At 42.3% G+C, this 72,089-nt stretch overlaps 1 protein-coding gene and 2 pseudogenes across 2 annotated transcripts; 1 reads left to right on the plus strand and 2 right to left on the minus strand.

Moving 5' to 3' along the window:
• Positions 1-5,002: 5,002 nt before the first annotated feature.
• LOC143414748 (Ig kappa-b4 chain C region pseudogene) lies at positions 5,003-9,646 on the minus strand (annotated as a pseudogene). Its single transcript, XR_013095446.1, has 3 exons — positions 9,544-9,646; positions 6,172-6,279; positions 5,003-5,488 (listed from the first exon to the last, which is right to left on the minus strand). The product of XR_013095446.1 is annotated as an Ig kappa-b4 chain C region pseudogene (transcript).
• A 4,360-nt stretch (positions 9,647-14,006) lies between these two features.
• LOC112436193 (histone H1 pseudogene) lies at positions 14,007-20,082 on the plus strand (annotated as a pseudogene).
• Positions 20,083-30,313: 10,231 nt separating this feature from the next.
• Positions 30,314-45,587, minus strand: LOC106676796 (immunoglobulin kappa light chain-like). Its single transcript, XM_076879480.1, has 4 exons — positions 45,457-45,587; positions 45,033-45,349; positions 32,160-32,211; positions 30,314-30,803 (listed from the first exon to the last, which is right to left on the minus strand). Exons 1-4 carry the CDS (start codon positions 45,506-45,508, stop codon positions 30,478-30,480), a joined length of 747 nt encoding a protein of 248 aa, XP_076735595.1. The 5' UTR covers positions 45,509-45,587; the 3' UTR covers positions 30,314-30,477.
• Positions 45,588-72,089: the final 26,502 nt, after the last annotated feature.

Raw genomic sequence — 72,089 nt, forward strand, 5'->3', positions numbered from 1 at the left:
AGGCAGACGAAAGGGAGTGAGGGAACACGAGGGAGAGAGCAGACACGACGGGCTGGGAAACATAGATAAACATGACGGAATGAAACACACGGAGGAGAAACAAGGCACAAGAACTCACACCACAATATAAACACAGACACACAGAGGGAGACACAAAGGGCAACGACACAAGGGGAAATCTAATAACCAAATCTAAACAGAACAATGCAGGCATTAAAGAATGATCCTTAACATAAACAAGTAGACTTAACATAATACAAAAAAATGACAAAAACACAGGAAACGCAAACCGCTTGGTCGAATGAACCAGGACAATGACAAGTGGTCTTGAATCATTTCAGCAAAATGCCCCTGCAGGAGAAAAGCCTTCACATCTCCTCACTGCACGAGTAAATTTTGACAAAATTTCTCATCTGTCTATAAATCATGAAGGGTTCATGTGAGTCACATGCCAAATATGCCATGACAACTCTTTTTAGACACATCACATTGATCCAAGTCTCTGCTGGAGTCAGTCAGATGATTTCCATAGAGAGGCACTTTGCATCAGCAGCACCATGCTCCAGTGCTCTGGGAGAGTTTATAGTCCTGAGAGTTGAACACTGGATGACTGACAGCTGTCCTTCATCACAACAGAAGCCACAGAAATCCTCCTCATCAAAAACATGACTTTGATCTGCGTCCTCATCTGGACTCTCCTCTGCTGCTGCTTCACAGGTAAAGTCCAGAGAATCAAACTCCTCTCCTCTATCAACATCTGTCCCTCTGAAATGAAGCCCACAAAACCATGAAGCTGCTTTATGTTTTTGTCTCTGTGTCCTCAGAGTCCAGAGGACAGATCACAGTGACTCAGCCTGGAGCAGTGAGCTCTGCTGTGGGAGGATCTGTGAGCATCAAGTGTAGGACCAGTCAGAATGTTTATGTTTCTAGCAACTATCACCATTTAGCCTGGTACCAACAGAAAGATGGAGACGTTCCCAAACTGCTCATTAGGCGTGCTCATGAGAGAATATCAGGGATTCCAGCTCGTTTTACAGGCAGTGGATCAAACTCTGACTTCACTCTGACCATCAGTGGAGTCCAGGCTGAAGATGCAGCAGTTTATTACTGTCAGAGTTTTCACTATCCTAACAGTCAGCATGTGTTCACACAGTGAAAAACAGTCGTACAAAAACCTCCCTCAGTCAGACTGAACAGAAACTGAAGTGACTGCTGCAGCTGGAAGATACTGCAGAGACTGATACAGTTCACTGAGGACACACACACACACACACACACACACACACACACACACATACGCGCACGCACGCACGCACGCACGCACACACACACACACACACACACACACACACACACACACACTTATCTAAGACAAAGTGAGTCAATGTGTGATATGTAACATGTAATCCTAATGACTTTCTACCTCACCTACACCGCTTCTCTGAGATTTTAAGCACTTTCGGTCCCTAGTTAGAACATATAGTTATTAAAGTTAAATAATTTTCTCAAAGATCAGTAAACTTTTTGGCTGACGAAAACGAAAAATGTGCATGCTTGCACTCTCTGTAATGTACAGATTTCTGTACACAGTTTGGGAACAGGAATCAGTCAACCCAACCACTCAGCAGGCACCTGTGAGGGACGAGAGAGAAACACCCACACATACATCCTCTGATGGGAAGAGTCTGTCACGGCGGGGTGCGCCGGTGTGAAGAATGAGGTAGACCCAGATGCAGACACGGTGGAGACAAAACGTAGTTTCAAAAATAAAGCGAGCCTTTATTGCAGAAGAAAAAACATCAAACTAGGGAAACTAAGGAGACGATGAACACTGTGTTAACAGAAGGCTGTGACACTCAGTGAAAGAACTACAACAAAACTATGAACACTGAGTAAACTAGGACACACAGCGGAACAATGAGGTAAACCTATGAATACTGTGGTGAGGTTAACAGACGATCTGACACCGACTGAGCAGAAACACACGGATTAAGTACACATAAGGAATGATCAGGGGAAGCGGAATCACATGGGAAAACAGCTGACAACAATTAACATAATGACAGGACAGGGGACGTGAAGCTAAATACAATAAACAAAAAACACAAGGATCCTTCAAAATAAAACGGGAAACATAACGAGACCCAGACATGACTGGAACTAGACAAACAAAGAAAACTTGGACATGAAACATGACAGATAAACACACGAAGACTTAACACAGAAAACTTCACACAGGGATGAGACAAATGGGGAGCTTTAAAAATCATGAATTAAAAGTGTAACCCAGGCGTGACAGAATGTAACTCGATAAACTGAAATGAAACTAGACTGAAAGGAATAAGAAAACATCAAGAAACTCAGAATACTGGGTCACATGACCCAGGACCATGACAGAGTCACCCAAATAAACACACACACATATGACCCACATGATTTTCGATCATAAGAGGGGTAGAAACGTGAAGGCCACAAGTTCAGTCTGTGGATTTTACCTTCAAATCCAACAGTATTAATTACTATTAATTACTCTCAGTACAGTCAGGCTGACACAGCTGATGACTTGGACTGGGGGCTTCCCAGAATCCCGGGATGGAATGAAACTAACAGCTGGTCCGTTGTCCGAATCGAGTGGGTACATGCAACATACAGTGCCGCAGCTCGGACGGGCCACAGAGCCAGCAGCCTCTTAGTCCAAACCTTCAGTGGGAGCTGAGTGCAGCTCAGTGGTTTTTCAGGCCTTTTTAGTATCGTGCTGTCCAATGCATTTATTCCTTTTACGAATGAACCAGGTGGTTGATTCGGACGGTCCTAAAGTTTCTGCTCTTATGTTTATTTTGTTATTTCCTGTGGTGATGATCTCTTTGGACCTCATATGGAGAGTAATTAATTATCAATACATGCAATTATTTTACTTAAAATCAATCAATGATCTGTTTAATTAACAGGTCTTATCTGTCCATGAACTGGCTCTAAAAAACAAAGACGTATCCTTGTGGCAGTCTGTTCAAACACATTCCAGATTTTAGAAAACTGACTTTGAGACCTTTATTCAGTGGTATGTTAATTTGATTGATCCATTATTAAACAGCATTATGAGACTGGTCCAAGTCTGTGTTGGAGTCAGTCTAGGAAAAAAGTCACACCAAAAGGTTCATTGCCTCAATGGTGTCATTGATCACTTTTATAGCAGTAGCTGAATGAATGTTTAATTCTGCTTTTAATGCACATTACCAGATTGTGTACCAGGAGAAGGCTTAAAGGTCCTGGATAAAGTAATAAATAGAATAATAAAAAGCTACCAACCCAATTACATCTCAAAACATGTTGAAAACCTGTGAATTCACATTGCAAAGACTAATTATGCAGTCCTGCTGGAGTCAGTCAGATGATTTCCATAGAGAGGCACTTTGCATCAGCAGCACCATGCTCCAGTGCTCTGGGAGAGTTTATAGTCCTGAGAGTTGAACACTGGATGACTGACAGCTGTCCTTCATCACAACAGAAGCCACAGAAATCCTCCTCATCAAAAACATGACTTTGATCTGCGTCCTCATCTGGACTCTCCTCTGCTGCTGCTTCACAGGTAAAGTCCAGAGAATCAAACTCCTCTCCTCTATCAACATCTGTCCCTCTGAAATGAAGCCCACAAAACCATGAAGCTGCTTTATGTTTTTGTCTCTGTGTCCTCAGAGTCCAGAGGACAAATCACAGTGACTCAGCCTGGAGCAGTGAGCTCTGCTGTGGGAGGATCTGTGAGCATCAAGTGTCGGACCAGTCAGAATGTTTATGTTCATAGCAACAATCACTGTTTAGTCTGGTACCAACAGAAAGCTGGAGAAACTCCCAAACGTCTTATTTACTACGCTAGCACTCGACAATCAGGGATTCCAGCTCGTTTTACAGGCAGTGGATCAAACTCTGACTTCACTCTGACCATCAGTGGAGTCCAGGCTGAAGATGCAGCAGTTTATTACTGTCAGAGTTTTCACTTTCCTAACAGTCAGTGGGTGTTCACACAGTGAAAAACAGTCGTACAAAAACCTCCCTCAGTCAGACTGAACAGAAACTGAAGTGACTGCTGCAGCTGGAAGATACTGCAGAGACTGATACAGTTCACTGAGGACACACACACACACACACACACACACACACACACACACACACACACACACACACAAAATGAAGTGATTCATCACAATTTTGTGTCCTACATCGCATGTATGTTGTGTTCAACTTTCAAATATATATTTAACTAAAGAACAAACGTGGGCCATTAACAGATACCAGGATAAGTCTTGTTCATGACCTTTGACCTTAGAGCAAACACTGACTCTATATCAAGATAAAATAATCTGAATCCAAAAAGCTGAAAATGTTCCTGATCAGTGAGGCTCAAAATAAAAACAACACACCTGTGAATTTAAGTGTAAACATATCATCAAACATGAACATGAGTGAAAAAGCTGTTATTGAACCGAAGGTGTTTTTTCATAGTTTGTTCATGTCATCATTCATTTAATCTTCTCCTTGTTCGTCAATGAAATTAAAACTTTGTTCTTCAGATTCTTTCTAATCACTCCTTGCATTCGTTGACTCTCCTGTCTGTGAGTTCTCCTCAGAACAAACAGCTCATTAGAGACACTAAAGACTCTTTCTTCTTTAGACTTGCTTTGTAGTCTGGTGAGACTGTTTCCGTGGCAACCAGGTCCCAGCATTGCTTCATGAACCAGTCTGTCTGGTACAGGTGAGCAACACCACCAACAACCTACCACACACATTTAAATAAACATAAAAATAACCTGAACAACTTTAAAACTCCTTTTTGCCAAAATGCAGATCTCCTTAATGGTTCTTTCAGCCTGTGTTTTATTTTACCAGTGTAAAATAAAGACATCATGTTAGAGTGCAGAGTTGGTCTGAATTCTTCTAAATGAAACATATATTCATCAAGTGCAGGTTTGTAGATTTGAATAAAATTAAATGTCTGATTCAACCAAAATTCACTTTGCAAAACATCTTTATTACCTAAAACATGAATGTTGTCATTATGAGAAAGAAAATAACAGTTTTAGTCTTTATTTGTTCTTAAAAAAGAAAGATGGAGAGACAGTTACAGAGTTGAGAATGAGAGCATTAAACCAGTATCAGGTTGAGTCAGGTCAGGACTGGGGACACTGGTCTCTCATCAGTGGCTCTGAGACCAGAGCCTGGCAGCCCTGGGTGGCCTCACAGGTCACAGAGCCCACCTTCATCCAGCGGTCTGCAGGGAGCCTCAGGGTGCTGCTCCAGCTGTAGAGGCCGTCGTTCTGCAGCACCACGGGGCTCCTGCTCTCCTCCCAGCTGATGCTGCCACTGCCATCCACCTTCCAGGACAGACTCCAGTCTGAGGGGAAGCCCTTGTTGGCCAGACATGTGATTGTTGCAGTCCCCTGCTGTAGCTCCTCACTGGAGGGGGGCAACACTGTCAGGACGGGACGGGCATCACCTAGGAGACACCAATCAGCTTAGAGCACAGGGAGCACACAGCTGTCAATCAAACCACAGACAGTCGGACACCTTTACTGTAAGAGCTGATTTTCTCCGTTAAGAAGTTTCTGTCAGGTGTTTTTTCTGCTCCACCAGTCATTCACTCACACATTGTTTCACTTCCCTTTAAGAAACCTCTCATGCATATCAGCACAGAGAGAATCATCACACAGTTTGAGCTGAAATATGTTCAAACTACACTGGAAATAAAAGAAGCAGATGTGGAAACATTTACAAAACAAGTTTAAAATCATCAATATTGTACATGACTCACATTAATATTAACTGGAAACAAATAAATAGAATAAATTAATTAATTCAGCGAAACGAAATCCACTTCCTGTATATCTAAAACAATTTTTAAAATTCACACAAACTCAAAGTAATTTCAAACAATACTTGAAAGTTTTTCTTCTTTATATTATTGTTAGATTTTTTTTCAGTTTAATTTGACTGAAATGTAGACATAATATTTTGACAGAGCAGATCTGAATTATCCTCCACGACACAAGAGGATGATAAAAAATTCCAGCATCAAACTTATTGTAAAGCTACGTGCTTTTCTCTTAAAATCAGAAGAGAAATTGTTAAATGCACTTTAATAAAAAGACAGTATTTGATAGTAAACCAGAATAAACTTACCTCCAACATCCAGTCTGGTTCCTCCACCGAACGTGTACCACAGTGATACAAACTCATTGAGGCGCCGTACAAAAACCTCTGACTGTAGAGAGACACGGCTCTCTGACTCTGAGACAAACAAACTCAACTAAATCATTCACTGTTTGCACAGCAGCCATGACTCAGCTGATATGACTTCTTCAAATACCATCATACAATGTTAGTTTAAATACAGTTCAATCCATGAGCTTTTGGACGATCACATTTTTTTGTCCTGTCCCGTTCGGCACTGAAGCAATCAGAATTATTGTCTGAAGGCCAAGAAAAATTCTCAACAGATTTATTTTCTCAAGTGAATCAGTGCCATACTGGTCCACTTGATTGATCTTCATTATTTTTTAATTTTTTTATTTTTTTAAATGATTACAATTGGAACAGATATAACCAGGGGATCGTAAAGAGAAAGACAGATAAGAGAAGTTTAAGAAAAGGAGAGGGAAAGAAAAACAGAGGGGAAGAGGGACAGTGAGAAAAGACAATGAAAACCCATGAGATCACCTGCTGGAAGAAAAAGAAGAAAACAAGCAAAAAGAGAACAACACAGTAGGGAGACCACAGCAACAACCTAGATAAGCATAAGTAAGAGTAAATAATAAAGACTGAATGCTACTGAGCAGCACAAAAGACCGACAGCAGACGATATGCTTAGAGGCAGCATCCAAGGAAGACGGTGAGTGTCTGTGCACACCTGTGTGCGTGAGTGCGCTTGTTTCCAAAAGGTTTCTCCATGTAACTATCTAATAGTAATTGTGGGGAGCCATAGCACTGCCCCCCAGGACATGGAGCAAGCACGGAGGACATCCAGGACCCAGACATCTAGATTCCCCCCAGAGCACAAGAGCCCAAGCAGGACCACTGGAGGGACAGCCGCCTCCCTCCTAGAAACAAGCTGGGGAGAGCCCCAGACGGGTGTGTGTGGGGGGGGCGGTGAGATGGAGTCTAAGACCCAACCAGACATATAAACATAGACAAAGCTCTTCATAAAACATGCCTCATCCACAGACATTCGTATAAACACTAAATCCTATGCCTGAGTGCTTTCTATCTAGCATTGAGACAAATGTTCAGCATTTTACTCTCACCAGTCAGAGTCTAAAATATTTGAAATTGTAGCCTTTTGTGTTTGTCACTGATCAATATCTGAGTAATATTATTCATAATTAGGCACTAACACACATGGTGTCTTGATGCACGCTCAATCATCCAGGTAAGTAAAACCCACAAGGTTGATTCTGTTCATCTGGACGCAGCGTTTTCAGGGGGAGAAACGTTTCGTCACTCATCCAGGTGACTTCTTCAGTCTCAGCTGACTGCAGGTTTCTCCAACCTTAGAAACAGGACATTTGCATAATGACTGAAACCAGCCCACTGAAGGAACAATGGGCTGGGAGGTCAGTTCCTTGATCATTAATATGCAAATTCTCATGACCATTAATGAACAGACACTGATCAATGGCCATGAGTAACACACATGGTCTGGTGCAAAGATTCAGTATAAGTTCTGACGATGTGCTGCTTATGTTTTTATGCTGTAATCTTTATAGTGTAGTACAGAGCACGATGAAGAAATGATGACTTTTCTTCGTGCAAATATTTACCAACTGTATTACCAGATTTTAAGTACGTCACAGAATAGCCTGCCCAATCCTCACAACCAAAGCTTGCTCAGCATAAGATGCACAATGTAAAACTTTAAAAAAATGCTTTTAAAAATAATCAACAAAACACAAATTGCTGATTTTATGAATAACTCAATGGATTAATTAAAAAGAGAAAGAGGAAAAAGAAGATGAAATTAAAGCAGACAGAAATACCAAATCACTGATTCTTGAACACAGAGTAAACCTTTTATAATGGACAAGGGCATTTCCATGATTTCCATAGAGAGGCACTTTGCATCAGCAGCACCATGCTCCAGTGCTCTGGGAGAGTTTATAGTCCTGAGAGTTGAACACTGGATGACTGACAGCTGTCCTTCATCACAACAGAAGCCACAGAAATCCTCCTCATCAAAAACATGACTTTGATCTGCGTCCTCATCTGGACTCTCCTCTGCTGCTGCTTCACAGGTAAAGTCCAGAGAATCAAACTCCTCTCCTCTATCAACATCTGTCCCTCTGAAATGAAGCCCACAAAACCATGAAGCTGCTTTATGTTTTTGTCTCTGTGTCCTCAGAGTCCAGAGGACAGATCACAGTGACTCAGCCTGGAGCAGTGAGCTCTGCTGTGGGAGGATCTGTGAGCATCAAGTGTACGACCAGTCAGGATGTTCGTGTTTGGAGCAACAACCATCTTTTAGCCTGGTACCAACAGAAAGATGGAGGAGTTCCTAAACGTCTCATTCACTCTGCTAGCAGTCGAGAATCAGGGATTCCAGCTCGTTTTACAGGCAGTGGATCAAACTCTGACTTCACTCTGACCATCAGTGGAGTCCAGGCTGAAGATGCAGCAGTTTATTACTGTCAGAGTCAGCACTACATTAACAGCCAGTATGTGTTCACACAGTGAAAAGCCATCATACAAAAATCAAGTGCAGAGACTGATACAGTTGACTGAGTACACACACTCAAAGAAATACACTGGCTTTCATATCTTAGTGAGGATATCTAATTGACATGATGCTTTTCCTAACTGCTTACTATAACCTTAACCATCAAAAGTGAATGCCTAACTATAACCTAACTGTAACCCTGACACTAAAACCACTTTTTGAGACTCAAATGCCTTTAAACTCGTTTGGGACGAGCGTTTTTCCCCATAAGTGACTGTTGTTCTCCACAGTATAGTGGCATGCCACACGTGTAACCCACATTACAAAAAAAATCAAAAAAACAAAAAACAAAACATGTGGGGAACCTCCTCCAGATGTCACTGTTGGTGTTTCTGGAGTCAACAAACATAGTGTGTATTATTTCATCAAAAGAAGTTAATTGGTCTCCATCACCCTCAGATTTACAACCAATCATGGGGTAGATGAAGGTATTGACGTGTTCTGTTACCAACAGAAAAATGGTGAAACTCCTAAAAAGCTAACTTATAATGCTGACACTTGAGCTTCATGACCTTTGACCTCACTCACACTTCACAGAGGTTTTAAGTTTCTTGGAACCTTATCCCAACTTCACATAAATAGGATTGTTAGAAAGGTGTAAAAGTACACAACACACACGATGATTGTGCTCACTATTATTGCGTTTTACTGACAGTTATGAACTCAAGGAACACAGTCTGTTCCAGTCCAGCTCTCCCCGTCCCCGCTCGACTCTGTCTTCACTATATAGAGAAACAGAAAGAGACAGCGTCATCAGTCAGTCGCCACCACCTGTGGCTCACCTGCCTCCCGGTACCGCCCCCTTGAGCTCACTGTACCACTCCTCCCCTGCAGATGAGCCAAGGACCACACCTCCGCCACAGAAGGCAAATCAAACATACCCATTTTGGCTCTCTCTGTTATGGACACAGATGTACAGATTTGTATATAGAGTAGCATGAAAGACTCAAATGTAAGCACTCAGTAAGGTGCAGAAAAGTGCTGAACAATCATAAATTCTAAACAATCAGTTGTTTGTTTCTGCTCATTAAATTCTGTAAGAATTAGAAATGTGAAGGTCCCAAGTTCAGTCTGAGGATTTTACCTCCAACAGCAGCTTTTATCCAGGTACATGTTCTTGAACTTAAAGTGTCCGTGATGATAACAGAGATTCTATCATGATGGGTTTTATTACTTAATTTTATTCATTTGAATAAAGCTGGAATTCAGTTGTGTAATTGTTTGTAATTCGTGATTAAAAAAACATCAATAGCAGTGAACAACGATGCTTGATCTGCCCCACTGTTACATGTCACATGGTTGTGATCATAGCTACAGAAAGAGGTGTTATAGGTATTGCTGTCAGAGATAACAGCCTCGTTTAAAAGATACTGATTGTGTCTGTTTGTGTTTTATAAGAAGTCCTTTGAAGCAAAGAGCAGTGACTGTACCTCCACATGTCTGAGCTCCTCACTCTCTGAGACTAAGCTCAGCTACTCTACAGGATGAACCTGTGACCTCGTTAATTCATATTTTTAATTAATCCAGATATATCCTTACTAAATATTATGATAAACATGTGAATCCATCAATGAACCATAAAACAAAACATTTAAATAATAGAAAAAATTTTGGAATAAGAATATTCTGAAGAACAAACTGATATATCTGCTCAATACTATGATGGATTGAATCATTCCTGATAAACAGCATCGTCAGACTGATCCAAGTTTGACACCTTCAATCAGTAGCTCTTCTGTGTTTTTTTTAAGTGCAGTACTGTACAAATGGCTGGTGAAATTCTCCAAAAGCTTTGCTGTTTTCAACATAATGTGTAATAACAACCTCATTATAATATATATTGTCATACCAACAGTTACCTGGGTTGCCACTCTGACCAAAGAACACGTGTTGTAAATTTAAGCATTTGCTTCAAACGTCATTAATTCATCATCTCATAGCATATGACTACTTTTCCCTCTGTGGATCAATCTTCTGACAGACGTTTTCCTAGAAATAACTCCATTACATAAGCAGTCTGATTTGTTGTACTTCTTTAAGTAATAAAGCTTTTTATGAATCTCAATAAAAATAAAAATATTTTCATTTATTCAATGCTTTCATTCAATGAAGGCAGATGTTTTTGTGTTATTTATTTTAAAGAACTCAACTATTCTTCATCCCAGATAATCTATAAATTCTTCCTCTTTTACCAACTCTGCGTCATTATAAATTAAACAACATAATATGTTTTCAATCAAAATAGCTTTCATTGGTCTGTGACCAAGTGTTCTGTGTTTAATTTATATTTCTTGATTATTGTTATTCATGGTTTTAGTTCTCTTGATGATGATTTGTTTTTCTTTTCAGAAGAGTGACCTTGTGTTAAGATGGACACTACGGATAATATTCATTACAGTTGATCATTTACTATTGACATTAATAAATGAATAAGCCGTTCTGTTAAACACTGAATGACTGATCATTCAGTTATGAGTCACCGATATAATTTCCTAAATTAGCTGTTGGGCTAACAAATTTATATATAAAAAAAGCATCAAATGAAAGTTATAAAAAATATTGATGATGTCACACTTTCTATTTCAATCTGTGATCTTATCTGACAGGATTCTGGAGAGGCTGGAGCTTTACCCAGCTGCCCCAGGGTAAGGGGCAGGTTACACATTAACTGTAACTGTAAACCATAAACTGCAAATTAAATTTTGATTAATTTTTAATATCAATTAATAGGAAACTAAGCAAAAACAGAAAAGACATCATTAATTCAGACAGAAAAAGCAGAAAGGATTTCATTGTGTGAGTCAGATGATTTCCATAGAGAGGCACTTTGCATCAGCAGCACCATGCTCCAGTGCTCTGGGAGAGTTTATAGTCCTGAGAGTTGAACACTGGATGACTGACAGCTGTCCTTCATCACAACAGAAGCCACAGAAATCCTCCTCATCAAAAACATGTGTTAGATTTGTATTGTTGATTGTCATTTATGCTTAGAAATATTTACTTATATATGCTTAGAGTTTTGTAATTAGTTGTAGATTGGTAGAGGTTTTGATCCTTGATAGTCTGCAAACTTTGTGTGTATTAGACAGCACTTTGGGAGCATGAGAGGTCATACCGTGTCTTATTGTTTTATGGTAGGATTAACGTAGTTGCGTCTGTTCTAGTCTAAGTGCTCTTTGTTTAGATGAACTGCAGGACTTCCTCACCGTGTTATCTAGGATGAACCATCTAGGGTGAGGGGGAGGCTACCCTCTTCCTGACCAAGGATGTTTGACCCTTTGATCAGCAGTACACACACACACACACACACACACACACACACACACACACACACACACACACACACACACACAGGCAAGGTACTCTTTGTGTATGTAGACGTCATATGTTAATGAACTTATGCATATTCATGTAACCTCAATAAAAGGACAGTGATACGGGAGAACGGACGAGACCAACTGGAGTCAAGCGGTTGTCCGGTTCTCTCCCGTGCACGAGTAACATGAAGAAGGTTGCCTACTTGTGTCTTGCTTGCAGTGTAATTATATTGTCTTAACGTTCCAGCGAATAGGTTCAAGCTACAAACCTATCATTAATTGGTCCTTCGATGCCGGAGCCCTGGAATCGCATTCACCGAGGGGAGGAGGGACACGCTGAAAGACTGACGTCAGCCAGGAAGTTCCTGTGGATTCGCTGTATGTCTTTTCTCCTCGATGAATGGCGATTGGCGGGATTCGAGGCTGATATTACACGCTAAGCAACACCGAGTAAGTTTAGAGTCCAACTCTATAACTGTACGTCTTCGCCGCTCAGTGGGGCGTTGTCCGTGGCCGCTTAGTGGGGCTAAAATTACGTCTTCGCCGCTCAGTGGGGCGTTGTCCGTGGCCGCTCAGTGGGGCTAAAATTCGCCGTCTAAGTGGGGCGATGTACAAGGCCGCTCAGTGGGGTTTTTTGTACAGAAGCATTAAGTCGCAGAGTTGCGCAGTTCGAACTTTTTTTGGTTCGCCGTCTTAGTGGGGCGAAATACAGACCGCTGTGTGGGGTACTGTAGTGAGTTCTCCACCACTCAGTGGGGTGTTGAGAAGTTCCGCGGGGTCCAGATTGTGCTGGACAGTAGGCCTATTTTGTGTTGTTGTCATTGTCGTCGTCGTTGTTGTTGTTGTTGTGTGTGCGGAGCAGAACATGTGGTCTGTGACACCGACTGTTGTTGTTATCATGGGTTTCTAAGCAACCAAGAGTGAGTCGGAGGGAGACAGACGTTTGTGCTGGACTTTGCTCCTGGCAGCACAAAGTATTTATGTAAAAAAAAGAGAGAGCGACGGCTCCACAGCTGCGTGGGTTCACGCGAGCGCGGTCACGCGGACCTGAGCCGTGCGGTTAATCGCAGGCTTATAAATGGAAGAGATTCAAATGTTAGAAGTTTTCAGAAAACACACCAGCCTTGGAGAGCTGTGGAGAAGGCCAGCCCACATCAGCAGCACTTAAGATATGCTCTGGTGAATGGCTTTCCCCCCACCCCTTGCTGACACAATGTTTATTCTTTAGCTTGCCCTGATCGACAGCAGCCTGTGTGCCAGACCATAGATTTAATTGAGGTGGATAGTTGTTAAAAGTAATCTACATTAAGCTTGTGGTTGCTTAAATTCAGTACAATGACATGTGAGGTGAAGTGATATAGATAAATATTTAAACTCATGAAGTGCATAGAGGCACTTGACCTGTGTGGAAGACGGTCATCTTATTATGAGCCATTGTTGAGATATAGAGCACATCTGTGAAAACAACTAATATGCTGAACCCTGTATGAAACATCTAAAAATACATGATGGAGAAGCTGTGTTGAATATGTAAGTGTAAGACTTTGCCACTGTGGGCAGAGCATGCAACTACTGTGTGATGTCGCGTTGCAGTTTTGTTTTTGTTTATTGAGCTGATGAGCAAGCTACACATTATCAGATCAAGAGCTGTCTGAGAACTACTCAAAGAGAGGGAAACAGAGAGTGTGCAGCGTTTCCATGAGCAGTTTTTCTGCACCTTGACTCGTGTGTGTGTGTAGCATCAGCATCATGTTTTTGTTTATTTGTTTTGTTGGATTAAAAATAATTAAATAAACTGGTGATCATGCTTATGGATCACCATGGCACATATCTCCATCCATATGGTTTATTTATGCAGATGTAAAAGTGAGTGTGAATGTGTCTGACATCACAGTGTTTTTGTGCGCTGTGCAAAAGTGATTGCCTCTGATTGTGAGTGAGAGCGGTGATTTTGCAGACCACCAGCTATTGTGAAGAAAAAAAAAAAGAGTGAAAAAGAGACAAATTACTACATTGTAGACGAAGAGAAATAATCATAGGAAAAAGGTTTTGTGTTGATCAGCCGAAAAACAACTACAATGTCATTTTCTGCTTTTAAGAAAGGATTGTTCACACAAACACAGACAGAGAGAGAGAGAGAGAGATGTGTGTTGATTAAGCAGTGATGATAATAATGAAATGTCTTAGTTTGTCACTTTCAGGTGAAAAGCAGACCTGTATCAATTTTCCACATGCAGCAGTCGGAAGAAAGTTATAGTTTAACATCATTGGAAACATGCAGGCCAAGTTTCTGGCTGACTTATTTAAAGCGCAATGTGTATGTGTCTCTCAACCTCACAAGCAAGCAAGCTCTCACCCCTCCCTGAAGACAAGGAATGCAGCTCCAAAGCAATAACATGATAAAGAGACAGCATCAAGTCCTGAGCAAAAAAGTCCCAACAAGCAGCAGCAATGTGGATAAACAGCAGCAGAAGAAGAAAGCAAACCCATCTTCCTGTCTGATTGGATGAATTCCACGGAAGGGCGAGCAAGATGGCGGCGTGAAGAAGAGTTTTTGTTTGAGTTCTCAGCACGAGACACTTATTTGACGTCTTTCTGGCTTTCGGGACTTTTTTGGAGATCAGCGCGCTAAGCTTGCTGGATCTGAGGCCAGGTTCTGCGGCGGCAGCATGTCGAAATGCTCAAAAAGGACTGAGTGACTCGGGCAAGCCACATGCGGCTAGCGACATGAAAGAAATGGACCCTTCATGATGCGTTCAACGTGCCAGCGCTGTGGTGGGAAAGGCTCCATCATAAACACGCCCTGCGCCGAGGTTCAGGCCAAGAAGAAGAAGACGATGACTTCCAAGCCCAAGAAGGTCGGCCTCAGCGTGGGCGAGCTGATTGTGAAAGCCGTGGCCGCTTCCAAGGAGCGCAACGGCCTGTCTGTGGCCGCTCTCAAGAAGGCTCTGGCTGCCGGAGGCTACGATGTGGACAAGAACAAGGCCCGTGTCAAGACCGCCATCAAGAGCCTGGTGGCGAAGGGCACTCTGGTGCAGACCAAGGGCACCAGGACCTCCGGATCCTTCAAGATGAACAAGGCTACTGAGAGCAAAGCCAAGAAGCCCGCCGCAGCCAAAGCCAAGAAACCGGCAGCAGCTGCTAAGAAGTCGCCCAAGAAGGCAGCAGCAGCACTTCAGCTACTAGACAGGACAAAGCTGAAGGAGAACTGCCGGGACTGTTGAAGAGGGAGAGGACAAAAGAGTGAGAGGACAACAGAGTGAGAAGACTAGGTGAGAACACATAGGAATTATTTAATGTGGGAAATCAAAATTTGGGTTAGCAAACCTGGGGAAAAGAAAACTGACTGCTTAAGTTGGAAAATTGAGACGGAGTCTGAAACATTGCGAAAATAGAAACATATACAAAATCACACACACACAAGCAGAACATGCATTAACCCTACTAACAATTCCAAACACAAAATGACTCATGAAGACTCATAGCACATTAGTTAAGAAATGATTAAATAATAGCAGAGAAATGTGTAGGAAAGGCAGCTTTAAGAACATGCTCTGCTGGAGATGCAGCTCCACAGACATGCATTAGACCTGCCTAATAACACAAACCCATGCAATGAAAATTAGCTTGTTATCTTTCATCAGTGTTACAATAGTGTCAATTTAGCAGACACTTGTTATCAAATACTGAATTTATCCTAAAGAAAAAAATTGACTCTACAAGTTGCAGGACAACAATTTAACTTTTGTGGGAAAAAAAAAAAAAAAAAAAAAAATCCTGGTTTGATAAATCAGTGATCAGACAATAAATTTAGTGTTAAAATGATAAATTGGGAGAAGCTTCCTGCTTGATTGAGGCAGCATAAGTAATTTACTGTATGAGGGAAATTGTCTTTTGTGATACTATTTTGAACATGCTTTTCTGTCGTCCTGTCAACTTAGTGGGTTAATAGCTGATATGCAAATTAGTTGATCGGTTTTAGATTAATGAAAGGTGACTGAATTCTAGTACGAGTGAATGAGATGTGTTGGAGTTTGTTGTGTGTTGAGTAGAGACTCTAAAACACTGAGTTTCCTGCTTTGATGTGCGAGTGAATCCTGTATTTAGATACACAACTCTGAATACGTCAGAACAGACTGTTTTGTGAAGTGCATGACAGCATGTCACATGTTTTATGATGAAGGGAAAAAGGAAAAATTGAATAAAATAGATCTGTGGCTTAAATGAGTGAAGAGCACAGACCGGGTGATTAAACTCATAGCTAATATGACATTAGGGTTATGTTGTGTGTTGTGCAGCTGATGGTTGATTTGGAGTGAATCTAGCTGATGATTTTTCTTTTGTTGTGAAGTTGAGCCTGCCGATTAGTATGATGGTATGATAAACCATGCTAATGGTATGATTTACCCTCCTGAGATGAGGAGCTTGTGTCATGACTTAACAAGGCCTTTTTATTTTGATACTTTCACAGTGCACTGAGAGTTTGGTTTGATAATCTCTGTTATTTTTTATTTTTCATTTTTGAACAAGCACTGATTTTTGCTTGTGAATTTCTTTTCTTTGAGCAGATCTGCAAGTCGGGAATTAAAAGCGTTACACGTCGTCAAGAAAATTGTTGCAAGTGAGTTTCTCCACATTTAAAATGGGTTCAGGAGGAAGCCACTTATTTGGGACAATTAGGAAATGAGAGTCCCCCCCCAAAAAGGATTCAACGAGGAAATCCAGTCTAAATTATTTTTCTTTTTGAAATAACGTCGTTTTGCTGAGCGTGGAAACGAATGCGATGATAATTTCCACAATTAGCAAAAGAAGGAACCACTGAGTGAATGAGTAAGAATTTTAAAATATCTGACTGACTGACTGAACATGATTGTGTGAAGCTAACCCCCACCTGACAAAGGTGCAGATGAACCCATGTGTTTCCTTTTACAGGAGCAGAAAGATGACAGCAACACTCGAGGTTGCATGATGATTTAACCTTTTAAATGCCATTTTCTGTGTCTGTGCATTTATCAGGTGTGTTATTCATAGGCTTGAGTTGCTCACAGAGATATCTGTGACAAAGTATGCATACGCCTGCGCAAGCGCTAATATTTGCATTTTCTTTTCTTACAGCATGCCAGTTCTTCATGTGAATTGATGATGCGATTTATACCAGGACAACTGGTTGATGCTTTTTCCTACTACAGGATTTCTGGGTTTATGTGTGAGGAAAACTGTGTTTACAGGTTATGAGTGGTGATGCTGTTGCATTGTGTTGATGGGAAAATGTGAAGGTTACTTTGATAATGTGAATAACATGTGTGAAATTTCCTGTGTTGAGAACTGGTGTTACTTCTTTCCACAGCTAGGGTTGACTTTATGGTGTTTTTATGGCACCTCTGGAACCTGTTGACCTGTGTCTGACCTCTGTCTGACTACAGTCAATGTGTATTGCTAATGTTAGTTTCTTTGAGAATGCTGTGGAAGATTCAGCTGAAACGGACAAGTGACATGAGTAAAACAAATAAGAGATACAGTGTTTCTGGGATAGTTTGATATGGGCTCATTAGCTGGCCACTTTTGAGCCCATAGTAATATATAAGTGGAGTGACTTTGCTTAAGAGCAGTCACCGATTACATTAATGTTGCCTGAGTACATGGGATGATCCATGTCTGAGGCGACTTATGAAAATAATTGTAGTTTACTGATTTGAGAAAACCTGCACATGACACTTGTCTTGCTGATGTTGAATGCTTATTACTCTTATGATACAATTGTTTACAGGTATGAAGTTTGATTTCACTTCCAGATTTTGCTTTCCAGGCCGTGATGGTGTGTATGCAGGCTCCTGGGAGAGCCAGGTGTTAAGCAAACTTAATATGCAACACACGCTAACATCTTTTATTGCAGGGTTACGGAGCTACTCCAGAGGAGATGCCCTGATGTTGCCTGGGACATGATCTAGCTACTCTTTTTCTTTAAGACAGGGATCCAGGTTTGGTGAGTTGACGCATGGGAATGTCCATGCGTCAAGAGGTGGAGTGCAAGGATTAACATTAAACAATGTTTACTATTATTGTTGCAGTGATTTGTGTGATTAGCCGTTTTATTTACAAATATTAAACCTATGCAAGTGGTGCATCCATGTTCAGATGAGGCTTTGATGGCCTATAAGTGAAGTTCACTGAACTAAAGAATGTGGTTTGATGATTGTTGACATGCTCTCCAAATAGAAGTTTTTCTTCTTAGCAAGGAAATACAGGTGCAGCAGTAATCTCCTGAGAAATCTTCAGAGGCCCAGTGAGAAGCGTGAACCATTCCAGGCATAGCTGACAGCCAGGCAGTGGTTGAGGTCAAAGGTCAAGCTGGTTGGGGCCCATCATGAGATCAGACCTTGGAGCCACAGCAAGGACCATGAAACTGCCTGCAAAATAGAGGAGAGGATCGTCCACAAGATGGGAGCTGAGGCCAGGAGAGAGGCTTCAGGAGGATCAGAGATCATCTTCAGCACAGCAGACATCACACAGAGAGCTGTGCTACTGAGTTTCCAGGAGATTTTAAATAAAATGAAAGATTCAATATTGACGCTGAGGAAGACGACTAAGGTGTACGACGTGCTCTGCCTTAAACCTTCAGCAGCGTTGGAACATGAAAACTCGTGGGATGAGGGGAGCGTGCCAAGCTCCATCGACAGCGCAGAAGGAGTTCGAGGATGACATCATGATTCTGTGAAAGCACAGGAACCAGAAGCTATGGTGGTGATGACAGCAGTTTCCTATGAACATCACCTAATGCTGTGCCACTATACTGTGCATACGATGACACTCTGAAGGCTGCTGGGATCATAACAGCAGTAAGATGACGGAACCCAGCACCCTTTCCACAGAGAGCTTTTTCTGCAGAGCGTGGACAATTAAGGAGTCATAAATATCCCCCTCACAAGACGAAGGTCTGAAGTCAGGTGATGGGGGCTGGTAAGAGGCCATAAAACTAGAGTGCTGAGAGGTCTGCAGCTTGGAAATAGCTGAGACCCATGTTGACGAACCACAAAACCAACTAGTATGTTTGAATGTCTATTCTACATACATTTGGACTCTGGTCCTATGGACAGTGATGGAAACAACTGGAAGAGACATTCATGACGCCCTGCAGAGCTTAAACCACTCTGCAGAGAGACATGTGATGTGCACACCCGGAGGAAGCACCACCAAGCTGAGATGTTTTTGAAAATGTTACTTTCTTAGTTTCACTATTAAATTAACAATTTCTTTGGTTGCTCGTAAGATGCAGTTTGCCATGAGATGAGCTCAATGAATGGGGTAACTGCTAATACATTTATTAAACTGTGTACCTTTCAGTAATTTAGGGTGATTTGACATATGCTGAGTATAAAAAGGTTTGCATTGAAACTGTCAGACATGAGGTATTCATACCTGGGAACTTTTCAAGCATAAAGGTCAAAAAGGGGGGAAATGTTAGATTTGTATTGTTGATTGTCATTTATGCTTAGAAATATTTACTTATATATGCTTAGAGTTTTGTAATTAGTTGTAGATTGGTAGAGGTTTTGATCCTTGATAGTCTGCAAACTTTGTGTGTATTAGACAGCACTTTGGGAGCATGAGAGGTCATACCGTGTCTTATTGTTTTATGGTAGGATTAACGTAGCTACGTCTGTTCTAGTCTAAGTGCTCTTTGTTTAGATGAACTGCAGGACTTCCTCACCGTGTTATCTAGGATGAACCATCTAGGGTGAGGGGGAGTCTACCCTCTTCCTGACCAAGGATGTTTGACCCTTTGATCAGCAGTACACACACACACACACACACACACACACACACACACACACACAGGCAAGGTACTCTTTGTTTGTATGTAGACGTCGTATGTTAATGAACCTATGCATATTCATGTAACCTCAATAAAAGGACAGTGTATGGGAGAACGGACGAGAGCTACTGGGGTCAAGCGAAGGAACGGTGCCTGTCCGGTTCTCTCCCGTGCACGAGTACCATGAAGAAGTTTGCCTACTTGTGTCTTGCTTGCAGTGTAATTATATTGTCTTAACGTTCCAGCGAATAGGTTCAAGCTACAAACCTATCAAAGGGAATCCTAGGGAGGGAGGCAGTCAGGCAGGATGACAGGCAGGCCACAGGCTTCCACGCCGAATGCTGGTCACACTGGGAGGAGACCTACAGACTGGCGAGGAGAAGCCGTCAGAGCTGGCTGAAGTAGTCCTCCGGTGATTGCCTCAGATAAGATGCAGGTGATTTGGAGGCAGCCCAGCCCGAGACTGTAGAGAGACACGGCTCTCTGACTCTGAAACAAACAAACTCAACAAATCATTCACTCCCTGTGTAATTCTGACAGCTGATGAATCATTCTTTAGTAAAATTACACAGCCTTTATTTTAATTTTTCCGTATTGTTTACTAATTTTAATCCTACGTATAAAAAATGTTAACACGTGCAATATTGTAAAAAAAAAAAACAAAAAACCTGATCCATCGATCAACCATATGACAAAAGTAAGTAAGTCAGATTTTATTTATGTGGCACCTTTCAAGACAAGGATCACAAAGTGCTTCACAACAAAATAACAGAGCATTAAAGAACAAAGTTTACTAAATTCAAGTCTAATAACATGACATTTGGTTGCGTCTGCGTCCACAGATCTCAGACTCAGAGGGAGAGAGTTCCAGAGTCTGGGGTCACTGTGGTAAAAGCTCTGTCTCCTTTAGTTTTCAGCCTCGTACGATGTACAGTAAGCAGACCCTGATCACAAGAGCTCAGGGACCTGCTGTGGCTGTATGGCTGAAACAGTTTAATGATGTAAGCTGCTGCTTGCCCAGGAAGAACTCATGAAGACAGAGTCCACTTCAAGAGTCTGATTTTGAGTTCAACAGGGAGCCTGTGCAGCTGGATGAACAACACTGTGGACATTGGAGCGACTTTATTCTTACAGAAGTGAACAATTAATTACAGTGATGAAATAAATGAATAACAATTTCCAGTTCAGGGGATGACATAACGGTCCTTAACTTAGCAATTTAAGGGAAGAAACAAGACAGAACGAGAGATTTGAGATTTTAAACTAAATCAATGCAGAGTCAAGAGTTACCCCAAGAGTCCAGACTAGTGATGGTAAGTTTGATTCTTTTTACTGAATCGAGCTTGAATGAGTCACTCACCAAAATGAATCGGGTTTTTTGAGTCACTGAGTCAGTTGCCCAGAGAGTGCAAAAAATGTACATTTTCACTCAAACTTAATTTGTTTCTCTTTTCATGTAAATCCTACTGCTAAGATGAGTGACTGGAAAAGAAAAACAACTATTTTTATAGAGCAAAAAAGAGCAAAAAAAATTAAGATTTCTAAAGGGAACATTTATTTTATTTATTTTTATTTTATTTTATTAGTATTTTCCTCAAATGTGTCAAATAGCTATGGAGAGCATCCTCACACAGAACATCACATCCTGGTTTGGGAACAGCTGTGTGAAGGACCAAAAAGCTCTCCAGAGAGTGATCCGTACAGCAGAACGCTGCTGCAGGATTGCTCTCCCCTCGCTTCAGGACACCTACACCAGGAGATGCCAGACTAGAGCAGCACAGATACTGAAGGACCCGTCCCATCCTGGCAACAAACTGTTCCAACTTCTGCAATCTGGAAGAAGGTTCTGCATCATCCAGGCAAGGCCAGAGAGACTCAATAGGAGCTTCTATCCCTAAGCCATCCGGGCCCTAAACCATAACTGGCTGTTGTTTTTTTCCCCACAATTTTAATTATAAGCTAGATATATTTCTACTAATGAAATTAGTTTGCAAACAGCAACAGGGATGAGTCAGTGAGTCAGTTGGGGTTGTGAATCATGATTCACGAGGCAGTAAAGTGATTCTCGAGTATTGAACGATTCGTTCATGATTCGCACATCACTAGTCCAGACAGACGATTTAAATGTGATTAAATGGTGCAAAGGACTTTCATTTCACTGGGCACAAATCTGTCCAGGTTAAGTTAAGTTCAACCCCAAACCATTCTTCAAAAAATACTTATATTCAATAACATGTGAGCTGATAGATCCAAGTCCCTGTGTGAGTCAGTCAGTTCATTTCCATAGAGAGGCACTTTGCATCAGCAGCACCATGCTCCAGTGCTCTGGGAGAGTTTATAGTCCTGAGAGTTGAACACTGGATGACTGACAGCTGTCCTTCATCACAACAGAAGCCACAGAAATCCTCCTCATCAAAAACATGACTTTGATCTGCGTCCTCATCTGGACTCTCCTCTGCTGCTGCTTCACAGGTAAAGTCCAGAGAATCAAACTCCTCTCCTCTATCAACATCTGTCCCTCTGAAATGAAGCCCACAAAACCATGAAGCTGCTTTATGTTTTTGTCTCTGTATCCTCAGAGTCCAGAGGACAGATCACAGTGACTCAGCCTGGAGCAGTGAGCTCTGCTGTGGGAGGATCTGTGAGCATCAAGTGTACGACCAGTCAGGATGTTTATAACTCCAACTGTTTAGCCTGGTACCAACAGAAAGATGGAGGAGTTCCTAAACGTCTCATTTACTTGTCTAGCACTCGAGATTCAGGGACTTAAGCTCGTTTTACAGGCAGTGGATCAAACTCTGACTTCACTCTTCACTCTGAGATTGAGAGACCAGTGTCAGACTGTTAGAACTGCTTTAAAATTCATATGAGCTGTTCGCACTAAAGTAAAAACCACCATCACTTCATGCGGATACCCCTTTGGCACCAGCTGTGGTCTCAAGGCTGGAGCTGAACAACAACACCCTGATAACGACTGTGTTTAGACTGTTCTTCCCATTCCATGCAAGGCCACCTGGGTTGGCTGGAAGACTGTTTACTTAGCCTGGCAGGGTGAAGGACACTGTCTCAGCTGAACTCTGGACACACACACACATACAGACACAGACATATGTACACATGCAGATATACACTCATCCCCCTTCCAAACGCCTTTGATGTTTATTCCCCTCCGATGCTGACGGTGGATCAAGGAGACCAGCGCTTATGCTGCAGGCCCAGATGTGCTGTCTACACTGGCTGTCTCTCCCCCTTTACCCTCCCCTGTTGCTTGTCATGTGTTTCTTTGGTGTATTAAGAGTTTTTTCATGTGCAGAGGTGTTTTTTTCTGTTTTCAAACTGATCTCCCTGTTGGAGCTCAGTCTGGGGGGAGTTATTTTTTTCTCCTTATCTTTCCTCATGTGGTGCATTTTCCATGTTATACCTCTCTGACCTGTCTTCCCCATGTGATGTTTTTGGGTAATGTATGTATGGTCGGAGGGTAAGACGGCGCTGCCATTGCGTGCAATACGTCAGCAGCCTTAACATGAAATTTCCCCTTGTGGGACTAATAAAGGTATCTTATCTTATCTTACGTTTTAACTGTCATGGTCCAGGTGAGTGCGGGGTTTTTCCACTCTGCTGGGCTCCACCTTCAGGCGGAGACTCCCATCAGCCTTCAAACCTGACTGCAATCAAGTCACCAGCATTTAAGACCAGCACTCACAACAGACCTCTGCCAGATCTTCAGCTAACCCACGTTAGTTCTAGGCCGCCAAGCTCTTGAGAGTTTCCCTAACATCTGCATTTCTACTCAGTGTTTTCTCCCTGTCTTAGTACCTGCCTGGCTGTCACGCTTTACAAACAGGAGAGATGCATCTCTGTCTGGACACTGGGTTTCTGCTATCAGGTTGCACTCCCTTCATCGTGGCTCTTCATCTGCCTCCCTGCCAGGGCCGTTGCTCCAAGTATATTCCGGACTCTCTCCCCACCACTCCTCACCCGGACCCCCTAGACACTCTCCTTGCGCGACGCCTGCCCCTGCAATGCATAAGCCATAACCATCATAGTTTAATCAAATGGCTGTGATTCACTAGACTGCCACTGACTGGCTGTCTCTTCTCATTATAGTGACTCTGTGTAACTCCACCCAGGCCGCTGCCCCTTTTTCCCTCCCCAGGATCTGTACTTAAACTCTTGCATCTAGTCATAGCACACTGTCTGAGTTTCATGTTTCATAGTTCACAGTTCGTAGCCTTTATAGTTCCTGCATTGTAATTAAACTAGGCACTGTAAATAAAGCACTGTTTTTCCTACCTCTGTGTCTGCGTTTGAGTCCACACACACCGCCTGGCCCTCTCGGCCGTAACATTAACGCTTTTTATTTTGTTCCATTTAATCTAAACAAGCCCCTAAAAAAAGTCAGTGATCACTGTCGGCCTCTTTCGGTTTTTATCATCACAATTCATTTTAAAGCTCAGTTTTTTAAACCTTATAATGTAACTACAGCCCAGCCCATGCAGCAGTATATTATAATAATGCATAGTTCCCATTATTTCTGTAAAGTTATTTATTTCATATTCTGTATAGTTTTTCATATTTATATCCTGTTCATAGCCTGTACATACTTATAGTTATAGAATATTCACAACATACTTCATACCGTGTACATTATAACATACCATAATAGACCCATTTCTGTAATATACTCACATAATTATATTATTGCTAATATATATTGTAATATATCTATATCATGGCTAAAGCACTTCTGGATGGATGCAAACTGCATTTCGTTGCCCTGTACATGTGCATGTGCAATGACAATAAAGTTGAATTCTATTCTATTCTAACCTTATATTGCAGTTGATCTCCTCAATGAAGTCTGGTCCGTTAACAGCATCCTGCCATGCAGTTACATTTGTTCCTAACCATCGGGAACCCTCATCGAGTGAAAAAAGTTCATCCTCCAGCTTCACTGTGTTTATATTATGCTAACCATAGCTGTGTAGCTAGCCCAACTTCAGTAACCCTACAAACGCCACTGTTGTTTAGTTTTCTGTCTTCATTTATGTCAGAAGTGATAGCAAAGCTGTATGTTTTAATTTTTCTGTGTCAGTTAAGCTGCCAGAGTTTTAGCTTCATGACCCTCCTTCACGGTTTGTGCACGTCTAAACTCAGTTTACTCTTCATGGCATTTCGGCCGACAACACAAAATACTTGCTGGATCTACTGTCCACCCACCATGTGATGACCCTCCTCCGAGATCCCCCCCTATCAAAGGGAAATACACCGCTCTGAAGGCGCTGCTGCTGCAGCACTACTCCCCTTCCGATGCAGAGCGGGCTGAGAAACTCCTCTCAGGGGGGCAGGGATAGCTCAGTAGGTAGAGTGGCGGCCCCATGATCGGAAGGTTGGGGGTTCGATTCCCCTGAACAGCTACCCTGAGGTACCCCTGAGCAAGGTACCGTCCCCACACACTGCTCCCCGGGCGCCCAATGGCTGCCCACTGCTTCACTGAGTGAATGGGTTAAATGCAGAGAGGGATTTTCCCCACGGGGACCAATAAAGTACACTTTCTTCTTCTTCTTCTCTCTCTCTCTGGCCTGGGTGATGGTACCGCTCTCGAACTCATGGAGAGCACGCTGTCCTTGCTAGGAACGGATGACGGCGGATTCCTCTTCACTCACGTCTTCCTTGAGCTGGCCTTGACAACTCCCTGCTGCTGGGTGCAAAGGATTCCCAGTCACTTGCAGAAGAAGTGAATCGCATTCTCCTGGCTACCAGGAGCTTTGGCATCGAGACGATAATTCCCGACTCACCGACGGCAACTCCCGCGCCCCCACTGATTCTCCCAGGGGCCTCCAACTCATTGATAGTGGCTGGGATTGCGTTGTCATCGAAAAGGGTTGTGTTTTTACCATCAGCGTGACAGCGCTTTGCCGCCTTTGCAGTTTTAAGGCCCAGGGAAATGAGCCCGCCTGTGCTCTGTAGCGGCCGTGACTGCTGGCGATAAGGAAAGGCTGCACTTCATAGAGGACTCATGCTCGGGGAGACGTTTTCTGGTTGACTCCGGCTCCCAGAGAGCCTCGGGAACGCTCGTGTCATCTTTGCATACCTCCACAATGGTATATTATTTAATCTTAAGAAAAAAAAATGGAGATTTCTCACGTACCACCAGAGAGAGCCCAAGTACCACTTGTGGTATGTGAACCACAGTTTGAGAAAGACTGCTTTAGATCATGCACAGAACCAGTTAAAATGATTATACTGCTGAGCATTACACACTACATCACAAAACAGAAAATAACATGTTCAGGACATGAAAGTCGAGTCTTTCCAGTCTCACAGGTTGTCCTGTTATTCTACAAAACATTTTAACAAGTGATATCTGCGCTGTGGTCATGTTTAACTTTTCCAACCTGTGGTCAGCATCGTGCATCAATGTGAATCACTGCAAGGTTTTTTGTGCTGAGTGAGTTTTTCAAAACTCTAAAATAACTTTTACAAATTGTTCCTTTTCTTTGATTTTTTTTAAATGTCTTTCACTTTTGAGGCCATGTTTGCATGCACAGATGTAGTTTGAAAAACATTGACTTTTCTATTTATTCTGGCCTATTTTTTACATGTGAACAGCACTTTAATTTGTTGACAGGTCATTTTCTAACTTCTTTCAGGTTGAAGATTCTCAGAAACTCTGTTCATGTGTTTGTGAGTAGATAAGTACAGTATTTCTTTTCTATTTTTTTATGTGAACAAACTCAGATTGTGTCTTACAAGGACAAATGTGTGTGCTTTTATCTTCAGGCAACACTGTCTTATAGTTAGCATATAGTTTTTTTTTTTTTGACATTTTTGGCATTTTTCCCATCATTGGATAGTAAAACAGTGAAGACAGACAGGAAAGTGGGAAAGACACACAGTAAAGGGCCACAGGTTAGACTCAAATCCAGGCTGCTGACCCCTCCCATGTGGCATGTGGTCACCTGCTCACCCACTGAGCTAAACTGGCACCCTGCACATTCCTGATTGGCCAACACTTGGATTGGGGTGAGGAAATCTCCTTTCCAAGAAAATCATTCTTTTGAAACAAATTACAGTGGACATTGTGAAAAACTGATTAACTGATAAACAGCATCAACTATTTGAGCCAAGTAGCTGTTGTATTCAGTCAGATCATTTCCATAGAGGCACTTTGCATCAGCAGCACCATGCTCCAGTGCTCTGGGAGAGTTTATAGTCCTGAGAGTTGAACACTGGATGACTGACAGCTGTCCTTCATCACAACAGAAGGCACAGAAATCCTCCTCATCAAAAACATGACTTTGATCTGCGTCCTCATCTGGACTCTCCTCTGCTGCTGCTTCACAGGTAAAGTCCAGAGAATCAAACTCCTCTCCTCTATCAACATCTGTCCCTCTGAAATGAAGCCCACAAAACCATGAAGCTGCTTTATGTTTTTGTCTCTGTGTCCTCAGAGTCCAGAGGACAATATACAGTGACTCAGCCTGGAGCAGTGAGCTCTGCTGTGGGAGGATCTGTGAGCATCAAGTGTACGACCAGTCAGAATGTTAATAGTAATTGGTTATCCTGGTACCAACAGAAAGATGGAGGAGTTCCTAAACTGCTCATTTACCATATTAGCACTCGATATTCAGGGATTCCAGCTCGTTTTACAGGCAGTGGATCAAACTCTGACTTCACTCTGACCATCAGTGGAGTCCAGGCTGAAGATGCAGCAGTTTATTACTGTCAGAGTGGTCACTATCCTAACAGCCAGCTTGTGTTCACACAGTGAAAAACAGTCGTACAAAAACCTCCCTCAGTCAGACTGAACAGAAACTGAAGTGACTGCTGCAGCTGGAAGATACTGCAGAGACTGATACAGTTCACTGAGGACACACACACACACACACACACACACACACACACACACACACACACACAGTGAAAATGTCATTGTTGCTAAAGGAAAAAAAAGTTCGAAATATATCAATTTTTTGAAACCCAGTTGATAAAAAACATTATCACAAAAAATCATTTATGACCTTTGACCTCTGCTTCATACCAGCTCAAATAAATCTCAATTTCTAAATATCGATCATTATCAAAAATCATATTTCTGTAAGAAAAAAAATCTAACACTAAATGAAGTCAGCAAAAGTCAGTGAGTCATAATTATCTGCACAATTTAGCAAATACTTCAAATAGAAACTTTAAGTCCAAATCAGTCAAATGATCAAATTTCCATCTTTTCTTTCTCAGGTTTTTAGATTTTCTCTTTTTTGCTCTTCAACACTGCCATGGTCCAAAGACCTGTTGACTTCCTATTCATGTTTTTGATTATTAATATGATTCGTTTCATTTATTTTCTGTTTTCCAGTCGCATTTCTTCATCCCTCTGTTCCTTATGTTCTGCCAACCCGTGTCTCAGAGCTATTCTCTGGTTCCCTGTTTTATTTGGATTCTGCGTTCTGTGTGAGTGTATTCGTCATGTCTGATGAGGTTCAGCTGTGTCTGCCTTCTGTGGTGTATTCCCTCGTTACCCTCTGTGTATATTAGTATGTGTTCTAATAATAGCACTGACACATGTTCACATTCCTCAAATTGAGTTATTAATATTTAAACAGGTTATAGTCAAAGGTCAGCTGCCAATCTCAGAGTTAACCAACTCTGACTTTAAACTGAGGAGTTAAAACTGCTTTGTTCCTGAAAGCAGTTGAACAAATTGAGTTGAGCTGGAATCTTGAGCTCTCAGTTTGAGAACAGATGAAGGTAAATTTATTGAACTGTTTACCTCGACTTAAGCACATACCTGTGTACTGAACAGCCCTCGTCAGTGGATCCCAACACCAGTATTTGACAGTAACAGGTGAGCCTCAACTTTAATTGGTAAAGAGACACCATGAGAACTGACATTACAATACTTTTATTTTACAAAAGTCAGCGTCTTTCAGTTCAAAGTTTGTTAGGCAGCTATTGCACATTTAAAACAACAACACAAACACAACGCAGCAACAAGAAACTATGCAGTATATTATAACCGAATACTTAAACATGACTGCACAACAACCTTTCAAAAGAACATTTGTAGATGAATTGTTATTTTCCTTCCAATACTTGAAGCATTTTCTGAGCATCACTTTAGGTGCATGGCTTGTTGCATGCATACCCCACCTGTCTTAATGGGACTATAAATACAACTATATACAGTCACATTTGTAAAAACAAAAAACTTTTATACTAAACACTTTTAAAATGTACAAATTTGAAGAAGCCCAGGAGCAATCCCATTTCAGAACACTTAGAATAACACAACTTCATCCCAAAAGGCCACAGGTTTTAACCACAGCTTTCCAGCATCAGTTCATGTAAATGCAGCTACAGCTTTCCAAATCCCAGGAATCCTTTTAATGCAGTGTTCATAAGATCTTTAAATTGATCCTCGTATGCAACACGTCTCGGAAGATACAGGGATAAGCTGCACATCGATGTGTATCCCTGACTCCTGATCATAAAAGTCTATGTTGCAGGACCCCAGTGGTGGAAGTAAGTCAGCCCCAGTTATAAAGACCAGCAGCTCTTCAAACGTGTGGTCCACCTCTTGCTCTGTTAAAATACATACACCTAGTAAATAAAGCGTAATGTGTAGGTTCATGAATAAAAGATTTCTAATCAGTTACACTGACTGTTATGTAGAGCGGTTGCATTAATGACAATTTAGGAGTCAAAAACAGGTTGTTAGGCAAAACTAATACTGCGAAGCATCGTATAAAGAAAAAGCAAAGCAATCCTGCCCTCCTAAGACACAGGACATTAATTTTTGTCCTCCGAGTCGGAGACCTGTATGTCAAGGACCCTTGACAGGTATTCATATACCTAAATGCCAAGAGAAAGAAAATATGTGTGTCGTCGTTAGGATAGGGATTTATGTTGGTGTGAGAGACTGTAGCCTACAAGTTCATATTGTTCAATGACAGTTATGACATGTTGTGTTTCAGGTGATTTTACAGAAAAAAAAACAGCAAAATAACGTACTGAATACTTTTAACAAAAAAACTCTGTATATTAAATTACTTCTTAAAATACCTGCCCCAACACTGATCACGAGAATAGACTCATTCTTATACAGCGCTTTTCTGCTCCACCTGCTCAGTGTTTCATACAACAAACTGCAACATGCTGAAACATTTCATTACACAGCATGCAATGAATTTGCATATATGTAATGTCTTTAATATCCTGCTTAGTAATGGCAGTGTCTCTCAATTCCCCTTCGCACTTACTCTTTAACATAAACTTTGCTTTACTTCATGTATTGAAAGTGACTTAATTCTACTGACTCATATTGACTACAGATAGCACACTGGCTTCCAATTAGAACCCTGGAAATCATTATTTAGAGTTTAATATTGACATCACCACAAAAGTAAGACAAACACTCAATTCTTATTTAATATAGATATTTTTTTATTCTTTAAAACTTTAAACAAACTTTAAACTTTAAACAAAGCAATGAAAAATGAGAGAAGAAATTAGATTTTTTTTTTTTTAAAGCTACAGAGTGCAGACTGAAAGTAAGACCAGCATGAAAGTCACAGTTAGTCAGGTCAGGACTGGGGACACTGGTCTCTCATCAGTGGCTCTGAGACCACAGTGTGGGAGCCCTGGGTGGCCTCACAGGTCACAGAGCCCACCTTCATCCAGTGGTCTGCAGGGAGCCTCAGGGTGCTGCTCCAGCTGTAGAGGCCGTCGTTCTCCTGCACCACGGGGCTCCTGCTCTCCTCCCAGCTGATGCTGCCACTGCCATCCACCTTCCAGGACAGACTCCAGTCTGAGGGGAAGCCCTTGTTGGCCACACACATGAGCGTGGCCTTCCCCTGTTTCAGCTCCTCACTGGAGGGACCCAGCACCTTCAGGGCGGGGCGGGCATCACCTAGGAAACACCAATCAGGTTAGAGGACAGGAACCACAATTTGATTTTCTCCGTTAAGAAGTTTCTGTCAGGTGTTTTTTCTGCTCCACCAGTCATTCACTCACACATTGTTTCACTTCCCTTTAAGAAACCTCTCATGCATATCAGCACAGAGAGAATCATCACACAGTTTGAGCTGAAATATGTTCAAACTACACTGGAAATAAAAAAACAAAAAAACGAAACAAAGATGTGTCAACACTTTTAAAAGATGTTAAGCTTCCACATCATCAGTTCTTCGTAATAAACAGCTTGTTCTGGATAAGAAACTCAATACCACTACTTACCTCATGTGTTTTTTTTATTGCTTACATTGTTTTAAATGATATGATACAATAAGAACACCAGAGATCTTTATCTTCACTCTGTGCAGTTTAACTTTTTTCATTGGAAATTGTTCTGAGTGTCTGAATAATCATTTCCAAAGCTGACTTTGTTTCTTAGGACAAAATTTATGAATAAAATATGTAATCAGTTACACAAAAAGTTTCCTAACCTTTCATATTAAATGAAATTAAAGAAAAGAAAAGAAAATTACATTTAAAAAAAAAAAGCTCTAAGGCTGACTTACTTCCAACTTGCAGTCTGGTTCCTCCACCAAAAGTCCACCACAGTGATACAAACTCATTGAGGCGCCGTACAAAAACCTCTGACTGTAGAGAGACACGGCTCTCTGACTCTGTCAGACTGGATTAAAACTAAAAGCTCTCGAGACTTAACCAGATGTATGTATATGTAAAATATCCTCAAGTCCACTCTGATGTTTTATATTGTGTTTAATATTCATTTTAACATTTATTCTGAAGCTAACTTTGTTTCTTCATGAAGATTTATCTAAAAACTATTTTCCTGAGGTTTTTTTAGGCGCATTGAACAGAAAAGTTAAGATAATCAAAAGAAAGAAATTTGCTAAAGTAAATGAGGTTTAAGTTTGACTTACTTCCAACTTGCAGTCTGGTTCCTCCACCAAAAGTCCACCACAGTGATACAAACTCATTGAGGCGCCGTACAAAAACCTCTGACTGTAGAGAGACACGGCTCTCTGTGTGACTGAACTAAACCTACAAGCCCTCAAAATACAACTTTACCATCAGAACTAGAAATAATAATGAATAATATGAAACATCCCAGATTTTCATTGGAAATTGTCCTGAGTGTCTGAATATTCATTTCCAAAGCTGACTTTGTTTCTTAGGACAAAATTTATGAATAAAATAATTAATCAGTTACATAAAAAGTTTCCTAGCCTTTCATATTAAATGAAATTGAAGAAAAGAAAATTACATTTAAAAAAAAAAAGCTCTACGGCTGACTTACTTCCAACTTGCAGTCTGGTTCCTCCACCGAACGTGTACCACAGTGATACAAACTCATTGAGGCGCCGTATAAAAACCTCTGACTGTAGAGAGACACGGCTCTCTGACTCTGAGACAAACAAACTCAACAATATGAATTCTTTAAATCATAATTTCATAACATATTAATATTATAATTTTTACATAAAAAACAACGAAACACAATAAAACTATATTCCAATAATCCAATTTGTCATTTACATTTTACAACTGTTAAGATACATCACTTTAATGCTTCCACCTTCTTTATCATAACTCTAAACATTAAAATTAATTTTCAAGCTACAATCACAAAACTTAAAACTCATCAGGTAAAACCTGACAAATGCATCAAAACAGTTTTATGTTCTCTCACAAACACTTAGTGTCTTCAGATCGCGCACAGAACCAGTTAAAATGATAATACTGCTGAGCATTACACACTACGTCACAAAACAGAGCATGAAGCTCAAGTCTTTCCAGTCTCACAGTTTGTCCTGTTATTCTACAAAACATATAAAATGTCAACCTAAAACAGATGATGATTCTGAGCAGGGCCGTGCAGAGATGCTGGAAGGGACGGGTGCTCAAAGTTCAAAAGGGGCACATGGAACCAGGCTGAATAACAACAACACTGTTGCTGTTGAGGGGTTGCTGCTGCTCCTGCTGCAGATAGTGATGGAGGTCTGTGTTGCTTTGAGACTGTAGACAGTAAAAAGTCCACAGCAGAGATGGTAGCTGATTAAAGAAGTGTTATGAGATGATAATAAAATGCAAAGATTGGTGACAGCGCTCAGAAGCATTAAACCACAAAACTGTGGGAAATGAACTCGGCTCTGCCTGTGAGTCACTCTTCCATCTCCTCATCTCATCTGTCACTCTCCACTTGCTGTACATCTCAGAACAGGGCACACTCTGGTGTTTCATTAATCTATTATTTAATTATCCATACTTAAAAGCTCATGCACCTAATCCAAAATAAAGTAATGATAGAAAAATGTTATAGAACCAAAGCATTGTGTTTATTATTGTTTTTATACTTGAGCACCTCTGCTATACAACAACTGGTACAGGCGTTATTGTTCCCTGTTGTGACGGAGTTACACCGTCCCGGGCCGCAGACAGCTGATCTGGGCGCATACACGCACCACCACCATTAGTTTCTACAATTACTGCGCGTCTTTTCGTCGACCGGGCAGATAAACAAAAAGGGGTGAGAGGTATATTTTGAGCAGCGCAGAAGGTGGCCAACATATTTTCCCACTTACCTTTAATAAAGCCGGTCGCGGAGACTCGCTGTGATCGCCGATTGAATGGGGGTTATGCAAGCCGATGGTATGGTGTTCTCGGGTTCAAATAGTGGGTTTGCGCGCGCTTGAAAGGTCACGCGAACTGCATTATTTTTTTTGTTTGTTTTTTTGTTGTTGTGAAACACTGTAGGCTGCCTGGAATTGGCCATAAATGTCTGTATATACATATATGTATTGTAGGAATACAGCTGGAAATAAGCTGAGGGGGAAAGATTGTTTGGTAAAAGAAATAATAAAGAGATGACTATTATGCCTAGTGGGAGGGGTCATGGGGTATAAAAGAAGGCTGTCAGGGCCTACCTGGGTTCTTTCAGTGAGATGTTACAGAGAGGGTAACATGCAGACTGTGTTTTGTATATAGATGTTTGTTTTGTGTTGACTTAAGTTAGTTTCCTATTTTCTTTGTAAATAATCTTTTGTGCACCTGGGAGGCCGGCAGAATAAATTATCCACACTGAATGCTTCCTGACTACGCCTGCATTTGTTCGGGAGAAGTTTAGGAGAGGACCCCGCGACATATGGTGTCAGAAGTGGGATTGCTAGTCGGAAGAGGAAAACGCGCCTCCCAGTTAAGCGCACAGGGCTGCGGTCCCAGCAGCATGAGCTTCCAGTGGAGAAGACAGCAGAGGAGCTGGCATGGGACACAGTGCCGGCGTCGTCTTCTTCAGCAGAGGAGGAGGAGGAGGTTTCCGGCAGGATTGGTCCAGAATTGCCTACAGCTTCGACCTCAGCACGTGACCCAAATGGAGAGCTGATTGCGATGATGAGGGACTTCCTGGCGGGACAGCAAAGGAGAGAGGAGGTTTTTTTGGCAGAACTCAGGGGGCTGAGGACTGTTTCCCCTCCCAACGCTCAGCTGCATTCAGATTTTGCTGGTCAGCAAAGTCCAGCCCAAGCACCAGCCGGAGCAAGCACCACAGCAGCAATGGCCACGCCAAGCACCGCAACAGCAAGCAGCCCCAGAATGGTACTGCCTACACCTGCACGTCAAAGAGGATACCGGGATCCCCCAGAGGAGGTTCCCTCTCGTCAGTCACAAGCAGTGACCAACAGCCTCGACCAGTCAGTCTCAGAGTGGATGCGATCTGTTGGGCCAAAAATTCCACCCTATCAGATGGGGGAAGACATTGAGAACTATTTGTTGCGTTTTGAGCGAGTTGCCAAAACCTGTAGATGGCCAGAGAGTGAATGGGCCTGTCGTCTGGTTCCACTGCTATTGGGGAAGGCGTTGGAGGCCTACACTGCAATGGATGAAGAAAGAGCCCATCGTTATGAAGATTTAAAAGCGGCGTTGCTAACCAAATTTGACATTTCCCCTGAGACGTATCGGCAGAGGTTCCGGTCCAATACAGTTCCACCTGGTGAGATCCCCACTGAGACCTATTATCGCCTGAAGGGCCTCTATCGGCGCTGGATCCGACCAGAGCAGCATACTAAAGAAGAGATGGGAGAAGCTATCATCTTGGAGCAGTTAATCCAGGTACTTCCAGGGGAGGTCAGGACCTGGGTGAGGGAGCATGAGCCAGCAGATGGACTGACCGCTGCTAAGCTGGTGTCACAGTACTTCAATGTGCGTAAAGGAGCACCACCTGCACGCTCATCTGGGATGCCACAGCGACCACCACTCCCATCATCGGGTCTTCTGAAAAGGGAGAGCAACCCAGAGCCACCAGAAAACCCCAAGGCATCAAACTTACGAGGAGCGGGTAAGGACTTTCTTTGTTATTATTGCCAGCAGCCAGGTCATAAAGCCTCGGTATGCCCTATCCGGAAGGCTAAAGTCACTGGTGCCTGCTATGCACCCCGGCTGGAGATGGAGCCCACAAGGGTCCAGCCAGTGGATGTGCAACGCTATAAAAAAGTAAAGGTCAATGGTCTGCAGGCTACTGCTTTGCTGGACACTGGTAGTTTTATGTCTTTAATTAAGCATAGTTTGGTACCAGTGAACAGTGTGGACTATAGCAGACAGGAAGAAGTTTTATGTGTGCATGGCGATAAACATCCATACCCAAAAGTGGAGGTAACAGTGACTATTAATGAACAGCCATACCTGTTGTCAGTTGGGGTGGTACAGAACTTGCCTGTAGAGGTTATTCTGGGGATGGACTTGCCTGTACTCATGGACTTGCTGCAAGAAAAAGAAGAACAGTGGACAGAGACTGATGTGGGGGATAAGGGGAATGCTAAATTAAACGTGTCTGGCCCAGTGGTCACTAGAGCCCAAATGAAGGCTGGATGCCAACCCTTGCCAGACTTTGACAGTAGTCTGTGCGAGGGTGGCACTAATGGGCCAAGAAAATCCCGCCGCCAACGCCGCATTGAGAAGCAGCTATGGTCAAAGGGGCCGGACACTAAGAGCATGAAATGGGATGTACCAGAAAATATCACTTTGTTGCAAAGGGAGGATGAAACGTTGAAAGTTTTCTTTGCTAATGTGACTGAAGGGGGAACTGGGAAATGGGGAGGGAAAGAGAAGTTCATTGTTGACAAAAATGTGTTGTATGCAGTTGACGGTGACCACCAACGGCTTGTGATACCTTCTAGTTGTAGACCCCTCATTATGCAATTAGCACATACCCTCCCCTGGGCAGGTCATCTGCGTCGCCAAAAAACCTATATGTGAGTTAGCTCACGTTTCTTTTGGCCATCAATGTACACAGACATACAAAAATATTGCCGTACATGCCCTACCTGCCAGAAAACTTGTCCAGCTCGCAAGTCAGACAGGGCCCTGCCACAGCCACTTCCGGTCATCTCCACCCCCTTCCGTAGGATAGCTATGGACATTGTGGGTCCTCTGGTAAAAAGCAGTCGGGGTCATCAGTACATTTTGGTGGTGTGTGATTATGCGACTCATTTCCCAGAAGCGTTCCCCCTGTGTGCGCTCATGGCACCCAATGTTCTGCGTGCACTGGTACAGCTGTTCTCCCGGGTGGGGATACCAGATGAGATTTTGACCGACCAAGGGACTAACTTTACCTCTAGGTTGATGCAGCTCTTCCACAACCAGCAAGGCATCTCTGCCATCAGGACGTCACCCTACCATACACAGACAGATGGGTTAGTGGAGAGGTTCAACCAAACTCTGAAGAGGATGCTGCAGAAGTTTGTGTCAGACACTGGGAAAGACTGGGACCAGTGGCTACCCTTCCTGCTGTTTGTGTACAGAGAAGTTCCCCAGGCTTCCACTGGTTTCTCACCATTCGAGCTACTCTATGGTTGGGATGTGCAGGGGCCATTGGATCTCCTCCGGAAGGGTTGGGAGTCTCCTGCTTCTGCTCCAAATGATAAAGGAGTGGTGCAATTTGTGCTGGAAATGAGAGATCGGTTGGGGAGATACCATGAAGAGGCCGAGGTCAACCTGCGAGACGCTCAACGAAGCCAGAAGACCTGGTATGACCAACAGGCCCGGCAACGTGAATTTCAACCTGGTCAAAAGGTGTTGTTACTTCTCCCGTCAGCCAACAGTAAACTTCTGGCGAAATGGCAAGGGCCATACACAGTTCTTCGCAGAATGGGGCCAGTGACCTATGAGATTCATCATCCTGAAAAGAGGAAACCGAAGCAGACTTACCATGTGAATCTCCTGAAAGAATGGGAAGAGCGTGCCCACCAGGCCCCTGCGAAAGCTCTGATGGCAAGAGAAATGCCAAGAGAAGGGAAGACAGAACCCGAGCAGGGAGCCGATACGATGTCTCCGGTGCTGACTCATCTTACCCCACAGCAGGCTGCTGAGCTATTCCAAGTCCTTTGGGAGACTTCATCTCTGTGTTCAGTTAACCCCGGCAGGACCACCCTTGTCGAACATGTGATACGCCTAAAGGATGGACATCCCATCCGCCAACGTCCATACCGGGTTCCACAACACCTAGTGGATAAACTGCGACAGGAGGTGGAGAAGATGCTGGAGCTTGGGGTGATAGAGCCGTCCTGCTCAGAGTGGTGTAGCCCGGTGGTCATCATCTTCAAAGATGGCTCCCTACGCATCTGCATTGATTTCCGGAAGCTTAATTCCATTTCAGAGTTTGATGCCTACCCCATGCCTCGAACCGAGGATTTGCTGGAGAAGATCGGAGCGGCCAGGTACATCACCACCTTGGATCTTTGCAAAGGTTACTGGCAAGTGCCACTGGAGGAGTCTTCTCGACCGCACACCGCCTTCAGGACACCTGCCGGCCTGTTCCAGTTCACGGTGATGCCATTTGGCCTACATGGGGCACCGGCCACCTTCCAAAGGCTGATGGACAAATTACTACAGGACTTTAATAGACAGTAATATATGATGAGTAATAATTTAAAAAATCCATACACATAAAACACACACACACACATACGGTGACATTTTATACCTTCTCCAGAATACTGTATATACTACGGCCACAAGTTTTCATCATGATGCTGATCCAGAATCCTTCCCTTATTATTTAATTCTAGTGCTATAAGTGTCATGGTCCTGGGTCATGTGACCCAGTGTTTTGTGTTAATTATTATTATCTTATGCTTTAGGTTATTCTGGTTATGTCTTTTGCTATGATTTCTAGTTCCTAGGTTTGGTTCCCATGCTCCCTCTGTTCCAGTTCAGTCAGGTCTCTGTGTAAAGTCCGTGGCTGTGTCCCAATTCAGGGTCTGCAAGCTTGAAGTACGCGCACTACGTGTACTGCGTACGGTGCGTACTATGAGTACAAGATTGTGCGGAAGTGAGAGGCTTGTGAAATGGGACGGTCTAGCCTGCGTCGCGCTGTTCAGGTTGCCTAGCAACCATGATGCTAACCGCGAGAAACATTTCATACAGCTTTGTGTGACAGAAATGAAGGAGAAAAAATGTCTTGTTGGTCATTCATTTTTGTCATGACATCACTTTGATTAGTTGAGTATCTGAGGACTGGAAATATATATATATATATATGTATGTGTGTGTGTGTGTGTGTATATATACATATATTACAGCAGTGAGCTTGAACTTGAAAGATTCAAGTTGCAGTTTATATTTCCTATCACCTTAAATCTTCACTCAAAAGTGTATATACAGATGTATTATACATAAGAGACAAATATTGTTCGTTTAATATGTTGGCATTATTACATTTGGCTCAATGCTTACATACATGTGTGAAAAGGAAAATGTACGAGCTGTGAAAACTGTGTCTGATAAAATGAAGAGTAGACTGATATATGAAATATTCCTTTATTGGGTGAGAAAATCAGACCATGTCATAACTGCTTTAAGTCACACAGAATAGATATCAGAGCCTTAAACAGGCTGACGTCTGCTAAATGGGTCAAACTGGGCAGAAAGTCTACAAACACATAACATCCTTATAGAATACGATGTAACACTATAGATCAACTTAGCTCAGAATATATAAAGCATATAAACAATTACAGCAATATGATGCAACACACACAGCAGCTGCTGTAAGATTAGCATTTTGTCATGTTTGAAATATTAATCTAATATAATGTGTTTCTGGCACTTCTCCCCCTGCAAATTTGTGTCTTTGTCTCATTTTCTCTGTATCTCTTTGTACAACTTTATAGTGACAAAAAAAGGCTTTCTATTCTATTCTAACTTGCATGTTTCTGTCAGTCAGATGATTTCCATAGAGGCACTTTGCATCAGCAGCACCATGCTCCAGTGCTCTGGGAGAGTTTATAGTCCTGAGAGTTGAACACTGGATGACTGACAGCTGTCCTTCATCACAACAGAAGCCACAGAAATCCTCCTCATCAAAAACATGACTTTGATCTGCGTCCTCATCTGGACTCTCCTCTGCTGCTGCTTCACAGGTAAAGTCCAGAGAATCAAACTCCTCTCCTCTATCAACATCTGTCCCTCTGAAATGAAGCCCACAAAACCATGAAGCTGCTTTATGTTTTTGTCTCTGTGTCCTCAGAGTCCAGAGGACAGATCACAGTGACTCAGCCTGGAGCAGTGAGCTCTGCTGTGGGAGGATCTGTGAGCATCAAGTGTACGACCAGTCAGGATGTTTATGGCAACAACCATTTGGCCTGGTACCAACAGAAAGATGGAGGAGTTCCTAAACTGCTCATTTATGTTGCTACCACTCGAGTATCAGGGATTCCAGCTCGTTTTACAGGCAGTGGATCAAACTCTGACTTCACTCTGACCATCAGTGGAGTCCAGGCTGAAGATGCAGCAGTTTATTACTGTATGTGTTGGCACTATCCTAACAGTCTGTGGGTGAGCACACAGTGAAAAACAGTCGTACAAAAACCTCCCTCAGTCAGACTGAACAGAAACTGAAGTGACTGCTGCAGCTGGAAGATACTGCAGAGACTGATACAGTTCACTGAGGACACACACACACACACACACACACTGTAGATCTCTTAAACAAATACCATCATTTTTTGCACAGCAAGGAAAAGTTGGAGAAAGTCTCGGGAAACAATCTCTCATCTTGCAAAAATTATTTCTCTGAAATGAAGCTCCCAAAACCATGATGTGTACGATTATGATAAAGAAAGCTGAGCAGTGTATTGAAAAAAGCTGGGCTATGACCTTTGAGCTCAGCTTGAAAATAGATCTGTGAAGGTTCTCAGTCATCCAGGTGCTCGTACTCTAAGGAGCCACCAAACCTACAAAATGTCTTTGGGGCAAGACTTCGTTCCCTCTCACCTACTCGAGGATGACAGTGTGGAAATAAGTGTGCAGTCAGTTATTAATACTCGTCTTCTACCTGGGTGTTGTTGGGTCTGTGTTTCCACAAGCCCCGCTGGTTTAGAGACTAATTCATCATGAAGAAAACGAGACAGTCAGCGATCGATCGATTTATTTGCAATGGAGGCCTCGTCGGTGTCTACCACAAAATGACCCCAACGACGGCCTCCGCTTGCTGCCTTTTATTGGGAATTGTGTGTGTGTGTGTGTGTGTGTGTAAGCTGGTGCCAGGAGTCCAGCGGTCCACCTAAACAAAAGGCTCTTATACTTAAACAGATACAGAGTAGGTGTCCTCCCATACTATTTAAAGAAGGTACGACCTCACTCATGACCTTAGGATGTGTGTGCATGCCAGAACACTCTGGAAGAGTCTTTGCAGACTACCAAGGATCAGACCTCTATCATTATACAATTGATACCTCTAAGCATATATGATTATATGATAGAGCCCTTTTTTATGGCCTCTATCAATCCTCATCGCCTCACTTCAGGCATTCTTCCTGTGGGGGGAATACTTAGGACTCCTCTATTGTCCTTTTTATCTCTGCAGAAAACCTTTCTCGGAAAGGGTATTGGATCCAGTTGTTTTACTGCTGTTATGATCCCACCTGTTGAATCACTTTAGCAGTCTTGTAGAAGTGGTCATGATGCAAATGACAACAACAATGACACAAAGGAAGACCCTCTTCAGATTGTCAAAGTATGCTTAGCACAGTGACACAGCATTAGGTGATGTTCATAGGAAATTGCCGTCGGTCATTCCCCATCACCACCCTAGCTTCTGGTTTCTGTGCTGCTCACAGAATCATGATGCCATCATTGAACTCGACTGTGCTGTCGATTGGAGCTTGGCACGCTCCCTTCACCCTCAGATGCCCGTCTGTAGTATTTTTTTCTCTCTTACTTTCTTTGATAAATGTACCTGTATATTGTTTATATGATCTAAATATATTAACAATGAACAATTTCTTTTTGTTCTCAGATCAAATAAAACAATTCCATCTCAAATACTTTTTTTCCACATAATGAAAGTATTTGTGTAGAAATTAAAACTCTTTGCAAGTAAATTATTGTTTTATCATATATCCTGCGTAATTTAAAATACGAAAATATTAAAACCATACTAAATATAGAAGAATGTATTAAAACTATCACAGTAAAGCTCCTGTTAAGTAAAGGTGGTATGAATAATTTGTTTTACAGAGACGAGTAAAACTTTGATTTTCAAGTCCTTTCACTCTAATTACCACTGGAGCAAAGGTAAGGTAGAAAATTTAAATGTAATGCAGGGCTGTAGAGTGCAACCAATTTGGTCGCAAGTGCGATTAAAAATAATCTCAGGTCGCAGCGGTACGACAAACTACTCGAGTAAAACAAATAAATAAAAAAACACTCTGCAACTCTGAAACTCTCCCTGTGGTCAACAACCGACACACATTATGCTCCTATCGTGGTCTAAACCAATCAGAGATAATCAGGGGTGGGACCTCTCTGATTGGTCGTAGTTCAGATATTCATGTAGTCCGTCTGTACGTTTGAAAGTACAGGCAGATAGAGAGAGGTGAGTAGCTTGAATAAAGCGACATTGATTCATTAAATCCTAAATCGAGTTTTAAACATAAATATATTTTCCCAGAAACGCCGGAATCTCAGGTTAAAGATCACAAAAGTATTTTATCAACCACCAAACAGTAAATGAGAGCAGGTAAACGGATTCCACACAAAGACACACAGCGTAAACACACAGAGGGACCCGACGCATCAGAATCAGCTTTCTCTGCTTTCTCACACGACGGCACGTAGACGGACACGCCATCGGGCTGAAAGCCGACAGCTCACTGATTCTGATGCGTCGGGTCCGCGCTGTTTACGTCTTTTTTGTGCTGATTCTGAGCTGCAGGTTTTGTCTCTCTCCAAGCAAAATTGACTGAACCAGCAGCAAAAGAAGCAACAAACTATTCACATCTGATAAACATCGTCATGAATTCCCTCTTACTTTACTGTTTTGTTTACACCAAGATAAAAATCGCACTTCATGCACAGCTCTCTCTCTCTCTGTACTTCAAGAACAGTTTCCCGTCTCAAATCTCTGTTTTCTGCATTATTCCTTCGCTTATTACCCACCAGTCTACCGTTGTTTACAGCGCTGTCAGCCTCTGTGTTTTTTTCTTTTTTTCTTTTACTTCAATGACCTCGGACAAGAAAGCCTATTTTCTGCTGTTCAATACTGAAGAAATGTAAACTTTTTAAAATTATGCAAAATTGCAAAATAGTTTTAAGATTATCTGCTATAAAAAGCCAGGCCAGGAATATCTCCTTCATGTTTCTGTTTTTTATTCTCAGTTACTTTGACACATGGACATTGTTAGGATTGATATTTTTTATATTGTCATTTGTGCTAAAATATATAGATATATAACCATTGCCTTTATGTGTCCTAATATGGCTATCATTATGAAGAAAAAGCCAGACAGTCAAAGGGGCTTTCTTTTGTTTACATTTACATCATGTACACTTATATAAGTTGGTTGGAGTTTTGAGCCATGGGTGGACATGACTCAAAAAGGGGGGAGAAGATCATAAACAACTTGATCCAATTTCCTTTAAAAAACTTTTTCTGCAGTGACAACAGGAAAGGAGAGGAGTTGTAAATGCGGATGATTCACCAGGTGACTCGATCACCCCACAGGGTGTCTACAGTGAGAAGATTTGGGGGTTTGAAAGGGGTCATAAAGAGGAGTGTTGACCAGGCTACAGCTTTGAAGATAGCTGGAAGCCACATGGACAAACCAAAAACCAACGGATGTGTTTGAATGCCTATGTCTGCATACATTTGGATTGTAGTGCATATTCTTTTGAGAACGTTGATTCTTGTTTTTGACTGTTGACATTCATTTGTTTCCTTGCAGGATGTAGTTTACTGTGTGTGAGATGAATGAGAAGTAGGATAATTGCTAAGCACGTTTCGTACATGTATGAACTGTGAACTTTTGCAGCAGTAGGAAGTGAATGATGTGAGGAGCTGTGTGTGAATGAAGCCTATACTGAACTGTCAAACACAAGGGTGCATAAGTGGAAATTTATGTACAAAGTTGACAAAAAGGGGGGACTGTTGGAGTCAAATTGTTAAATGTTGTCATTGTGTTACTTAAATGTGTAAGACTTAGTTCAAGCAGCATGGTCAAAGACATTCCTTTGTCTCTGACCACCTCTCCAGCCTGTTTGTTGGTGGGGGAGGCTGTAGTGTTTCATTATAGGGACATCCTATGTGAGGGTTCTGTTTTCTTGGTTAGTAAGCTTCCTGCTTTTATGACCCTTTTGATAAGCAGGAGGTCACACAAACGCACCACCAAACAAACATACACACTCACATACTCGCACAAACACACACACACACACACACACACACACACACACACACACACACACACACACACACACACACACACACACACACACGCAGTGTTTTAACCTTTTGTGACCATAGGGGGGTTTTACAACGAGTGGTGTTTGTGTTCTCAGAATAAAAAGCTGCAAGGAAGGCTGTTTACTTGATGCTGGCTAGCAGACAGGTGAGGAGCGTTTAGCTCCAAGAGCCTGGTTCCAACCAGCCTCCCTTGCTAGCAAGTAAAATTGCTGTTCATCTTGTTTCCTTGTCGTTAACGGGAATAAGTTTCTAAACCAGCGGGGCCTGTGGAAGCGCAGAGCAGCGATCGCGGCGAAGCTGCTCCTCCGGCACGGCGGCGGGATTCCTCCAGATCGCTCGCTAACACTGTGGAGCATCAGCAGTGAGTCACGGATGTTAAAAAGCGTCTGTCGCTCATACACCAACAGGGAGTGGGTTTTCCAAGCTAGCAGGGACACCACTAAGAACACAACAAACAAACATTGCAGAACCGAGAGAAAGACGGCGTGCCATAACACCCGGTGCCATCTCTGCATTCTTATGGCCAAAGAGTGCCAAAGCACTTTAAGCACAAGAACAAGATTGTTAGTTAATCATTTACAAATCAATATTGTCTGTATGGACAGCAATTTCCCCCCAAAAAAGGGCACATGTAAAACCGCGGTGTTAAGCGATGCGGTTGAAAAAGTGGCGCACCAGTGCAACCAAGGCAAAAAGTTATTCTAGAGCCCTGTAATGTTAAAGATAATTAGAACATGAAGCCAATGCTTAGCTTAACTGAAAACAATTCTGGGATTTGTTTTTTGAACTTTAGCATCACAGTTGAACAAATGAAAGACCAGGAGAATAACAAAGTGAAAGATGAAACATCGACCAAATCATTTTAACAATGTTCAAGTTTGAAAATATACAGCTTAATAAAAACAGGATGACTTTATTTGCACAACAATGTGAGTTGATAAGAAGGTTCGTTTTTGGTATAGAGGAGTTTATTTGTTTTGGATGTGAGCAATGCCAAAACAAGAAAACAGGTCCTTATGTTCCCCAATCTTCCCAAACAGAAAAGTAAAAGTAAACCAAAGACGAGTTTCTAAGCAATGCTCTTAACCAGGAAACAAGTGTTTCAACAAAAATGGCCTTTCACTCCTTAACTGCTGCAAGGTTTACATTTTACTGTTTGACTATTTACACTGCACAACTTTACTCTCACAAATTAAACCCTTTTTGGGTAAAAAAAAAGATGGAGGACCTGTACTAGTGTGTGTGTGTGTGTGTGTGTGTGTGTGTGTGTGTGTGTGTGTGTGTGTGTGTGTGTGTGTGTGTGTGTGTGTGTGTGTGTGTGTCCTCAGTGAACTGTATCAGTCTCTGCAGTATCTTCCAGCTGCAGCAGTCACTTCACTTTCTGTTCAGTCTGACTGAGGGAGGTTTTTGTACGACTGTTTTTCACTGTGTGAACACACGCTGACTGTTGATGCTGTGATAACTCTGACAGTAATAAACTGCTGCATCTTCAGCCTGGACTCCACTGATGGTCAGAGTGAAGTCAGAGTTTGATCCACTGCCTGTAAAACGATCTGGAATCCCTGATTGTCGACTGCTAGTGTAGTAAATAAGACGTTTGGGAGTTTCTCCATCTTTCTGTTGGTACCAGGCTAAACAGTGAGCGCTGCCAGAAACATAAACATTCTGACTGGTCGTACACTTGATGCTCACAGTTCCTCCCACAGCAGAGCTCACTGCTCCAGGCTGAGTCACTGTGATCTGTCCTCTGGACTCTGAGGACACAGAGACAAAAACATAAAGCAGCTTCATGGTTTTGTGGGCTTCATTTCAGAGGGACAGATGTTGATAGAGGAGAGGAGTTTGATTCTCTGGACTTTACCTGTGAAGCAGCAGCAGAGGAGAGTCCAGATGAGGACGCAGATCAAAGTCATGTTTTTGATGAGGAGGATTTCTGTGGCTTCTGTTGTGATGAAGGACAGCTGTCAGTCATCCAGTGTTCAACTCTCAGGACTATAAACTCTCCCAGAGCACTGGAGCATGGTGCTGCTGATGCAAAGTGCCTCTCTATGGAAATCATCTGACTGACTCCAGCACGACTCATTTAAAAAGAGTTTTTCACAGCATATTTGGAATGTGACTCAACTGAACACTGTAGATTCATAGACAGGTAACAGATAAAGAAAAACTCGACCCCTACAATGAAGTGATGTGAAAGCTGTGTAAATTTGAGCAGATCAGAATCAGAATCAGAATCAGAAAGGGGTTTATTGCCAAATGTTGAGCAGGTTTACAACATCAGGAAATTGCTGCGGTGCTTCAGTGCAAACATACTGTCATAAATTGCGCTTAAATAGACATGAAAAAAATAAAAGTAAGAATAAGAATTATGAGTGCTACGTAGAAAGATATATACATGAGTGCAGGTGGTGATCAGTGCAAACATGGAATGATGCAGTGAACACAGCGTAGGGTCATGTGTTAGTGGTGGGAACAGTCATACGTTTATTGTTCATGTGTCCAACAGCAGAGGGGAAGAAACTGTTCTTATGGCGAGAGGTTCTGGTGCGAATGGACCGGAGCCTCCTGCCTGAGGGGAGCAGGTCAAACAGACTGTGTCCAGGGTGAGAAGGGTCAGCTGAGATCCGAGCTGCACGCCCCAGTGTCCTGGAGGTGTACAGGTCCTGCAGAGATGGGAGTCTGCAGCCAATCACCTTCTCAGCAGAGCGCACAACACGCTGCAGTCTCTGTTTGTCCCTGATAGTGGCTCCAGCGTACCACACGGTGATGGAGGAGGTGAGGATGGACTCGATGATTGCAGTGTAGAACTGCATCATCGTCCGTGTTGGCAGGTTGAATTTCTTCAGCTGCCTCAGGAAGTACATCCTCTGCTGGGCTTTCTTGATGACGGAGGTGATGGTGGGCTCCCACTTCAGGTCCTGGGTGATGGTGGTACCCAGGAAGCGGAATGAGTCCACAGAGGTGATGGGGGTGTCAGTCAGGATGATGGGGGGAGTGGGGCTGTGTGCTTCCTGAAGTCCACAATAATCTCCACTGTCTTCTGGGCATTCAGCACCAGGTTGTTGTGGCTGCACCAGGACACCAGACGTTCAACCTCCCTCCTGTAGGCAGACTCATGTGTTAGAGCTCACGTTTATCCTCCAGTATCATCACCATCATTGACACCGAATGTGGGGACATAATCAAAATCGTAATTATAAAACTTTTAAATAAAAAAACTGGAGAATCCGTACCAAAGAGCACTGAAGCTTTTATATTCGGTGTTAACTCAACAATGTAAACAAACACTTTTTCAGTTTTCGCTCCTTTGTTGTGACATATCTCACTTTGTCACTGCAGAATATTGTCATGGAAATATAATCAACAAAGTCTGCAGACACGATGAGCCAACACCTTTTTAATTCCCAAGCAGTTGAGGGAGAGACGACATTCAGTGGGGCACTGATGCGTGTGTCTAAAGATGAATAGCAGCCCTCTTTAAATACAGTCAAACAGAAGGCATTTCCACAGCTGTTGTCACACCCTTGACCCCTCCAAGAGAGGGAGAGAGTTTACAACTTTATCTCCTCTTCCAGTGTCACATAGAGACTGCTCCTTGCCTCTTCCCCACATCCTCAAAGACCTGATTAACAAAAGACTTCACCACCTGTTGAATTCTCCCCCTCTGGGTGTCACCAACTTTCTCACGATGCCTGACTTTGTGCAATAGAGTAAAAGCTGAATGCTTCCCCACATGTGAACCTTGAAGTGACCCAAAAGTGATATTACTAAAACATGTGACAAATTCATAAAATAAAAGATATTTCCAGCACATTCCCACTCTTTGGATTACTCTGCTAATCACATCAATTCAGATTACAATTACTTTGTTGAAATAAATGGATTACACGTCTTCTCCTGTTTCATATGTTAGGCTGTGCACTCTCTATGGTAATTCCACGCTGATTGAAACCCAAAGAAAACATTAAGAGGCTCTAATGTCTGTGTCTCAATCTTGCAGCCCATGTCATCTCTACTTGCTGCCAGCATTATGACGTGAAGAAATATTTAAAAATATTTCAAAATTATTATTCAAAAAATGATTTAATATGAAGGCAACAGGCAGAGTGTTACAGGCATCGCCCTAAAGAATGCAGCCTCATGGGCAGTGTAGTCCGTGCTGCAGGGAGAATGGACTGCTGTACCTGTTATGTGTCTGTGAGCGCGAAGAGGGAGAAAAAGTACGAGCTGTCATCGAGCAGAAACGGGAGCTGGAAGCATGTAAATATAATAATAACCACAGCAGCCAAACAGAGAGCCTGACGAGCCCAGTTGTAAGTAAGCTGTTAAGACTCGACTGGACACTGTGTTCGTGTTTTCCTCCGAAACAATAAGTTCTGCTGGAGCAGCCTTTCAACCCCTCTCTCTGTCTCTTACAAACTTGACCCAGACAACAAAGTAAAGCTAGTTTTCAGCTACGAGCCGACACGAACCCGACGGATTAGCCAGAGGTCCCTTTACTACGGTTCGGAGCCGCGGACCTGTTTTATATATGCGTTTGCAGATCACTGCAAAAAGTGCAGCCTTACCTAATGTCCACCTACTGATACTCATTTATATTAAGATGTAAAAATCGAGTTGTTATTGGTACGGCAAGTAGCCTTCAGTAACAGTAATAAATCACACAGCAATAGTGCATTCATGTAGTTGTAAAAAGCATGATCATATATTAAGTAATCCAAAGTATTCAGAATACGTTACAAAATACATTTTGGGGCATGTAATCTGTAATCTGTAGTGGAATACATTTTAAAAGTAACCTTCCCAACACTGCAGACACTACATCACCAAACAGAAAGTGACCTGTTCAGGGCATGAAACCGAAGTCTTTCCAGCCTCACAGGTTGTCCTGTTATAAAAATATCAAATTAAAACAGAGATGAATGATTCTGCGCTGTGGTCATGTTTAACTTTTGCATCCTGTGGTCAGCATCATGCATCAATGTGAATCACTGCAAGTTTTTTTGTACTGAGTTTTACAAAACTCTAAAATAGGTTTTGCAAATTGTACCTTTCCTCTGATTTTTTTTAATGTCTTTCATTTTTGACGCCATGTTCAAATGTGCAGGTTCTTTTTTGGGGGAAATCTTTTCTATTCTGTCCTGTTGCATACATGTAAGCGGATCTTTGATTTGCTGACAGGTAAGTTTCTAAAACTTCTTTCAGGGTGAAGATTCTCTGAAACTCTGTTCATGTGTTTGAGTAGACAAGTACAACATTTCTTTTCTTCTTTTTTTTTAAGTGAACAAGAGGAAATCAGATTTTGTCTTACAAGGACGAATGTCTGAGCCTTTATCTTCAGACATTGTTTGCATGTTTTGTTGGCATTTGGCAACACTTGGGGTTATATCACAAAGTACTGCTCTGGTTTGATCATGAAACATTTTCTTGCCTCTCTCAGTCAATGAACATGTTTTTGTAAAAGATTGCAGAAAATACCCAAATTTAAAAATCCCACACATCCATCAATGTCTGGATGTGTCCTAAAACACAAGAAAGAAAACATTTTCATAAACTGACTGATTAACTGATAAACAGCATCGACTATTTGATCCAACTACTTGTTGTTTTCAGTCAGATGATTTCCATAGAGAGGCACTTTGCATCAGCAGCACCATGCTCCAGTGCTCTGGGAGAGTTTATAGTCCTGAGAGTTGAACACTGGATGACTGACAGCTGTCCTTCATCACAACAGAAGCCACAGAAATCCTCCTCATCAAAAACATGACTTTGATCTGCGTCCTCATCTGGACTCTCCTCTGCTGCTGCTTCACAGGTAAAGTCCAGAGAATCAAACTCCTCTCCTCTATCAACATCTGTCCCTCTGAAATGAAGCCCACAAAACCATGAAGCTGCTTTATGTTTTTGTCTCTGTGTCCTCAGAGTCCAGAGGACAGATCACAGTGACTCAGCCTGGAGCAGTGAGCTCTGCTGTGGGAGCAACTGTGAGCATCAAGTGTACGACCAGTCAGAATGTTCATGTTTATAGCAACTATCACTATTTAGCCTGGTACCAACAAGGTGATGGAGACGTTCCTAAACTGCTCATTTATCGTGCTAGCACTCGAGAATCAGGGATTCCAGCTCGTTTTACAGGCAGTGGATCAAACTTTGACTTCACTCTGACCATCAGTGGAGTCCAGGCTGAAGATGCAGCAGTTTATTACTGTCAGAGTTTTCACTATCCTAACAGTCAGTATGTGTTCACACAGTGAAAAACAGTCGTACAAAAACCTCCCTCAGTCAGACTGAACAGAAACTGAAGTGACTGCTGCAGCTGGAAGATACTGCAGAGACTGATACAGTTCACTGAGGACACACACACACACACACACACACACACACACTTATCTAAGACAAAGTGAGTCAATGTGTGATATGTAACATGTAATCCTAATGACTTTCTACCTCACCTACACCGCTTCTCTGAGATTTTAAGCACTTTCGGTCCCTAGTTAGAACATATAGTTATTAAAGTTACATAATTTTCTCAAAGATCAGTAAACTTTTTGGCTGACGAAAACAAAAAATGTGCATGCTTGCACTCTCTGTAATGTACAGATTTCTGTACACAGTTTGGGAACAGGAATCAGTCAACCCAACCACTCAGCAGGCACCTGTGAGGGACGAGAGAGAAACACCCACACATACATCCTCTGATGGGAAGAGTCTGTCACGGCGGGGTGCGCCGGTGTGAAGAATGAGGTAGACCCAGATGCAGACACAGTGGAGACAAAACGTAGTTTCAAAAATAAAGCGAGCCTTTATTGCAGAAGAAAAAACATAAAACTAGGGAAACTAAGGAGACGATGAACACTGTGTTAACAGAAGGCTGTGACACTCAGTGAAAGAACTACAACAAAACTATGAACACTGAGTAAACTCGGACACACAGCGGAACAATGAGGTAAACCTATGAATACTGTGGTGAGGTTAACAGACCATCTGACACCGACTGAGCAGAAACACACGGATTAAGTACACATAAGGAATGATCAGGGGAAGCGGAATCACATGGGAAACAGCTGACAACAATTAACATAATGACAGGACAGGGGACGTGAAGCTAAATACAATAAACACAAAACACAAGGATCCTTCAAAATAAAACGGGAAACATAACGAGACCCAGACATGACTGGAAGTAGACAAACAAAGAAAACTTGGACATGAAACATGACAGATAAACACACGAAGACTTAACACAGAAAACTTCACACAGGGATGAGACAAATGGGGAGCTTTAAAAATCATGAATTAAAACTGTAACCCAGGCGTGACTGAATGTAACTCGATAAACTGAAATGAAACTAGACTGAAAGGAAAAAGAAAACATCAAGAAACTCAGAATACTGGGTCACATGACCCAGGACCATGACAGAGTCACCCAAATAAACACACACACATATGACCCACATGATTTTCGATCATAAGAGGGGTAGAAACGTGAAGGCCACAAGTTCAGTCTGTGGATTTTACCTTCAAATCCAACAGTATTAATTACTATTAATTACTCTCAGTACAGTCAGGCTGACACAGCTGATGACTTGGACTGGGGGCTTCCCAGAATCCCGGGATGGAATGAAACTAACAGCTGGTCCGTTGTCCGAATCGAGTGGGTACATGCAACATACAGTGCCGCAGCTCGGACGGGCCACAGAGCCAGCAGCCTCTTAGTCCAAACCTTCAGTGGGAGCTGAGTGCAGCTCAACTGAATGAGAGAGGTGGAAGTCCGAGAGGGCTTTCTTCAAGAAGGCAGGGTTTGGCCGGAGGACCACCCCCTTCCCATCTGGCAGCCACCTACAACAGTCACTGTGGACCGACAGCGCCTCCAGCTCACTAATTCATCTGGTGGAAGTTAGGGCCAGAAAGAAGGCAGTCTTAAGCGATAGCCACTTCAACTCAGCACTTTCCAGGGGCTCAAATGGACGGCGCCAAGGACAAGGTCCAGGTCCCAAGGGGGAACTGAGGACCCTGGCCTTGAAGCTGTTAGGTGCAAAGCAGTGTCAGCGTCACTGAGTGCTGAGCGACCAAGGCGAACTGCATCCAAGTTTTCCAAGGGAATGTTTTTTTTTCTTAACTAAGCATTCTGTCATTATCAGTTTTAGTTTTCTTCTGTGGTTTTTCAGGCCTTTTTAGTATCGTGCTGTCCAATGCATTTATTCCTTTTACGAATGAACCAGGTGGTTGATTCGGACAGTCCTAAAGTTTCTGCTCTTATGTTTATTTTGTTATTTCCTGTGGTGATGATCTCTTTGGACCTCATATGGAGAGTAATTAATTATCAATACATGCAATTATTTTACTTAAAATCAATCAATCATCTGTTTAATTAACAGGTCTTATCTGTCCATGAACTGGCTTTAAAAAACAAAGACGTATCCTTGTGGCAGTCTGTTCAAACACATTCCAGATTTTAGAAAACTGACTTTGAGACCTTTATTCAGTGGTATGTTAATTTGATCGATCCATTATTAAACAGCATTATGAGACTGGTCCAAGTCTGTGTTGGAGTCAGTCTAGGAAAAAAGTCACACCAAAAGGTTCATTGCCTCAATGGTGTCATTGATCACTTTTATAGCAGTAGCTGAATGAATGTTTAATTCTGCTTTTAATCCACATTACCAGATTGTGTATCAGGAGAAGGCTTAAAGGTCCTGGATAAAGTAATAAATAGAATAATAAAAAGCTACCAACCCAATTACATCTCAAAACATGTTGAAAACCTGTGAATTCACATTGCAAAGACTAATTATGCAGTCCTGCTGGAGTCAGTTCATTTCCATAGAGAGGCACTTTGCATCAGCAGCACCATGCTCCAGTGCTCTGGGAGAGTTTATAGTCCTGAGAGTTGAACACTGGATGACTGACAGCTGTCCTTCATCACAACAGAAGCCACAGAAATCCTCCTCATCAAAAACATGACTTTGATCTGCGTCCTCATCTGGACTCTCCTCTGCTGCTGCTTCACAGGTAAAGTCCAGAGAATCAAACTGCTCTCCTCTATCAACATCTGTCCCTCTGAAATGAAGCCCACAAAACCATGAAGCTGCTTTATGTTTTTGTCTCTGTGTCCTCAGAGTCCAGAGGACAGATCACAGTGACTCAGCCTGGAGCAGTGAGCTCTGCTGTGGGAGGAACTGTGAGCATCAAGTGTACGACCAGTCAGGATGTTTTTGTTTCTGGCAGCTCTCACTGTTTAGCCTGGTACCAACAGAAAGATGGAGGAGTTCCTAAACGTCTCATTTACTACGCTAGCACTCGACAATCAGGGATTCCAGCTCGTTTTACAGGCAGTGGATCAAACTCTGACTTCACTCTGACCATCAGTGGAGTCCAGGCTGAAGATGCAGCAGTCTATTACTGTCAGAGTTATCACTGGCTGAACAGTCAAGCTGTGTTCACACAGAGAAAAACAGTCGTACAAAAACCTCCCTCAGTCAGACTGAACAGAAACTGAACTGAGTGCTGCAGCTGGAAGATACTGCAGAGACTGATACAGTTCACTGAGGACACACACACACACACACACACACACACACACACAGTGAAAATGTTATTGTTGCTAAACAAAAAAGAAGTTGGAAATCTATCTGTATCTTAGTCAATCAAATTTTGACCTTTGACCTCTGCTTCAGAGCAGCTCAAATACATGTGAACCAATTCCTGAATATTGTTCATTATGAAAACATTTCTTAAAGAAAGAGAAAAAAACACAATAAATCACCAAAATCAGTGAGTCACAATTGTCTCCATAACTTATATAAATACTTCCAATAGAAACTTTAAGTCCAATTTTCTCAGGTTTGTAGATTTTTTTCTTTTTTGCTGTTCAATACTAGTCTGATAACTTTGTCTTGCAATTCCAATAAAATTGATTCATGTTTGTGGCTGTAATGTGACAAAATGTGGGAAAGTTCAAGGGGGCCGAATACTTTTGCAACCCACTGTATGTGTGTCCTCATTAGGATAGGGATTTATATTGGCGTGAGGGACTGTAGCCTATAAGTTCTTATTGTTAAATGATAGTTATGAGATGGTGTGTTTCAGGTGATTTTACAGAAAAACACCAAAATAATGTACTGCATTACTTTAAAAAAGTACTTTGCATAATAGAATTGATAGGTTTGTAGCTTGAACCTATTCGCTGGAACGTTGAAGACAATATAATTACACAGCAAGCAAGACACGAAGTAGGCAAAGTTCTTCATGTTTCTCGTGCACGGGAGAGAACCGGACAAACGCCGTTCCTTCGCTTGACCCCAGTTTCTCTCGTCCGTTCTCCCGTAACACTACTCTTTTATTGAGGTTACATGAATATGCATAGGTTCATTAACATATGACGTCTACATACACACAAAGAGTACCTTGGCTTTGTGTGTGTGTGTGTGTGTGGTCAAGATGTGACCCTGTGAAGACTCCCCAAAGCTGGTGCCAGGAGTCTAGGGCTCCATCTGAACAAAAGGCTCTTATACTTAAAGAAATATACGTGTGTTTGCTAAACCATATATCAGCAAGAGAAGATACGACCTCTCCTAGGAGGTGTGTGATCTATGCCAGAACACTCTGTAGAGGAGTGAACGCACTCCCCTCTTCATGCTACACAGAGTTGTTACAGACCTCCTAGGATGAGACATTCTTTCAATCTACAAATGATTATATACTTCTAAGCATATATGAGTAAATATTTCTAAGCATAAATGACAATCAACAATACAAAACCTAATAGAATACTTTAAGATACCTCAACACTGATCATTTGACTCATTCTTATATTGTGCTTTTCTACTCCACCTGAGAACTCAAATTGCTTTATATAACAAGCTACAACATGCTGAAACATTCATTAAACAGCATGCAATGACTCTGCATGAATAACGGCGGTGTCGCTCAATATTCTCAGTAATAAAATCATAATCTCTAAGTTCTTATCAATTCCCCTTCGCACTTATTCTTTAACATAAACTTTTGCTTTACTTCATGTATTCAAAGTGACTTAATTCTACTGACTCATTTTGACTTTCTACAGATAGCACACTGGTTTCCAATAAGAATCCTGGAAATCATTATTTAGAGTTTAATATTGACATCACCACAAAAGTAAGACAAACCTGAAACGTGAGGAGACTGAGACAACACAGGGGATGGCCAGCAGGAAACGAGATGTGGATGAAACACCAGTGAGACGCAGATGCTCCAACAAAGAGCAAAGAGGCAAACACACACTAATATACACACACAAGGAAACAAGGAAATGGCAGACAGGAGGAAGAGTTGATTCTAATTAGACGAGACTGGGAGGATGTAACCTGAAAACATTACCATAGAACCAAAAATACTAAGCAAAACACAAGGGAGGAACAGAGAACATTAAACTCTGAACAATCACAAATAACCCAAAATAAACAAAACCACAGAATATTAATTAACCTAAAACATAAACATGGAGTCCACAGACTCCAGACACTTCCACCTTCTTCCTCAAAACTCTAAACATTAAATTGAATTTTCAATCTACATTCACAAAACCTCAAACTGCACAAATACATCAAAACAGTTTTACGTGTTCTCACAAACACTCAGTGTCTTTGAAGTACCACCCTTATGACCAACATTAAAGTACAGCAGTATAGGCCTATTTACAGTGGCTTGCAAAAGTATTCGAACTTTTCCACATTTTGTCACATTTCAGCCACAAACATGAATCAATTTTATTGGAATTCCAGGTGAAAGACCAACACAAAGTGGTGCACACGTGAGAAGTGGAACAAAATCATACATGATTCCAAACATTTTTTACAAATAAATAACTGCAAAGTGAGTTGTGCGTAATTATTCAGCCCCCTGAGTCAATACTTTGTAGAACCACCTTTTGCTGCAATTCCAGCTGCCAGTCTTTTAGGGTCTGTCTCTACCAGCTTTGCACATCTACAGACTGAAATCTTTGCCCATTCTTCTTTGTAAAACAGCTCCAGCTCAGTCAGATCAGATGGACAGCGTTTGTGAACAGCAGTTTTCAGATCTTGCCACAGATTCTCGATTGGATTTAGATCTGGACTTTGACTGGGCCATTCTAACACATGGACATGTTTTGTTTTAAACCATTGTTGGCCTGGCTTTATGTTTAGGGTCGTTGTCCTGCTGGAAGCTGAACCTCTGCCCCAGTCTCAAGTCTTTTGCAGACTCCAAGAGGTTTTCTTCCAAGAGTGCTCTGTATTTGGCTCCATCCATCTTCCCATCAACTCTGACCAGCTTCCCTGTCCCTGCTGAAGAGAAGCCTCCCCAGAGCCTGATGCTGCCACCACCATATTTGACAGTGGGGATGGTGTGTTCAGAGTGATGTGCAGTGTTAGTTTTCCGCCACACATAGCGTTTTGCATTTTGGCCAAAAAGTTCCATTTTGGTCTCATCTGACCAGAGCAGCTTCTTCCACATGTTTGCTGTGTCCCCCACATGGCTTGTGGCAAACTGCAAACGGGACTTCTTATGGTTTTCTGTTAACAATGGCTTTCTTCTTGCCACTCTTCCATAAAGGCCAACTTTGTGCAGTGCACCACTAATAGTTGTCCTATGGACAGATTCCCCCACCTGAGCTGTAGATCTCTGCAGCTCGTCCAGAGTCACCATGGGCCTCTTGGCTGCATTTCTGATCAGCGCTCTCCTTGTTCGGCCTGTGAGTTTAGGTGGACGGCCTTGTCTTGGTAGGTTTACAGTTGTGCCATACTCCTTCCATTTCTGAATGATGGCTTGAACAGTGCTCCGTGGGATGTTGGAGGCTTGGGAAATCTTTTTGTAGCCTAAGCCTGCTTTAGATTTCTCAATAACTTCATCTCTGACCTGTCTGGTGTGTTCTTTGGACTTCATGGTGTTGTTGTTGCTCCCAATATTCTCTTAGACAACCTCTGAGGCTGTCACAGAGCAGCTGTATTTGTACTGACATTAGATCACACACAGGTGCATCTATTTAGTCATTAGCACTCATCAGGCAACGTCTATGTGCAACTGACTGCACTCAGACCAAAGGGGGCTGAATAATTACGCACACCCCACTTTGCAGTTATTTATTTGTAAAAAATGTTTGGAATCATGTATGATTTTCGTTCCACTTCTCACGTGTGCACCACTTTGTGTTGGTCTTTCACCTGGAAGTCCAATAAAATTGATTCATGTTTGTGGCTGTAATGTGACAAAATGTGGAAAAGCCACTGTAGCACCACACAGTTTACACGACACAATTTTATTTCTTATATGAATGTTATTTATTTTAGCTGTCACAAACAGGATGTGACAAATGATAATAACAACAACTGTACTGCATTAAAACATTCACAGCAGGTGGGATATCCAATCTTTAAGTGATTCAATTCAATTCAATTCAATTTTATTTATATAGCGCCAAATCACAACATAAGTCGCCTCAAGGCGCTTCATAGATACAGAGAAAAACCCAACAATCATATGACCCCCTATGAGCAAGCACTTTGGCAACAGTGGGAAGGAAAAACTCCCTTTTAACAGGAAGAAACCTCCGGCAGAACCAGGCTCAGGGAGGGGCGGGGCCATCTGCTGCGACCGGTTGGGGTGAGAGAAGGAAGACAGGATAAAAGACATGCTGTGGAAGAGAGACAGAGGTTAATAACAGATATGATTCAATGCAGAGAGGTCTATTAATACATAGTGAGCGAGAAAGGTGACTGGAAAGGAAAAACTCAATGCATCATGGGAATCCCCCGGCAGCCCATGTCTATTGCAGCATAACTAAGGGAGGATTCAGGGTCACCTGGTCCAGCCCTAACTATATGCTTTAGCAAAAAGGAAAGTTTTAAGCCTAATCTTGAAAGTAGAGATAGTGTCTGTCTCCTGAATCCAAACTGGAAGCTGGTTCCACAGAAGATGGGCCTGAAAACTGAAGGCTCTCCCTCCCATTCTACTTTTAAATACTCTAGGAACAACAAGTAGGCCTGCAGAGCGAGAGCGAAGTGCTCTAATAGGGTGATATGGTACTACAAGGTCATTAAGATAAGATGGGGCCTGATTATTTAAGACCTTGTATGTGAGGGGCAGGATTTTGAATTCAATATAAGTTGTTTGTTGCTGGTTTTTAGTTTGTTTTTTGTCTGTTTGGGAGCTGACACAGTCTCTATGGAGATGGGTTTTTGGGGGGGTAGCAGGAGGAGAGAAGCTGCAGAGAGGCGTGTAAAACTGCAACTCTGCTTCCTGGTCCCAACTCTGGATAGTCATATTTTGGGGGGTTTAATAAATTTGTCCATATTTCTAGAAATGAGAGCTGCTCCATCCAAAGTGGGATGGATGCCGTCTCTCCTAACAAGACCAGGTTTCCTCCAGAAGGTTTGCCAATTATCCATGAAGCCCACATCGTTTCTGGGACACCACTCAGACAGCCAGCAATTTAAGGAGAACATGCGGCTAAACATGTCACTCCTGGTCTGATTGGGGAGGGGACCAGAGAAAACTACAGAGTCCAACATTGTTTTGGCAAAGCTGCACACCGATTCAATATTGATTTTAGTGACCTCCGATTGGCGTAACCGGGTGTCATTACTGCCGACGTGAATTATGATCTTACTGAATTTACGTTTACCCTTAGCCAGCAGTTTTAAATTTCCTTCAATGTCGCCTGCTCTGGCCCCTGGAAGACAATTGACTATGGTTGCCGGTGTCTCTAGCTTCACATGTCTGAGAACAGAATCACCAATTACCAGAGTTTGACCCCCGGCGGGTGTGTCGCCGAGTGGGGAAAAACGGTTAGACACATGAACGGGTTGGTGGTGTACCTGGGGCTTCTGTTTAGGACTATGCTTCCTCCTCACCGTGACCCAGCCGCCCTCTTTCCCCAGCTGCTTGGGGTCTGCCAGGGAACAGCTAGCGGGGCCTACGCTATCTTCGGCTGCACCAGCTACAGGGGCCTGGCTAGCTATGGGTGAATGAAGGGTGCGAAACCGAGTCTCCAATTCAGTAATCCTGGCCTCCAGCGCTGCAAATATGCTACATTTGTTACAGATATCATTACTGCTAAAGGAGGCCGAGGAGTAACTAAACATCTGACACAATGAGCAAGAAAGTGCAGGAGGGACAGGTGAAGTAGCCATGGTGCTAACTAGTCGGCTACGAGCTAAGCTAAGCTAGGCTAGTGAAACAGTACAGAGACAGTGAGTGAATAGTTTGGCTATAAATTAGGTAGTGAGTACACAGAAAGTGTGCTTCGGATGAAGCACGTGAAGATTATACTATGAAAAAGAATGTATTTAAAAGTTGTTAATTAAATTGCTAAGCAAATAAGCTACTCAGAAACACCACTGTGTTTGAGCAGGAACAGGAAGTGATACTCTACCGCAGAGCGAGCGAACACCAAGTGATGACATATGAACCCTGCTTCTGGATCCAAACTATTCTGGGCTTGGGTGAGCCTGAGTGCTGAAGATATCTACCTATTCGGAACCATGATAACAGGGTTCTGGCTGATCGGAGCTGGCTTGGCCCTGACTTATCGAAGAATTAAGAAAGCGGAACCGGCTGTTCAAACCCCCACAAGGCTGCCCGCTGGGATTGAAACGATGGGACGAGGCGTGAGTTTCTCAAAATGGGCTCATTGAGTGCAGCATGGATAAGATCTTGGAGAAGCTTACGGCTGCCGTGAATACTCAGAATAAGACCTCTGTGCACAAACTGGATCACATCTTGGAGCAGCTCACTGCGGTCGTGAGTTCTCAGAATCGGCTCTTTGAGCACAAGAATGACGACATCACGGAACGTAAGGTTGATAACATCATGGAGAAGCTCACGGCTCTCCAACGGGAGATTGAGAGACCAGTGTTGGACTGTTAGAGCAGCTTTGAAATTCATATGAGCTGTTCGCACTAAAGTAAAAACCACCATCACTTCATGCGGATACCCCTTCTGTGCCAGCTGTGGTCTCAAGGCTGGAGCTGAACAACAACTCCCTGATAACGACTGTGTTTAGTCTGTTCTTCCCATTCCATGCAAGGCCACCTGGGTTGGCTGGAAGACTGTTTACTTAGCCTGGCAGGGCGAAGGACACTGTCTCAGCTGAACTCTGGACACACACACATACAGACACAGACATATGTACACATGCAGATGTACACTCATCCCCCCTCCAAACGCCTTTGACGCTTATTCCCCTCTGATGCTGACGGTGGATCAAGGAGACCAGCGCACACAGGCCCGGATGTACTGTCTACACTAGCTGTCTCTCACCCTTTACCCTCCCCTGTTTCTTGTGTTTCTTTGGTGTATTAAGAGTTTTTTCATGTGCAGAGGTGTTTTTTTCTGTTCTCAAACTGATCTCCCTGTTGGAGCTCAGTCTGGGGGGAGTTATTTTTTTCTCCTTATCTTTCCTCATGTGGTGCATTTTCCATGTTATACCTCTCTGACCTGTCTTCCCCATGTGATGTTTTTGGGTAATGTATGTATGGTTGGAGGGTAAGATGGCGCTGCCATTGCGTGCAATACGTCAGCAGCCTTAACATGAAATTTCCCCTTGTGGGACTAATAAAGGTATCTTATCTTATCTTATCTTATCTTACCTTATCTTACGTTTTAACTGTCATGGTCCGGGTGAGTGCGGGGTTTTTCCACTCTACTGGGCTCCACCTTCAGGCGGAGACTCCCATCAGCCTTCAAACCTGACTGCAAGTCACCAGCATTTAAGACCAGCACTCACAACAGACCTCTGCCAGATCCTCAGCTAACCCACGTTAGTGCTAGGCCGCAAAGCTCTTGAGACTTTCCCTAACATCTGCATTTCTACTCAGTGTTTTCTCCCTGTCTTAGTACCTGCCTGGCTGTCATGCTTTACAAACAGGAGAGATGCATCTCTGTCTGGACACTGGGTTTCTGCTATCAGGTTGAACTCCCTTCATTGTGGCCCTTCATCTGCCTCCCTGCCAGGGCCGTTGCTCCAAGTATATTCCGGACTCTCTCCCCACCACTCCTCACCCGGACCCCCTGGACACCCTCCTTGTGCGATGCCTGCCCCTGCAATGCATAAGCCATAACCATCATAGTTTAATCAAATGGCTGTGATTCACTAGACTGCCACTGACTGGCTGTCTCTTCTCATTATAGTGACTGTGTAACTCCACCCAGGCCGCCGCCCCTTTTTCCCTCCCCAGGATCTGTACTTAAACTCTTGCATCTAGTCATAGCACACTGTCTGAGTTTCACGTTTCATAGTTCACAGTTTGTAGCCTTTATAGTTCCTGCATTGTAATTAAACTAGGCACTGTAGATAAAGCACTGTGTTCACATCAGTTTTGCCTACTGTTTTGTGATGACCCTCCTCCGAGATCCCCCCCTATCAAAGGGAAATACACCGCTCTGAAGGTGCTGCTGCTGCAGCACTACTCCCCCTCCGATGCAGAGCGGGCTGAGAAACTCCTCTCTCTCTCTCTGGCCTGGGTGATGGTACCGCTCTCGAACTCATGGAGAGCACGCTGTCCTTGCTAGGAACGGATGACGGCGGATTCCTCTTCACTCACGTCTTCCTTGAGTTGGCCTTGACAACTCCCCACTGCTGGGTGCGAAGGATTACCAGTCACTTGCAGAAGAAGTGGATCACATTCTCCTGGCTACCAGGAGCTTTGGCATCCAGACGATAATTCCCGACTCTCCCACGCCCCCACCGATTCTCCCGGGGGCCTCCAACTCATCGATAGTGGCTGGGATCGCGGTGTCATGGAAAAGGGTTGTGTTTTTACCATCAGCGTGACAGTGCTGTGCCGCAGAAATGAGCCCGCCATTTCCCTGGGCTGCCTGTAGCGGCTGTGACCGCTGGCGACAAGGAAAGGCTGCACTTCATGGAGGACTCATACTCGGGGAGACGTTTTCTGGTTGACTCCGGCTCCCAGAAGAGCCTCGGGAACGCTCGTGTCATCTTTGCATACCTCCACAATGGTATATTATTTAATCTTAAAAAAATATGGAGATTTCTCGCGTACCACCAGAGAGAGGCCAAGTACCACTTGTGGTATGTGTACCACAGTTTGAGAAAGACTGCTTTACATCATGCACAGAACCAGTTAAAATGATAATACTGCTGAGCATTACACACTACATCACAAAACAGAAAATAACATGTTCAGGACATGAAAGTCGAGTCTTTCCAGTCTCACAGGTTGTCCTGTTATTCTACAAAACATTTTAACAAGTGATATGTGCGCTGTGGTCATGTTTAACTTTTCCACCCTGTGGTCAGCATCGTGCATCAATGTGAATCACTGCAAGGTTTTTTGTACTGAGTGAGTTTTTCAAAACTCTAAAATAACTTTTACAAATTGTTCCTTTTTTTTAAATTTGTTTGAAATGTCTTTCACTTTTGAGGCCATGTTTGCATGCACAGGTGTAGTTTGAAAAACATTGACTTTTCTATTTATTCTGGCCTATTTTTTAAATGTGAACAGCACTTTAATTTGTTGACAGGTCATTTTCTAACTTCTTTCAGGTTGAAGATTCTCAGAAACTATGTTCATAAAAGGGCCACAGGTTATACTTAAATCCAGGCTGCTGCCCCCTCCCATGACCCACTGAGCTAAACTGGCACCCTGCACAGTCCTGATTGGCCAACACTTGGATTGGGGTGAGGAAATCTCCTTTCCAAGAAAATCGTTCTTTTGAAACAAATTACAGTGGACATTGTGAAAAACTGATTAACTGATAAACAGCATCAACTATTTCAGCCAAGTAGCTGTTGTATTCAGTCAGATGATTTCCATAGAGGCACTTTGCATCAGCAGCACCATGCTCCAGTGCTCTGGGAGAGTTTATAGTCCTGAGAGTTGAACACTGGATGACTGACAGCTGTCCTTCATCACAACAGAAGCCACAGAAATCCTCCTCATCAAAAACATGACTTTGATCTGCGTCCTCATCTGGACTCTCCTCTGCTGCTGCTTCACAGGTAAAGTCCAGAGAATCAAACTCCTCTCCTCTATCAACATCTGTCCCTCTGAAATGAAGCCCACAAAATCATGAAGCTGCTTTATGTTTTTGTCTCTGTGTCCTCAGAGTCCAGAGGACAGATCACAGTGACTCAGCCTGGAGCAGTGAGCTCTGCTGTGGGAGGATCTGTGAGCATCAAGTGTCGGACCAGTCAGAATGTTCATGACAACAACCTTTTAGCCTGGTACCAACAGAAAGATGGAGGAGTTCCTAAACTGCTCATTTACTACACTAGCAGTCGATATTCAGGGATTCCAGATCGTTTTACAGGCAGTGGATCAAACTCTGACTTCACTCTGACCATCAGTGGAGTCCAGGCTGAAGATGCAGCAGTTTATTACTGTCAGAGTTATCATGTTATCAACAGTCAAGCTGTGTTCACACAGTGAAAAACAGTCGTACAAAAACCTCCCTCAGTCAGACTGAACAGAAACTGAAGTGACTGCTGCAGCTGGAAGATACTGCAGAGACTGATACAGTTCACTGAGGACACACACACACACACACACACACACACACACACACACACACACACACACACACACACACAGTGAAAATGTCATTGTTGCTAAAGGAAAGAAAAGTTGGAAATATATCATTTATTTTTAACAAATCATTTATGACCTTTGACCTCTGCTTCATACCAGCTCAAATAAATCTCAATTTCTAAATATCGATCATTATCAAAAATCATATTTCTGTAAGAAAAAAAATCTAAGCTGCACATCGATGCGTATGGGATGCGCCGCATCCCCGACTCCTGATCATAAAAGTCTATGTTGCAGGACCCCAGTGGTGGAAGTAAGTCAGCCCCAGTTATAAAGACCAGCAGCTCTTCAAACGTGTGGTCCACCTCTTGCTCTGTTAAAATACATACAACTAGTAAATAAACCGTAATGTGTAGGTTCATGAATAAAAGATTTATAATCAGTTACACTGACTGTTATGTAGAGCGGTTGCATTAATGACAATTTAGGAGTCAAAAACAGGTTGTTAGGCAAAACTAATACTGCGAAGCATCGTATAAAGAAAAAGCAAAGCAATCCTGCCCTCCTAAGACAAAGGACATTAATTTTTGTCCTCCGAGTCGGAGACCTGTATGTCAAGGACCCTTGACAGGTATTCATATACCTAAATGCCAAGAGAAAGAAAATATGTGTGTCGTCGTTAGGATAGGGATTTATGTTGGTGTGAGAGACTGTAGCCTACAAGTTCATATTGTTCAATGACAGTTATGACATGTTGTGTTTCAGGTGATTTTACAGAAAAAAAAACACCAAAATAACGTACTGAATACTTTTAACAAAAAAACTCTGTATATTAAATTACTTCTTAAAATACCTGCCCCAACACTGATCACGAGAATAGACTCATTCTTGTACAGCGCTTTTCTGCTCCACCTGCGCAGTCAGTGTTTCATACAACAACCTGCAACATGCTGAAACATTTCATTACACAGCATGCAATAAATTTGCATATATGTAATGTCTTTAATATCCTGACTGATACAGTTCACTGAGGACACACACACACACACACACACACACACACACACACACACACACACACATAGATTTTCTCTCAGCGACATTCAGCACAAATTTGTGCTGAATTAACTAAAGAACAAACGTGGGCCAGTAACAGAAACCAAGGTCAATCTTAGTCATGACCTTTGACCTTAGCAGTGGAGCAAAGCCACAATATTTATAACAAGCAACAAAAATCTGAAAATGTTTATTATCAGCGAGGGTAAAAATAAAAACAATACACCTGTGAATTTAAGATTTTACTGTAAACATATCATCAAACATGAACATGAGTGAAAAAGCTGTTATTGAAACTTTGTACTTCAGATTCTTTCTAATCACTCCTTGCATTCGTTGACTCTCCTGTCTGTGAGTTCTCCTCAGAACAAACAGCTCATTAGAGACACTAAAGACTCTTTCTTCTTTAGACTTGCTTTGCAGTCTGGTGAGGCTGTTTCCGTGGTAACCAGGTCCCAGCATTGCTTCATGAACCAGTTTGTCTGGTTCAGGTGAGCAACACCACCAACAACCTACCACACACATTTAAATAAACATAAAAATAACCTGTACAACTTTAAAACTCCTTTTTCAGCTTTTGCCAAAATGCAGATCTCCTTAGTGGTTCTTTCAGCCTGTGTTTTATTTTACCAGTGTAAAATAAAGACATCATGTTGGAGTGCAGAGTTGGTCTAAAGTCTTTAAAATTTAAATTAAAAATATATTCATCGAGTGCATGCAGGTGTAGTTAAAGGAACTTTACAAAACAAGTTTATCCGAAAGTCGAGTACTAATCTTAACTACCTAAGTTTCATGACCGAGCTAAGGACGTTAGTTACGGATTAGGTTACAAACACATTTAACTCACCGAAAAAGAACGGCGGGGCCTCGGGTCCTTCTGTTGGGTAGTTCAGTTTACTGAAGAACACCTCAGGCTGTCAGGTTAAAACAGTCGGTTGTCGTTTTGTAATGTAAACGCTGGCTCTCCTCTCAGAGCCTACGCTCTATCTGCTGTAGCTGCCAGTCAAAGCTGCTATGATGACGTTACACCCCAATTTAACATCACTGTGGTAGGAATTTGAATCAAACTTATGGGAAAGGAGACCCTTGGACATAAATCAGCATGATGGGAACTATTGATAATAAAAGAAAGAATCTTTGGAAGAAATTTATCTGAGGACAATTAATTTATTTTAGTCTGACCCCAGTCCCATGGAGGAGGCGGGGTTTATGACCTATACTGCGGCCAGACACCAGGGGGCGATAGAGACATTTTGGCTTCATTTTTGTGGAGCTGTCGCGTCGTCCATGTTTTCTACAGTCATTGCTTTGTACATAGCAATCAAGTTAAACTGGAGTGAAACTAGAAAAAACACATAAAAAAGTCTTATTGGATAATCATTTAATCAGCAGGTAAGTATAGTTAGGCACTAACATAGGAGACTACAAAATAAGTATCCTGTAGACATAGGGCTTTGGAGTTGATGTAACGCTGCAATGCATTGTTGGAGCACGGCACCATTTTAGCAGGCCATGAATCAAAACAAACGCACTGTGTTGGAAGGATGATTATTAGAACCATGTTCAGCTGAAAAGACAAAGGACTGTACTGGGAAAAAATAGCGTGCGTGGGTGGACCCGTATGAAATACGGCAGTGGAGTACAAACCCTGAAGACCTACCACCATTGTCGTGCCCTGATACCTTCTCGTACCTTGTCTGTGGAGTCGGTGCATACACGGCGAATCATTTTTGGAATTATAAATCCCTGAAGGCGCACATCCAATTCACAAATGGTTGGGGACAAGATTTGGCCGTTTTTAAGCCGCCACATTTTGAGTATGTTGTCGTTCAGACAAAGATAAGTCAGCTTGAGATTATACATTCATAAATGAACTGCAGAATCTCCTTAACATACTGTGTGTCACTTAAAGTCTAACATTATGCTGACCCCGTTTTTATATCAAGTCTGGATTTGTTTCATTGGCTGGTTTACCTGCAATAATGCCGAATAATAAGGTACTCCATAAACAGAACGCACTTCACACATTAGGATGTTTGTTCTATTTTTCTATGACCTCTATGACCAGAATAAAAATGTTGGGAGCACACCAACAGAAATCTGGGGATGGTAGAGAACTCACCATCTAGGCCTGACGTCTTCGTTTGGTAATAGCCGCTACATGAGCTCCCTCATTTTGCTTCCAGGAGGGGAAACGATAAAAAGAGAGACAATTTTCCAGATCGTTCGATCTAACATTACAACCGACAAGTATGAACCGTGGCTGACATTATCCGTGTGCTTTCGCCCTTTGTTTGGCCTGCTAAAATGGCACCTCGACCTAAAATCCTGGCCACGCCCCTCCTGTGACATCACGCTTCAAAGCCCTGTACAATCTGATATTAATACAACAAAAAAAAAGCAGTTAGTGGGTGAGCGTACAATTGTATCATTAGCTCAGAGGCTACGACCTATAACTACCACACTTCAAAGAAGGTACAAAATAATGTCACAAAAACACCATCATGCCTAATATTAGAAAGAACTGACAGAACTTACAACCATTGCTTTCTGAAGGACTCCTCTGAAAGATTGTTCTGGATTCAACACAAATGACTTCAAAGGTGTAGCCTTGCTTTTGCCACTGTTCTCTGCACTTCCTGCTTCCTGTTGCCATGTAATTAATATATTCTTAGTGCTTATTTTCTCATTATATTGTTTTATGTATGCTAGTAATAAAAGCTTGTAAAGCAAGGCCACTTTTGAATCATGAACTCAGGGCTCAGCCAGACTGTTAGCAGGAAGTTAGTGTAGAGCTATACAAGCATATAAATAAAAACAGGAACCCAGACAAAAAGAGGAACTAGTGTAAAGTGTAAAGGACCAAAATAACACCTACATGAGACACATTTTTAAATTCTAATTTAGAGTTTCTGCAACTGGCTTTTGGGGCTGTGCAGGGCTCTCTCTTCCGTAAGATGATTGAATAAAGAAATATAAATGTTTTGACCACTCTGAGTCGGGTTTTCTCTGTTCTATCATGGGGATCAAAGAATTGGGTTTTAATTCTGTCTATGCACATGTCAAAATAAAGGCTTTCCTGTCTATCCAGATGTCAAAATGAAAGCTTCACAATTTTCTGATGTATAACAATCAAAATACAATGTTCATGGCTACTTATTTGTCCCATTAGCATATAAATATATTCAAGACAGAAAAACGCTTTAATTTTGTATCAGCGGTTTAGGAATCACAGCCATATTTAGACATTTTCCCTCATTTTCAGAGGTACACATGTAATTGAACAAACAAAGATATTTGTGAATATTTATTTTCAATACTTGGACCTAAATCCTTTGTAGACAATGTTAAGATTCAAAGTTGAGGAAGGAGAGTACACACCACCCATGGTTCCAGAAGGTCTTGGTCAAACAATGATTTTAATGAACACACGTGTGGGAAGACACTCTGTACGCAGACAGCCAGTAGTCCTCGACTTAATCAAAGCATGAACAGATATTTTATAGCATCAGGGTTTGATTTACTGACGCCCCTTCATGCGTCACAGATACATTTTATACATAGATCAGATCAACATCATCATGACTTTTCACCCAGAAAATCATCTTCTATTTTCATGGCTTGGTACTTTCCGTTCTCTCCTCTAAATAAATCTAACTAATGTGTGTGTATGTGTTGACCTCACATGCTCTTTGTGTCACCTCTTCACCTACTGTCTGTGTCTCGTCTGCTTTCGGTTTCAGTTCTGCAAAAGGCACACTCTGCAAACCTGCAACTTCCTGTCAGCCTGCAACTTAGTCTTTCTGAAAGACGCACACTGTTTCAACATCTGAATGCAATATAAACTCCAGATTATATTATTAATACAATGGTACTGATGACAATTATTTAACAATAGCAGTAAAATAATTTCCCTGCTCCACACTCCCTCTCTCGACCTCTGGAACACCAGAGGTCGCAATACATTGTGTCCTCGCTCAGACCCTCTCTGGTGGTCTCGGACCTCGAGATCTCCAGGATCCTCGCCCCTCCTGTGGTCGCCGAGATCTTCTGCAAAGGAAACAAAACACCTTTTCTTGCATCTCCCTAACTTATCCTTTCTGGGACTCTTTAATCAAAAGCCTGATCCTAATTATCTTCTTAACTTATTGACTTATATGTATATATATTCTTCAACGTTACTCAACCCTTTAAACTCTTTAAGCCCTGCTTTCACGTCCGGTTGCTCGCTCTATTTTCCCTTATCTGATCATCAACATCCTGTGCACAAATTGTCGCTGCTGCAAGTTCCTCTACTCTAAAAGATCCAAAAGAAAACAACCATTCTAATCAATTAAGTTTAAGCATATAAGCAATTACTCCTGTATACATTTCATCATAGCTAAATGCTGCCTTGAAACAACTCCTATGTGTTAACTTCATTTTAACCTCACATTTCCTATGTTATAACCCATTTTGGTATAGCCTTTTTATTTCATTTTGCTCCTTTTAATGTAACAATACCTTCTAATTCTAATTTATCAGACTTAACCAAAATATATGCTTTCCTTCCTCTTTGGTCCTTCTTTTAAGTTCAGTTAAAAGCTAAATGAATTTGAGGCCTTTTGCCTGGAATCAATACTGTCATGTGTGTTTCTGGACTCTGTGTCTGTAAGCGTGTGCAATCCTTCATGAACTCATATTATCCTCACAGTAGATTGGCTAATCATAGCGCTAGCCAAAGGCTCGTGACCCTCCAGAGACAAATTTGAGCCACAACTCCTTTAAAAGCACAAAATGCAATATGTATAAAAATCATTTCTATTTATAAGCTCTCCCCTTTATCCTAAAAATACCTCCTATGTAATATCTATATGTGTAAGCCTACATTATAACCACTACTTCTAGAAATCAAAAAGAAATCAAAGCTGTTCTACTCCTAGAACCTTCACTAATTTTCCCCAAAGGATATCTTTTGTCAACGTGTCCCACAATTTCCCTCTAAGATTTATTCACAGCTTTGAAAAACCGGCATTGTATCTTCTAAACAGGATTCAGTTCACTTTAATCCTTTAACCTTAACATAAAAATAACAGTTTCAGTTTTACCATATCCAAATGATCAAAAACCCCAAAAGTCCTAACATGATCCTAAATTATTAAACAATTAAATTAATACACCCTAAACCCCCCTTTATCTTGATACATTTCATGTGTCAAGATACTATACAAAACTTAAAAATGCTCAGTTTTCCCCACTCATGATCCAATTCTATGTCATAAAAATAAACTTAAAACAAAACAGTTATCAGTCATGTGTTTCTTCAATTAATGGTAACTGAGTTACATCAAAAAATATTTCCCCTTTAGCATTTGGCATTCTCCCAACAATATACTATAATCCCATAACCTAACCCCACCTAATAAAACAAAACAGAAATTTTCTTCTGGTAAAAACAAAATGTTTGTCCACATTTATTCATCCTCACTCACATGCAGTCACACATTCACTCACATGCAGTCACACCATGTATTTGCTGATAGTGGAGCTTCCCGCACGATCAGATACTCCACCCTCAGCAAAATGAGCTCAGTCATTTTTTATTTTCCATAGGAAAATATTTCTTTATGCTTTTGGACTGGATTGACTCGCATAAAATCCTTTTTACAGGGACTTACGACCTTGATCAGTCCCCACAGGTAGCTTTCTCCTCAGCCAATAGAAATCTGGAAAGCCCCCTTATATTTATATATATCATTGATATTTCCCTGCTCCACAACAATGACTGCCTAAAGGCTAGAACAGGGGTGGGCAATCTCAATCCACGAGGGCCGGTGTCTCTGCAGGTTTTAGATCTCACCTTGGGTCAACACACCTGAATCACACGATTAGTTCGTTACCAGGCCTCTGGAGAACTTCAGGACATGTTGAGGAGCTAATTTAGCCATTTAAATCAGCTGTGTTGGTTTGAGGACACATCTAAAACCTGCAGGGACACCGGCCCTCGTGGACTGAGATTGCCCACCCCTGGGCTAGAATCAACGGAGAACCAATGAAGAAAATGGAGTTTTTCTTCCCTTGGGATGTTCTAATAGGGCTTTACTGAAGCCAGATTCAGTTTCTGCTTGCTTGTGTGTCTGTCTGCATTCACTTTAGTATTTAATAACAGGAAAGCATGCTCTGGTGAGGTGAAATAAGGTGACTCGACCATTCAAGGATATCCTATTTCTTTGCCTGAGAAAGTCTTGGGTTGTCAGTTTTCTTTGGGCCATTATCCATTTGCACGCTGAAGTGCTGTCGAATGAGTTTTGTGGCACTTGGTTAAATGTGAGCAGAGAGTATAGTGTTACGTGCCCCAGGAATGTTGCCACAAAAACAAAGATGAAATCCCTTGAAATACAGGTAAAGTTCAAGAGCAATGAAGACACAGTGCACTTGGTTTGCCTTCCAGATTGCATCTGAGTAGGGCGGAAGTCCACCCCATCAAAGCAACTGTGGCGCACCTTGAAATCAATAGTTCCACCTGTGGTGTCGCCCAGTTTTTCTGTCCTTCTGTACAGTCCATGTCACAATATAATATACTACAGAAATTAGTCATGTTTCCAAAATCATTTTGAGTCCTCATAGTCACGGAAAATAACAAAAATAAATAAATAAATTAAATTAAATGATTAACACAAAAATGGACACACATTTTGGGTATAGCTGTGTATACTTTGTATACACATATACAGTGTATATCTTTGCCAGAATCTTTTTCCATGGCCCTGTGAACTCCTCCAACACCGGAGTTTTTGCTTCAGCCACTACTCGAGCTGCATTCTGCTTGGCCTGTTGGTACCTATCAGCTGCCTCTGGAGTCCCATGGGCTAACCAAGCCAGACAGGACTCCTTGTTCAGCCTGGTGGCTCCCTTGACCTCTCGTACTGGCAATTACTGAATTAGTGAAAACCTCCTGAGTAGTTTTTTTCAGTGCAGGTACATTTATAAAGGTTTTACGGACTTTATTCATGGTTATTGGTTACATGGTTACAAGAAAGATTAGTAATATTATTCACTTTCTTAATACGGGAGCTATATTAAAAATACATTTACACATATTTGCAATAAATAGTCAAATAATCTGATTGTTTTGTCAACCATGTAACAACATAATAAACGCCTGAACTGAGTTAGTATAAATGCCAGAGGTTTTAAAACATTTTCCCTTAATACTGTAAAAATGTCCGGGTACACACCGGCTCACTCCTTGGCGGCCGCTTATCGGGGCCTGGAACCTGGGGCTCGCTCGGGCCACTTCGGAGGTGGGGTGCCCCGGGCATCTCGGCCTGGGGCTCGGTCACTCAGGCACAGCTGGCTGCCGGCGGAGCTCACGGGCATGTCACTGCAACTCCCCCTGGCTTCTGCTCCGCGGCTGCTGAATGAGCCCTCATCTGGGACTCTCCTCAGCTCTTACTGGGACAGTGGCGCGGCTGCCCCTCTGTTGGTCTTCCTTGGTCTCTTGTGTTCTGGGGGCCTCTGGATGTCTGGAGTTTTGATCTCCTCCATACCTGCTTCATGCCCTGGAGGACGGGGCTGTGGCTCCCCACACTCTCTAGCAGATCATTACATGGAGAAACCTTTGGAATGCAAGCATGCTGATCCACACAGGTATGCACACAGGTGTACACACGGGTATTCACAGACGCGGACTACAGCTTTCTTGGCTGCTGCCTCAAAGCACACTGTGCGCTGTCTATCTTGCGTGCTGCACAATATCGTTTATTATTTAGTATCTACTGATATCTACTGCTAGCTAGTTAATTGTGATGGTGCCGTTTTTTTTATTTTATTATGTTGCTCTTTGTTGTTTGCTTTCTCTTCTGTTTTTTTTTTCTCCATACAGGTGATCCAGGTGTTTTGTTTTTTGTTGTTTTTTTTTCTTTCTTCCCCCCCTTCTCACCGTCTCTTC

This window comes from Maylandia zebra, linkage group LG22 (genome assembly GCF_041146795.1).
Source record: "Maylandia zebra isolate NMK-2024a linkage group LG22, Mzebra_GT3a, whole genome shotgun sequence".
NCBI classification, from domain to species: domain Eukaryota; kingdom Metazoa; phylum Chordata; class Actinopteri; order Cichliformes; family Cichlidae; genus Maylandia; species Maylandia zebra.

What these genes read in the sequence shown, in the direction of transcription:
- LOC106676796 (XM_076879480.1), bottom strand. Translation starts at nt 45,508, where the DNA reads ATGACTTTGATCTGCGTCCTCATCTGGACTCTCCTCTGCTGCTGCTTC. An exon ending in CCTCTGCTGCTGCTTCACAG is followed by an intron (nt 45,350 to 45,456) that starts GTAAAGTCCAGA and finishes CTGTGTCCTCAG; the next exon opens with AGTCCAGAGGACAGATCACA. An exon ending in ACAGCATCAACAGTCAGCGT is followed by an intron (nt 32,212 to 45,032) that starts GTGTTCACACAG and finishes CGCCTCAATGAG; the next exon opens with TTTGTATCACTGTGGTACAC.